At 36.8% G+C, this 72089-nt stretch overlaps 1 protein-coding gene, 1 long non-coding RNA gene and 2 pseudogenes across 3 annotated transcripts; 3 read left to right on the top strand and 1 right to left on the bottom strand.

The window, feature by feature from the left end:
• Nucleotides 1–20732: 20732 nt before the first annotated feature.
• Nucleotides 20733–21639, top strand: LOC123630192 (annotated as a pseudogene).
• Nucleotides 21640–33578: 11939 nt separating this feature from the next.
• RAP2B (RAP2B, member of RAS oncogene family) lies at nt 33579–35799 on the bottom strand. The gene has a single exon (XM_045539508.1). The coding sequence runs from the start codon at nt 35656–35658 to the stop codon at nt 35107–35109; it is 552 nt and encodes a 183-aa protein (XP_045395464.1). The 5' UTR covers nt 35659–35799; the 3' UTR covers nt 33579–35106.
• A 449-nt stretch (nt 35800–36248) lies between these two features.
• Nucleotides 36249–47753, top strand: LOC123630190. Of its 2 annotated transcripts, none has more exons than XR_006732611.1 (2): nt 36249–36308; nt 47295–47753. It is a non-coding gene; the product is annotated as an uncharacterized LOC123630190 (long non-coding RNA). The 2 variants fall into 2 exon arrangements; XR_006732610.1 differs by having other exon boundaries at nt 36276–36315.
• An 18543-nt stretch (nt 47754–66296) lies between these two features.
• On the top strand, nt 66297–66946 carry LOC123641438 (annotated as a pseudogene).
• The last annotated feature ends 5143 nt before the right edge of the window (nt 66947–72089 follow it).

Below are 72089 nucleotides of genomic sequence, written 5' to 3'. Positions count from 1 at the left end.
AGGGTCAATATTCTTTATAATTACAAACTTCAGTTCTTTCTGGCATTACTTACTTTTGTACACATTCTCATGAGATATGGGCAGGCTGGGCAGTGAATCTGAACATCTGAAAACAGATGAGGATTCACAAAATACTCCTTGAAGGGAAGGGAAGAGAAGGGTAAATTTGCTGATTGTCTGGTTTGGATGATAAATGAAAACTAGATTAAATTATAAAGATAATAACAATCATTGACATCAGAAAGCAGTGAAAATTTAATGTTAAGCCTAGTGCACAAAGTTATAGACCTGTTGTTTCTTTAAATAGGCTGGCCTACCAATCATATTAAAACTTTTTAACATTTTACTTTTATCTTTTTTTTCTTTTTTTAGCTGGGACCTTTGGTAGAACCAATCGTGTTAAAACTTTTAAAAAACCTCCAAAAAAATTTATAATCACAAAATTAGTGCAATAATGGCTACTTCACCTTTTCCCTCTTCTCTGAATCTCATGTACCTACAGGCACTTTCATAGCAAAAAGCACTTGAACTGTTCTGAAAATCAGCATGTGAGGAAGTGCAAGTTTTCAGCTAATTCAACCAAGTAGACCTTACCATGGAGGAAGCAAATTTAGAATTTTAGAGGCAAATATTTAATTGTTGTTTAAAAGTCAAAGATAAGATTTTCTTTGCTATAATTTACTATTGTCAGAAAAACTATAAAGTGATTTTTAAAATTTTGACACTAGAATTTGAAAGAATGATTACATGTTAGTTGAGAGGGCTAGATTCACAATTCATACTCTCATTGCCCTGGGAAATTTTCATAAACATTCAAAGCAGTGTTCTCATTCAACCTATTATGAGTCCCACAATTCCTCAGAACAAAGTTTTCACGTATCATGGGGACAGCTGGTGAAATCTCCATCACCTTTGAAGTGAGATGCCTGAAGTCAATAACCAGACTGACTGATCAGGGCCCTGCCTGTCCTCACATTTGCAAGCAGGTGTAATGAGGGCTGACACCACTTGCACAGACAGCAAGTTGGTGCTAAAAGCCTACAGCCAAACAAGTGAAGGCTTGTTGTCTCTCTCCATTACCTTCTGTTTCCTTTCTATGCAAGAGGAAATCAAGACTTCAATATAAGCTTAGAAATGATTGAAAACTGAATTCAGTCCTCAAGATGAATAGGCTCAAACTATTAGACAAGTTAATAATTCACAAAAATAGTAGATCAGTAAATACTATTATCATAAATTTGAAGAAATCATAAATAAATATTGTTAAATGTTACTATTTATAAATAAATGAATATTCAATCTTTCTATCTTTTAAAAACTGGGGATTCTTAGCAAGTACATATGCCTTAAAACTGCTCCAAATTTCATTCTGAACTTTTTATTAAACTTCATTTTGCCTCACTAAAACTAAAATCTGACTTTCCAAGTATGGATGTAATGTAGCCAGCTTTCCATTATTCGTCCCGAAAGCAGTCAAGTAGAAATATGACACTAAATGTCAGGTCTTGTTTTTGTTTAAAAGATATGTCTGTGTTAAAGTGGTTACGATACTGAGAATTATGACTGTGGATGGATTATTTTTAAATTCTTGCTTCTTCTCACTCATGTTTTCTAGTGGTTCTATGTTTATAATTTTGTAACAAGATAAAAATAAGTTAATAAAGAAAATATCCAATGCTGAACCAAGCCCCAATGAGAGGTTTCCAGCTTCCCATTAGCACATTCATAGATGCCCATGCTATGAAAGGCAGAAATGGAGATGCTCTTTATTCAGCTGGTATTTACTAACAGCCCCACTATATGTCAGATGCTGTGCTAAGTATCCTGGATAGTCATTGAGCCACCTTAACCTCTTGAACCCATCTACTCTTTCAAAAGTACTTTTTATCCAGAGATTTTCCTCATCAGAAGAACAGCATGGATAATTACTACCTAGACTCAAACTTCAAATCCACTTAAGCCAATACCAAAGTTTAAAATAAGACCTCAAAAGAAACTGAACCTTAAATCAAAATGAGGGCAAAGCTAAGTTAAATGTAATTTAAACTAAGTACATACCAAAAACTATTTGATTTGTTTATTAACTCCATCTTTTCTAAAGAAGAACTAAGAAAGGGGAATCACTTTTAAGTATCAACTCTCTGCCAGGCATTAAGAATTATAATTTAAAAGCTCAATATAGGCTGGATGTGGTGGCATATGCCTATAATCATCCCATTTTGAGAGGCCAAGGCAGAAGGAGTGCTTGAATTCAGGAGTTCAAGAAGAGCCTGAGTAAGAGCAAGACCCCATCTCTACAAAATTAGAAAAAATTAGCAAAGTGTGGTGGTATGCTCCTGTAGTCCCAGCTACTTGGGAGGGGGAGGCAGGAGGATCGCTGGAGCCGAGGAGTTTGAGGCTGCCATGAGCTGTGATTGTGCCACTGCACTCCAGCCTGAGTGACAGAGTGAGACCCTGTCTCAAAAAAATTTTTTTAAATCAATGAATAAATAAAAGCTCCATATAAATTAACCTCACAAGTGTTATCATATATATCATTCCTTATTTTTGAAATGAAGAAAGTGAGGCCTAGAAAGCCTAAGAAACTTGCCCAAGTCACCTAGCTGATGGAAGTAGAGGTAGCATTTGAATCCACTTGTTCTGATTTCAAAGACAAACTGAATTTATAGATTTCTTAGAACTACTAAAACAAGAGCAGAAGGGACATGATCTGAAGTACCAAATACTAGATAAGCACACTGATGATTCATTAAGTAAAAGTTTCTTGCTTAAAACTCTTTTTTCCTCAATCACTTATTTTGCCAAGACAAACAAATATATAGAAAATAAACGAGTAATTAGTATTGCCTTTCTCTGCCCATCGGTAGATAATGGCTTAGGAGTCTTGAAACAGACAAAATATGGATGCAGAAAAGATGTAGTAGTCAAAGCTCTCAGCTAACTCATGAATAAAAAATAAGTTCATGAGAAATTGAGAGTATTCTATGGCAAACTTTCATAAGGAATTATGAAGACTGTTTTAATTAATAATTCTTTCTGATATTCACTGCAACTTAAAAGTTGAGCTTTATAAGACACGGAGACTTAAAAAAACAAAAAACAAAAACAAACGTGAGCTTCACCCACACAAGATTGCAATAATTAAAAAGCATCATGCAATTAGAATATTTAAATGCAGATAAATTCCAAATACCTGGTCCAACCATGACCTTTTCACTCTGGTTATCTCCATTTACTGGGAGTCACTCTCACTTGGCTAGTAAGTGATTTTTTTTAAGAGACAAGGTCTTGCTATATTACCCTAGCTGGCCTTAAATTTCTGGCCTCAAACGTGCCTCCCATCTCAGCCTCCTGAGTAGCTAGGACTACAAGTGTGTCAAGAAGCCCAGCCTAAGTGACTTTTTACTAAATCTATTCCCACTTTTAAGTCTAAGTTCCCTATTTTAACACAACAGGGACTAAGTAGCTAAAAATTCTGAATGCAGTGATTATATGTTTTATTCTCTTTCATTCTATAGATTATATGAAAAACAGGAATGTTATTTTTGTCTCAGAGATTTGTTCACACTGCCTCCTATTGCACAATAAAGAAGTATAGGTGAAATGTCTTTTGAAATATGTAATAAACGTATACATATATCACATTATAAGTAACAATTTAAAAATTGACTTTTTTGTAATGATACCCTTACCAGAGCTGGGGTGTGAGGTAGTGGTCAGCAGTCAGGAAGACCCGATGCTCTCACACATGTTGTCAGTCTCTCTCCCCTCCACCCTTAACAATTCTACCAATAAGGCCAGACAGCTCAGTTCCATTCCCTTTCACACATATACCTTCCAGCAGTATGTTTTCATTTCTTCTTCTCTTTTGACTCAGCTCTTACTGTTCCTTGATATATATTCCTCCTGGAGGAAAAAGACATTTGACATGTGACTACAGAAAGCGAGAGAACATGCAATGTTTCTCCAAGGTGATGTTATTGTTATTGGGGTAGGACTTCTTAGTTAGGAAGCCGTGTGGCATCCCGATTCTGGTGTACTGAATGCCAGTGACCCTCCCTCCGCCACAGCTCCCCAATTGCAAAAACAAATTCAAATAAAACAAAAGACCACCCTATATATTACCATGACTCTTAGGGAGACAGCGTTTCTCTGATTGTCAATCACTAATTTAAGACTAGTTCCTCATTTACTGTCTAGGAAACTAAGCCCCAGAGTGATGAACAACTTGCTCCAGATCATGCAATTAGTGAGGATTTTATTTCAATTGACCCTTCTTCATATTGAGAGAGAACTTCTGATTCATTGCACACTCATACACACTCAGTTATTTCAAATACACTTTCCAGAAGTAAATACAATTTTGAAGAGAGATATTGACCTCCATGACAATAGAGTGAAAAGGCAAAAAAAAAAAAACAAAAAATAAAAACAAGCACTGTTGTAATGTTTACTTAGAGCAATTAATATCAAATATTTGTGAGGTGCACTGTATAAACAATATTCTGTTAAATCGTTGGGTCTCTAAGTAAGATGTGCAAATCCTTGGAGGTCTTGGGCAAAGCTGAGCAATTCGTCATTCTACTGTCACTTCAAGAAAAATAATTGGCAGTATATGTCACCAGTGATAAAATTCAAGCTTTCAAGCAAAAGCTAGAATTTTGGAAAACTTCTAGCCTCCACTGTGAACTTTTCAGTTTCCCAATACTTAAAGACTTTTCTGATGAGATTAGTGGTGATACTAACAAATGTGATATGTATTGTAGACATACATTTCTTATATCAAATAAAGAAATATGTCAACCTTTGGAAGATCTGCAAAATCAATGAACCAGTATTTTCTAAATGACCAATGTGTGATGTTACGGAATCGTGCATGGGTAACGATCCATTAGTGCAAGATATCCAGTGAATCTTAATATAACAGAGACGAGAAGTTCATTGATATGGTTTCAGATCCCCATTGCAAACAATCTTTAAAAATTACCACTTGACAAGTTTGGATATAATATAAAAAAATGATATTCATAATTATCTTTTTTAGAAGGCTATTTCCAACTACATATCGGGGTGAGGGCAGATTTTCTTCTTATAACTCGTTCAAAGCAACATTATCACAACAGATTGAATCCAGAAACAGATATGAGAATACAAATACCTTTTATTAATGCAGACATTAAAGAGATTTACAAAAATGTAAAACAATGGCATTCTTATCACTAATTACATTGTTTTAGAAAATATATTAATTCTTTTGTAAAACGTTACAGATGTTAATATTAAATGACTTGTTATTTTAAAATTAATTAAATATATTTTTTTAAATTTCCTGTTTTCTAGTATGGTAAATACTAATAGATAACATCTACAAAGACAAAAAGCTTTTGTGATTCTCAATTTTTAAGAGCACAAAAGTGTTCTGAGAACAAAATGAGAACTGTCATGTAAAATGGTTAAGGCTATAATTTTTATCTAATCCCATTCTTTCCAAATTATTACTGTTTTAGAATACTAAAAATCCAGCTACATGTGTTTTTTACTCTTAATTCTGAAAGTAAACTCTGTTATAACAAAGAAAATTCCAAGGAAATTTTGGCCATTGCATTTCTTAGAACTTTTTAAGAGTGAGAAAGGAAAGAGCTTCAATCTTAAATATGATAACTTCTGTGTGATTCTTCAACACAGTAAGAAGAATGCTCAGAGAAATTTTAAAGCCTTTTGTGAGATTCTACTACTACATTCCATAGGGTAGTCTTTGAGGAATTTCTAGTTTCATGTTTTAATGGAAAATTTAATCAAAACTTAAAAACTGGTTCCTAGTATTTCCACCAGAGTTCATGGATTGGTATTTTAGAAAGAAAGTTGGACTATCTCTTTAGATCTTTCACTTCTCTGTGCTATCACTGTGGGTGAACACTGAGCTCTTTCAAAGGAGAGAAGTCCCACCCTCCAGGTGGTAAGGGTTCATGAGAGGTCATAGAGTGTTGGATACCCAAGCTAGAATGCCTTCATTTACTAGCTATGTGTTCATAGGCAAGATACTTAATGTCCCTGGACTCAGTTTCCGCATTTGTAAAATGGTGGCAACATCCAGGTAAAGTGTTTAGGAGAATAAATGGCATATAGAAACACTCAGTAAGTGTGAGCTCTTATTTTAAGAATAAATTAAGGAAAACTCACTTGCAAGAATGTACCCATATTAGAGTCATAGAAAGGTGGAGATCATCTATAAATATTATATCTATTATTGGAACATTTGTAAGGAGAGACTGTGTGGTAGTGCCTACTGATTTGACAGACCTGAAGATCCTGAAATTCACATGTAATGAAAAGTTTGTGTCTAATCAATAGTTGAAAAACACATTTTTTTTTAAAATTATAAGTGTGAAGAATGTCTTCATTCTTAAGTAGGTTAATATCAATATTATTTCTATACATTTTAGTCTCTGGACTACTTTTATATCTATATAATAAATTATAAGTAAATGTCATACGTTAAAGAACAGTTAAAAGCCAAAGTACTATGAGCCTCAATATTTAAGAATATAAATCCTTACAAATTTTGTTTTGTTGCATATCTGAGGCAGACTCATTTTATCAGTTATTTTAGTCTACAATAAAAAAAAATAATAGAGATTCATGGTCTCAAAATATTGTACATTGCCATAATTATAGATGTTCTCTACCTTGCTATGTTTCCACTGTTTTTCTTGCCAAATGACCTCAATTTGTCAACACTAAAGAAAAACATTAAAAAAATCCTTTTCTTAGGCAGTATTCTTGCTAATATAGCACATTAAAATGTACCTTATATATCACAGGAATGTGATATACTGCTGCTAGAGATCCCATTAATTTTAATAGATGAAAACAAAAAGAAAGAAGCAAATAAGAAACAGCATACACTATTTTTCTCATGAAACCAAATATTTCAGTATTATGGTAGTGAAAAATCTTGTCCTTATCACATTTCGATTCTAACGTGTCAGTGGTGCTTTCAGAAATGAACACAAGCGCTCTCTTTTTACTCTGTACTTTGTACCACATAAATGATAAGCTGGTTCTTGGAAGAGATTGTTATATTGAGACTGTTCTAGTGCTATCCCATGTTCCCTTCAAAATGGGAATATTTTAGGCATTAGTGTTATGCTTCATCACCTTGAAAAAATGATTAATTGCTCTTCTTCACTACCAATACAACTTCAGTTATGTATGCCTACTGGTATGTTTTGCAAACTTTAAAATTAGGGTGATGAACCGGTTAAAGTGGTTCCTCTTTTTAATAAACCACAGATAAATTTAAAAATAATATTCCTGGGAGCTTCTAAATATTCCCTCACTCCCAAAATTCAGGAGATGACTGTGAGAACACAATATGTTCAGAATGACTATCACATAGAACACCATATGTGCAAGAGGACATCTACATTTCTAATTTCATAAGTAAGCACTTGAGCCAAATCCTGACCTACAGATGTCAAGAAAAGGAATATATATGTCAAATACTTAACAAGCAAAGTTTTTATCTTAAGATCACTTAGTTATCTTTTTCTTAGTTTTCTACAGGACTCTTTATTTAAATAAATATAATTTTTAAATAACATGACATGTATTGCTGTATCGACATCCTAAACATTGCATTAAAATGTTAGAATATTAACATAAATTCATGTTAAAAGTTATATATCACATCAAATCTATATCATAGACATATTTTTTGCTTGCCCAGCATCTCTCTCGAGCATCACTCTTGCCCAGTTCTGAATCCATGTTCTTCTGATGTGTGGACCTAAAACCTGAGTCCAAGACAGGAACACAGCCACAGTAATTAGTTCAGGTTGAATCAATTACAATGAATCCCTGTCTTAGGATACAAGCCCCTGTCCCAGAATGAAGTCAATCAAGAATAGAAAAAGAGAAACTGAATCCTGCACCATTATTTGACTCCCTGGATCAATCACTGTCAAAATTCAGATAATCTCTGAACTTTTTAGTCACACAAAAAAGTAATTCTCTTTTTTGTTTTAAGGGGCTTCAACTTGGTTTCTACTGTTTGCAAGGAAAATGCTTTCATTAATATAATCCATTACTCCAGCAATGTAAAGAAAAAAAATCCTTAACACTCTACTTGGGTGAGATTGTGATGAATCTGTTTCCCCAAATACTCCAGGGGATTGTACATCATTTTAAAGCTTTAGAAAGCAATATGAATATAATGAACTGCATACCATGTCCTAATATTTTGCTTAAGGATACAATATGACAAGTGAAAAAATTGTTAATTATAGTGTTATATATGTCCTCAAAAATTAAATGCAATCTAAGTCTTAACTATAGGACAATGGTTGTGCAAGTCTCAAATTATAAAGATCATGCAAAAAAATATTTATGACATAATATCATATGAAAAGGATCAAGACAATATTGCATTTATCATAATAATTACAGCTATATAAAATGATATATACATGAAGACAGGTGGTTCTCAACCCTGGTTACATATTATAATCCCCTGGAGAGTGTTGTAAAAAATGTTGATGTTTCAGAAATTCTGATTTAATTGGTCTGGGGTAGAGTCCAGGCATTGGGCTCTCCTGGCGATACTGATGTACAATCGTTAACAAAAGCTTTAGAATTATAAAAAAAATGAAGCCACTCACAATAAATCCACAAATATTTGATTTTTACATATTTGCTTATTCACAACTTGGCATTTTAGCACATTCAAATATTCACTTATTTAGCATATTCACATATTCACAAGTTCTTTGTATGTAGACATTTCTCTTATCCATGGTTAAACCTCAAAATTGTTCAGGTTTTGATAGTTTCTCTGGTGGCTGAGAAAATGGTAGCTTAATTATACCCTGGAATAGAACAGAGAAAAGAATGAGGATTTAGGGGCCTCTTTTCAGGTATAAATTAATTCATGGGTATCCCAAAACCTGGAATGTCCTACTCTCTTGCTTTAATAATTTTAATGATTCTGAGATTAATTTTGCAACTTGTATTATTTCTAGTAGGTTAGTCATACCAATGCCTCCCTTTCAGTCTCCTTCATGGGACCCTCCTCCTCGATATGTTGAAGAAAGCCTTAGCTCTCCACACACACTACTTGGGTGATCTGTGCAAACGTGGCTCTCAACGATCCATCTCCATGTCTGACCTCTTTCCTGAACTCCAAATATCCAACTTCCTCCTCAACATCTCCATTTGACCTTAATCAAAACCAGACTCTTCATTTTTGCACCCAGACTTGAGCCTCCCCAGGTGTTTCTATCTCAGCAAATGAGACCACCATTCACCTACCCAGTCCAACCCTCAGTAACTTCCCTGAGTCTCAATCTCAACCCATGTGCAATTATCAGCAAATCTCTTTGGCTATACCTTAAAAATATAGCTTGGGCTCAACTCACTTCCCATCAATTTCAACGTTCTAATTTATTCCAAGACATCAGGATCTCAAGTAGATTCCTATACACAGCTTTCTAATAGGCACTCTGCTTTCACGCTTGTCCCCCATTGTCTAAATTAGATCAGATCATTTATTTCCCCAGCTCTTAACCCTCCAATGGCTTTCTGCCACAATCAAAATAAAACCTGCATTATGGCCTCAGCTAGCTAACCAGGCTCTGTGTGACCTGGTGTCTGACTGATTCTCCAACTTCCTTCAATATTCTCCATACCTTACTGAGCCCCACACTCACAAGCCTCCCTGTTATTTCTCAAAGATACCACGTGTCCTAGCCTCAGAGCCTTTTCCCTTGCTGATCCTTCTGCGTTAATTTCTCTAACCCCAGATCTCTGCCTAGCTCAGACCTTCGTACTTCTCTCCACTGTCTATGAAAGGTCACCTCATCCGAGAGGCCTTTCCTAAAAACCTCCTCTAAAAAGCACCTCCCCTCACCACCCACAACACTCTGTCCTTTAAGATGTTTGATTTTCCTTCATAGTACTTATTGCACTACCTGATGCTGTGCATGTATCTGCTTATTATCTGTCTTCCCCATAATCTCCATGAATGCAGGGGTTTGACCTGTTTTCTTCACTGCTGTATCCCCAAGTTTTAAAACAATGCCTGGTACACAGTAGGCAGTCAATAAATGTCTGTAGAATTATAGAATGAATGAATCAATGAGAAAACAATGAATCAAGTGTTTTGTTTTCTATACATAGACTTTATTTTTTGAGCAGTTTTAAGTTCACAGCAAAATGAGCAGGAAGTATAGAGATTTTCTGTATACCCCCAGCCCCCACACCTGCATGGCCTCCCCCATTATCAACATCCCACACCAGAGTGGTACATTTGTTACAACTGATGAACCTACACCGATTCATCATTATCAGCCAAAAGCACATGGTTTACATTAGGGTTCACTCTTAGTATACATTCTCTGGGTTTGGGCAAATGTATAATGACATGTATCTATCATAAAAAATAGTTTCACTGCCCTAAAAATATTCTGTTCTTCACCTATTCATCCCTCCCTCCCCCTTAACTCCTGGAAACCAGAGATACTTTTACTGTCTCCATAGTTTTTCCTTTTCTGGAATGTCATATAGATGGAATAATCAAGCAGGGTATTTTTTTTTTTTTTTTTTCTGCAGATGGCCAACTTAGGTCACGGTGCTCTTCTAGCACTGGCTCGGGAATTTAAAGGAGTTACTCACCCAGGAAGCATAAATTTTAAAATTTATAACTTATAAGATAGTGATAAAAAATAACTTACAGCATAATTAATCTCAGAAAAAAATACATTCCCTGAAAGACTTAAAGAGTTGCTCTTTTTCTCTCCCCTCAGCTCAGATTATTGCCTTGATTTCAGAGAAGCTTTCAATACTCAGGCTCACTTTAAAGTAAGCAGTTAATGGAGATAGTTCGATCAACTATGGTAAGACTAGGAAGGATTAACCCTGTGGTCTTCTCTGGCCAGGTTGGAAGCCATCTTCAGCAACCTCACTACAATTGCTTCTAATTTTAGTGACTCAATTGCTAGCCCAGGCCACTTTAACAACTTTCAAACTCATCTCCCTGCCTCTAGTGTGACCTCCTCAAATCTACCCTCCACGCTGAAGAGTAAATATGACTGTGTTATTCCTAACTGAAAGTTTCCCCAAGTCCCCAGTACCAGAAGACACGATTACTTGTCCCACTCCTCATTCCACACCATTCCTTGGAGACATAGACTCGTTGGAGTTGTCCCTGACAGAAGCATACACACACAGGTCAGTTGCCCTCCTTGGTGGTTCTATTGTCTTCCCTAATAGCACTTAGTGTAGCTCCCAGAGTGCAAGAAAAGGCCAGTAGAAACGTCATCATTGTTACAATAGTTCATACTGTTTAAGAGCATAGATCCTAGAAGTAGATTATTTGGGAATGTTCTACTTCTTACTATTTGTATAGCCTCGGGTAAGTTGTTTAACCTCTTTGGCTTCATTTGCTTCATCTGTCAAATAAAGATAATTATAGTACTTAGAAGGCAGAGAGTTGTAATGGTTAAATGACCTGATAAAAATAAAATATTCAGAACAGTGCCTGGAACATAACAAACACTATGTAAGTGTTAGTGATTATTTTATCATTATTACATCTGCCTCAGCTTCCAATTTATGTCTGTGTTTTGACTGGGCTACATGACAAATTTTCAGTAAGTTCAAATTCCTCCGCAGTGCTTCATATATTAATCTGAGTTAGGAATTTTCTTACTCTCACATTAAATCCTTACCTAGTAAAAGCAACAAAAAGGAACTTATGTTACTTCAACTTTGAAATTCCAATTCTAATTGTGACTCATTTTTTTTTCTGGTCCTAAACATGCCTATATTAGTTTGCTAGGGTTGCCATAACAAAGTATTACAAACTGGGTGTTTCAAACAACAGAACTTATTTTCTTACAATTCTAGAAGCTAGAAGTCCAAGATTGAGGTGTCTGCAGGGTTATTTTCTTCTAAAGCCTCTCTCCTTGGCTTGTAGATGGTGATCTTTTTGTATCTTCACATGGTCTTACCTCTGTAGGTGTCTGTGTCCCAATTTCTCCTTATAAGAATATCAGTCAAATTGGATTAGGGTGTACTCTAATGGCCTTATTTTAACTTAATTACTTCTATAAAGACTCTATCTCCAAATATAGTCATGTTCTGAAGTACTAAGAGTTAGGATTTCAACATATGAATACTGGGGGAAATTAATTCAGCCCATAAATGTGTCAAATCCCTATTGCTAACTTCTTTTCTATAAAGCTCAGATAAATTATTGATACCTAAATACAGTATATGAACTCTACCATTATTATAAGTGATAGTGCAATGAATTAAATATTTTGGGAAAACACAATTATTAATACCTAAATCCATGTGAAAAATGTTTTCCTCAAATTTAATATAGCAGAATCTCAAGTCACAGCTTAACTATAATGATAAAAAATAGTATCATAGATAAATGAGTCCTCTATAACTATTTCTTTATTTCACAAAGAGAAAATAATATATTTTTAAAAGAGAATTTATTTGCAAACTGTTAGTGAAGATATGGACAGGTGCCAAAAAAACTAAAGAAAAAATGAATTTTTTTAGTTAAAAAGAAATGTTGAACTTAAATAACTTTTAAAAGCTAACTTTAAAAAATAGTGACTTAAAATTAATAAAAATTAAAAGTGCAATACATAAACTTGATGGTACTAAGGACATTAATTCAATTTAAAAATTTAGCTTGGTTTCAGAAAAACTTTAGTATTTTTTTAATTAACATTATTACTTTACAAGTCCTCAATGAAATCTTATAAGTCCTCGGTGAAACTTCTTCATCTTGCTATTATTATCCATCAATTTGTAGATGGGTTGGTCCCTGAATCTGTCTATATCAATGCAGACCTGGGAAGTAACCACACAAGATATCAATAGAATGTTATGGGTTACAGATTTCAGTCCTAGGTTCCAACCAGACTTACTCCTTTAATATGTAAAACAACAAAAGAGAAGGAAAAAATAAATTGAAGTAGGTACTTAATATTATAAACTTCAGAATAGGATTTATCCAGGATTAAATAAATTTGTTTAGGAGCTAGGCTCATATAAGCTATTGGATAAAAAATCATTTTAAAACAAAAACAGATTGTAGTACCACCTGCTCTTCTAATACATCATTTGTCCCATAGCATGAAAGGACAAAGATCATCTGTTATGCATTTTCTTGCTTTTAGTGATTAATATGAGATACAGATAATAAATCAGATTTTCCTAAACCCTTTACCCTCTGCCACTACAAAAAAAATGTATGGATAAGACTCCCTAATTTTTAACGCATGAGGGACTTTGATGTGAAGCAAGGCCTTAAGAATTTTTGAATGAAAATTTTAAGTGTTGTAGGAGTTACTGATGTATAGTTTAATCTATTTGCAACTAATAGCCAAAGAGATGAATTCTGAAGTGCCAGGCCTGAGTTATTCACCATAAAATGCCTTGTTTAATGCTTCTTTAATGAAATCAAATCGTTAAGATAATGAAAATAAAGAGAAAGGTCAAGTCACCGAGGATAAGCCACTTAACCTTATATCTTATTGCATATAACAGCACAGAGTAGGAAACCAATCTTCATAAATTGAATTTATTTCATATTCCTAATGCTTATGAATAAATCATCTTCTGTAATTAAATAATGTGCACTGCTTTTCTGAAAAACCTACCATCACTTGTTAGGATTGGTTCGGGTTTTCCAGATTTGATATATATCTTCTGGGGAATTCCCTATGGAGTCAAAGTGGTATGCTGTACCCTTGGGCACTTACTGCATCTCTCTGAGTATTTGAGAAACAATAGAAGAAAGAGAAGCTAATAAAGACTTTAGTAAAACAGCTCAAGATAATTCTCTCAACTCCCTAAATTAGCCTGGAATTACATTTCTTTTCTCACAAAAGAAAGCAACAGGTAACATCACTATTCTGTTATAACCTCTTCCCACAACATTTCACTTTTCAGAAATGTAATTCAGAAGCTGTACATTGCAAAAGTACTTGTGGGTGTATGGACACATACTTTCATAAGCACACAATTAAAAGGCCAGTTTGTTTTTTGTTCCAAATAATTGTTTTCTATTTCTGTAAATATAATTCTCCCCAAGTTATAAAATATTAATATATTTGAAAGGAAGGAATTCAAAACTAAGGATAACATTGTCTTTTATCTTTTAGCAGCATGCTTACTTTTTAAAATAAGCTTCATCCTCCTGGAATTTTGCTGATTTTCACCTAAGAAATATATATAAATTTAAGGTTTTTATTTTATTCAAGTTTCATTCTTTATTCATCTGAAGCTTAAATGGGGATGATTCAAGTCTATTTCTGATAACTAAAATAAATCAAATGGAAAAGGTAAGCACTTATTTTCTTTATATAAAATTTATCCCACTTCCCATTGTTTTCTGCACAATAGGACATTTTGAGTTAAAAAGCAACTTTCTCTGTGTCCATATGTCCTATAAGAGAAGCAATCAACTTTTTTTTTTTTTTTGCAGAACCCCTCAGGAGTGATGACACACTCCTAGCACACTCCCTAGAATGTTCACTCTAACTCCCTTCCATTTCTTTGCCTTTGCATTGGAATGCAAGTAAATGAGAATAAGAATTCTCATCATAAAATGGCTAACCTTGAATGTACTCTGCTTTGTAAAGGAAATAAAGCAACGATTCGTCAAACTTCCATAATGTAATTACTATTGGTAAATAATTACTGATGACATATTATAACCCTTCAGTAGAAAATCATATCTTCAATTTTTTAAAAATAAGATTTGCTTGTGTATATTCAATTTCAAAAACTAAATCACACTATTCCTATTAAATGTACCTATTTTTTCAGACATGTAATTTGGAGCTGTTAAAAACAATTTTCCCAGGGGGAGGCGGGGAAGAGCAAAAATCTATCTAATGGGTACAATGAACACTATTTGGGTGATGGGCACACTTATAGCCATGACTCAAGCATTACAAAAGCGATCCAAGTAGCCAAAAACATGTGTACTGCCTTAATATATTGAAATTTTTAAAAATTGAAAAAAAAGTTTTCCCATCCAAAAACTAAGAAAATACATTTAGCTGTACTTCCCAGAATTGAAGGCTGCAACATTTATCTCATCTTTTTTCAGGTTATGTCTACCATTTGCACAGAAGTCTTTCAGTATCTGACTTTGACACCAATTATTTAAAATTCTGAAATGCTTGAATGGCTTGAGTTAAGATTAATATTTTATAAGCTACTTCCTGTTACTCTTTCAAACCTAAAGCATAACTGACTGATCCTATGCTCTAAATAAAACACTACACATTATAGTTTGATTCAACCGAAGAATAAATGAAAAGTTCCCTTCAATAAAAGTCTCAGTCACATTTAGAAACATCTACCCAAAATATTTAATAAAAAATAAGACTTTTATCTTTTGACTCTAGCTAAGGAAGCACATTTACTAATGATGGTTAAGCACCCAAAATTTCATTTTTAGAAAAAGTTTGCAGCATTGACAAAAGGACACCTTGATTATACTGAAATGATCCTTGTAAACTAACAGTGACTTCATTAATTAAATGGTGGGAAAAGTTACTAAAAGAATAAAAATCCAGCTGGGTGCAGTGGTGCACACCTGTAGTCCCAGATATCTGGGAGGCTGAGACAGCAGGATCTTTCAAGACCCTGGGGCTCAAGGTCAGCCTGGGCAACATAGTGAGACCCTGTCTGAAAAAAAAAAAAAAAACTTTAAAAAATAAGTAAAAATTCCTGCTAATAAATGCAAAAGATGTCCTCACAGTGAAGCAACTTAAACATATGGGGCCAGAATATGGGGCATCTTGCCTAAACGAACATGTGACAAACGTTAGTATTGTTCACTGAGGATGGTGACATCGATTGATAGTCTAACAAACAAATGGGGGAATAAAACTATACCAGATTAATGTGTCTGATGGTGAGTAAACAAATGTAACTTGCTGAACAATGCTTACAGCATTCCATTCCACTTGCCCTCATGCACAACTACATGAAGGTAAGTGATCATTTCATATTTGCAAAGCAGACATAACTTTTGGAGAAATATTCTAGGCACACCTTGAACCACAGTTATTTGGACAAGAGTTTTATGAGTGTGTGGAAAATTTCCTGGAAAAAATTAGAGAAATACCTTTCTAAAAAAGTGGTTTGTCTGCTTCACAATCTGTGAGAGTTAAAATTATATAATTTACTTATAAAGTAAGTTATAAGACAATTAACCAATTCATCATTTTTCAGCTATTACAAAAATGGTAGCAGGGTTTTTACAAAAAGTTTTGCTCATTAAGATGATGTGTGACATGTTAGGGCTAGATTTTAAATGGATATGAACAGAATATAGGAATTAACAGGAAAATATAAATAGGTTCGCCAAACATTATCTGTATTTCCTTTTTCCCCATGTCACTTGTGCTCACATCTGGTTTTATAAATGAACAAGACAAAGCACTTTATCTTTAGGAAGTACTGAAGAGGCAACTGCAGAAACAAATCATTATGAAAAGGTTAGTTTTAACATAATAGTTTAATTTGAAAAATCAGACTTTAAACCTGTTTACTTATATATTAATGTGTGAATTAATTTTACACTAAACATTTATTACTCCTATAATAAAAAACTAGGCAATAAAGTGATGAAGAAATGCCAGTAACTATAGCTAGGTCAAAGACTCAGAGACAGCTGTCATGGTTGCCTTTAATGAACTACAAACTTGGATTAGCATTTTTAAAACAATTATTATGATGGCTAATTAATTTTTTAAAAAAGAAGTTTAATTAACAAAGTAAAACAATCAGGATGTAACATAACCTATTTTTTTCTGCAATTGTAACAACATGAATCACAGTTATAACAATTGTAGACAAATATTTAGTATTACTTGACATTTCAGGATAAGCAGTATAGAAGGCACATGAGAGTAAGAACATGATGTTTGAAGACAGAGAGTGGACACATTAGAAAACCAGCTCAGTGTCCTTTTATCTAGACAATCTCAAAAATTACTTAAATTCTTTGGGCTTGAAAAAGAAAAAATGTTATCTACATCTGGGCTTATGTCAAGGATTATATGAGATTATATACATAAAGTGCCTGGCACATAGGTACTAAATAAACCATTGCAACTGATCATTACAGTTGATAGATAAAGGTTTCTGTGAATCAGCCCAGAAACACAACAGAAGACTGCCTGGATATTAGGAAGGGCAGCAAAGAGGGCCACCCAGGATTCAAATGACATACAAAAGAACTTTTCCATCAATAAAAACTGAGAATTGTACATGACAGGAGGGAACACAGAATTTACATATCTCATTTTTTTAAAATTTATATACACTGTTAAGAGTGATTTGATTCAATTATAAACATTCAAGTAACTAGACTCTAAATATTATAACAATCAAAATCTTTATAAATTTACCTTCAAATTGAATGCAAAACTTCAATTATACACTAATGAGGTTTTTTGTAGTACTCTATCAAAAGCAAATATTTTTATGTGGAAATGTAATGAACAGTGTATTGCTCAGGCCACACAAGCCTAAGCTCTTATGGAAAATAGTTAAACTTTCCTAATTACGAAAATATTTAAAATTTATAGGCTAAATTGTAGGGTCTGTAAGTTATTATTGAAAACCACCATAGCTCTATTGGCTTAATTTTTTTTATGTTAGTGATCATCAAAATACTATCTTCAGCTTTAAAAGAACTATAAAATTTTATTGATACTGATTACCCTATATAAATCACCATATGGATATGTATGGTATAATTTAAATGACTTAATCCTATCTGTAAGGCTTTTTGGTCTACAATTTAATTATAAATTGGATGCAGATTCAAAAAAGATGGCATATCCATCCTTTCACTGGCACTCCAAATTTCCTGAGCTGCAAATAATATTTCCCCAGATGTATACTTCATTAAGAGAGAGAGAGAGAGGAAAAAATATATTGAACAATTCAACTGGCATTGAACCATAGCATATTTAGTTGATATCCAGACTCTTAACATATAATAGTCTAAAATTAAATTTAGTCTGAAAATCTCTCACTGATATTCATAAAATCGAACCTGATTTTGCCTGACACTAAATTTCTAAGCACTGACATTTCATTTTGAAATGAAAACTGAAAAATTCAAGATAGTCAAAATGAATCTTTAGGAATTAGGCACATTTTCGAACTTTATTTAAAGGAAATGGTGAATTTTCAACTTTATTTTCTTTCAATTATTGAAAAAAATCTCCTTTTAAACCCAAATTCTCCACAATTTTTTAAAGCTTTTTTTATAATCACTTTTTTCTACAATAAAATTCTTTAATTCCAGGAAAATTATTTAATCTTAACAAGTTGTCTGCATGTGGATCAAAAAAGACTGCGACGAGAACAAGATACCTAGTTATAAACTGACTTATGGATTATACTGTACACTGTACACACCGCAGGGATTCAAAGGGAGGACCACGACCAGTGAAGCCCAGCAGCAGTGGCAGTATAAGCACGTTAGAATTGCAGAATCTCAAACCCATTCAAGCAGAACCTGCATTTGACTGAGATTCCTAGGTGATTTACATGCAGATTAAAGTTTGAGCTGCAATGATAAAACAATCTGATACACTAATAGTAGAAACATCTGATTCTTGTATCTTAATAATGACATTAAGTTGATTCAGTGATAGTTACTGTATATTTAAAAGCTAGGAAATTTGGGCTGAAAGGCTCTTCAAAACTATAATTTCCCCTAAATTTTCACCCACAGGAGTAGATAGAAGGGAAAAATCTATTAGAGATCCATTTCATCCTTAATTTAAACTCTCTCTTCCCTCTCACTCAACTATCACTTTTCTTTTTCTTTTGAGAGTCCATGAAGCCAATTTCAGGAAACTGATTTCAATTGCATTAGACAACAGCTTTCTACTGAAGTGGGATTATTGAAGGTATAAAAACTCTGCTTTTAAAAAGAGATCACACAATTATCTGGCTTCATTTCACAGGGGGCAAAATCTTTGTGCTATTTCTAGCAACACAATATAGGTACATGAAATAAACTTTCTCATGTAATTCTAAGAATGTTATATTTGGGGACAAAATAAACCAGTTGTTCTCAGAATGAAAGCAATAAATGGTCATCCAAATTACTCAAGAAAGTAATATTGAGTCTTTGTCTTCTTTTAAAAAGTAGATGATTGCTTGAAGTTCTAGAGAATCAGAAATAGTTCAAACTGAGCTGCACAGGAAGTAGGAAATAAGGCTCATCATGTCCTACCCAAGAGAATCTGAACAGCTGCTCTTTAATTTGGGAGACTGGATGATGACTGTGACAAGTGAAAGTGCCTAAGATTTTACTGCGTTGGAGTCTGAATATTTTTTATACCCTATTTAACAAAATGGGAAAAAGGAGATATTAACTGCAAGGAAGAAGAGAGACCTGGAGACAGAGATATTTCCCCTATCCTTTACGTAATAACATGGATTTAGTGGTAGGAAATTAGCATATATACATATATAAGAAATAAGTGTCCAAAACATGCTCTCAGTTCTTGATAGGCCATTAATCACTATAGGATTAAGCAAATCAACCTTCCAATATCCACCAGAATTCACCCACGGAGGCTAAGATACCATCTGGCTGCTACTCGTCTTGCTAATTTCTAGTCCTTCCTCAGTGCTAACCTTCAAGTAATAAAAGTAGTCTCCTTGAAAGACTTGATTTAAAATAAAGGCATTTAAAAATATATTTTGAAATTGTCAAAGGAGGTCATCATACAATTCAGAATATACTATTTTCATCTGGGCCCAATTTTTCCACATTACCATTTAAAATGCAATTACATGATTTATACTAAGGAATCTGAGTTTTTCATGTAATCATTCAAGAATGCAAAGTAGATTAATTAAATTTGGGGGAAGTCTATCTTTATGACCATTCAAGAAAGATTAATATATTTTCTCTATAGAATTAGAGAACTTAATCATGGATTTATGGATAAAGCACACATACTTTTGAAATAGAAGTTAATTATCAGCAAAGAACTCACAGCATATTATCTACATTGATATATCCCAAGTATATATTTTAATTTTTTGCTTCCAACAAATACAGTAAGTTTTTTGTTAGCTTCACAGTCATCTAACAGAATGGTACTACAGAGAAGTGTTTTGTAATAAAGGATCTTCATCTGCAGACCCCCCTATTATCAAGAAGAAAATATTAGGAAGCTTAGAATTGCCTTTTAAAAGTGATACTGTGACTTAAATGTTACTTTTTTATATAGATCACATCTCCATACACAGAATGGAATGGCTGATGGTTCACAGTTGGATTGTAGATGTCAGGAACATGGCTGATTTTGGAATAAGGAATTAAAATACAATATAAACAAGAGACAGAAGAAGTATTATCAAGTCATCAATTTTTACTCCTGCAGGTGTTGGGATCACTGTGGGATCAAGCAAGCATCCTCTTTTCAGGGTGTCACAAAGGCAGGCTACAGTGGCGGTTATGTTGAACTGGGAAACCTGTTCCATTTCCAGCTTAGCCATTACCCAATGTTGTTGGGCAAGTCATATTTCTGGGCATTAGTACTACCATCTTTAACTTGAAGTTATTCACTGTATCAGTGATTTTTACACTGCGAATTCTGGATAAGTAGCATCTAAGAATTTATTAGAAATGCTACTTTCAAGTTAGTTCTCTTTCCCATCTTGCAAGATGGCGGGTGAAAAAGTTGAGAAGCCGGATACTAAAGAGAAGAAACCTGAAGCCAAGAAGGCTGATGCCAGTGGCAAAGGGAAAAAGGCTAACCTCAAGACTAAAAAGGTTAAGAAGGGGAAGCCCCACTGCAGCCGAAATCCTGTTCTTGTCAGAGGAATCGGCAGATACTCCTGATCTGCCATGTACTCTAGGAAGGCCATGTACAAGAGGAAACACTCAGTGGCTAAATCCAAGGTTGAAAAGAAAAAGAAGGAGAAGGTCCTCGCCGTTGTTACAAAACCAGTTGGTGGTGACAAGAATGGTGGCACTCGGGTGGTTAAACTTCGTAAAATGCCTAGATATTATCCAACCGAAGATGTGCCTCGAAAGCTGTTAAGCCATGGCAAAAAACCCTTTAGCCAACGTGTGCGGAGACTGCGAGCTAGCATCACTCCTGGGACCATCCTCATCATCCTCACTGGACGCCACAGAGGCAAGAGGGTGGTTTTCCTGAAGCAACTGGGCAGTGGCTTGTTACTTGTGACTCTGTCCCTCAATCGAGTTCCTCTGCGAAGGACACACCAGAAATTTGTCATCGCCACCTCCACAAAATTGATATCAGCAATGTGAAAATCCCTAAGCATCTCACTGATGCTTACTTCCAGAAGAAGCAGCTGCGGAAGCCCCGACACCAGAAGGGTGAGATCTTCGACACAGAAAAAGAAATACGAGATTACAGAACAGCGCAAAGTGGATCAGAAAGCTGTGGACTCCCAAATTTTACCAAAAATCAAGGCTATTCCTCAGCTCCAGGGCTATCTGCGATCTCTGTTTACTCTGACAAATGGAATTTATCCTCACAGATTGGTATTCTAAATTTTTACAAAGAACCTAATTAAATAACTGAAAGATAAAAAAAAAAAATGAAATGCTTGGGTGGGGTTCAGCAATTTGTGTTTTAATAAGCCAGCCAAGTGATTCTGATGCACTCTCCAGTTTGGAGACCATCGGATTGTGTGATCATCTAACTATGAGGGAAGCAGTAGAACCACCTATTTATGAGCTTGTTAAGTCAGGGGCTGTGTCTTAGCATTAGCACCTAGAATGCCTCTGTGAATGAATAAATGATTGGGGATATCATCTTCATAGTGAAGTCACCTCTGCTCCCTCCCGAATTCCAATTACACTTAATCTATGACTATTTTATGGCAAATGTCACTCTTTTATTATTATCTCCTGTTTTATTGTCATTTGTACGTATGTTTTTATCTCTTCTTCAAAACAGGCACCATTTATAACAAGTTTTCTTTTCCATATCCCATAAAGGAGTGGTTCTCAAACTTTACCATGAAAAAAAAAGAGGGCAAAGATTATTCAGCCCCACCCTCAGTGTTTCTGATTGAGTAGGTCTGAGGTAGGACCTGAGAAAACACATATTTAACCAGGTGCTGCTGATACTGCTGGTCCCAGAATCTCACTTTGAGAACCACTGCCACAGAGCATACCCCACTGGACACATAGAAAATTCCAGTGTGTTAAAACACAAATATGAATGGTTAGCTTGTAATCATTGCATTATAAAATAACATATATGCTTTCAAATGATTTAAAGTTGGGTCCTTTAGTAAGTTTCTTAATTTTATCTTTAATATCATTCATTTTTAATATACAGCCTTTTCAGAATCATTCACTATATAAACCAAGGTATACCTTCATTTGGAAAACCACTGCGGAGGAGGGCACAGGTTAATAAGACAATGTAGTATACTCATGTCTCCAAAATTCTAAAACCATTTCAATTTTGCTATTGACTTTGCAGAAATTTAAAGTCCCATCAACACTATAATAGCATTGCCATTCCAAGCTGTAAGTTTTCAGAATTGATGAATAAGAGAACAGCCTAGAACTTTTCATTCTATAATAATATTTGCCTAAAGATGATGCAGAACTTGGAAATACAGGTATTCCAATTTTTCTGGTAATTGTGATCTATTTTTAGTGTTGCAGTCAAAATTAACTCCTTTCCCCTTATGACTAATTGTCCATTCATTGATTCATTTAACTAATACTGAATGCTGACTCACACCAAGCTCTAGGCATTGGAGATAAAGGGTGAGTTAAACTCCTCGCCCTCATAGGCATACCTTCCAGTAGGAGAAATCAATAATAAAAATCATTGAACGTCTATAATGTCTAATGAGCTAAGGAACCTCATTCACACATACTATATATCATGAATTTAAATGTGCATTTTAACATAATTTTTCCTGAGTCAAAACAAAGTAAAATATTATGGTTGAAATCCCAAGTAAATACTTCTTCAATTACTTAGCAATCCTTCTGTTTTCAATGTGCAGATTCTACAAACAACCCAATGCTCCCCACCTTCCTCCACCTTCTATTCCTGGAAACTACACATTTAATCTAAGGAAAGATATGTTAATTAGAGTTATATTGCATATATTCACCATGGCATGAAGCAGGGAGTTACATAAGAGAATGAATTATAGTTGCTATGAGAACCATAATTTAGTATTTTGGACAAAAGTTTTAACTCTATTCAGGTGGACTATATTTAAAGAAAAATGCCTAGAGAAAAATATGCTGAAAAATCAATTTTCTTATAATGAATTTCATACAGATTTCATATTTGCTCCAAAATGCACATAAAGAGTAGCAATAAAATACCTATTTCGCAAACTTAAATACGGGAATGAAATTTCAATGGCACTGATATGGGGAGTGATCATAAAATTCACTCATTTTGTTTACCATATCTATTATTTGATTATTCTTTTTTTTTTTTTTTTTTTGAGACAGAGTCTCGCTTTGTTGCCTGGGCTAGAGTGAGTGCCGTGGCGTCAGCCTAGCTCACAGCAACCTCAGACTCCTGGGCTTAAGCGATCCTCCTGCCTCAGCCTCCCAAGTAGCTGGGACTACAGGCATGCGCCACCATGCCTGGCTAATTTTTTCTATATAGATTTTTAGCAGTCCAAATCATTTCTTTCTATTTTTGGTAGAGACGGGGTCTCACTCTTGCTCAGGCTGGTCTCGAACTCCTGACCTCGAGCGATCCACTCGCCTCGGCCTCCCAGAGTGCTAGGATTACAGGTGTGAGCCACCGCGCCCAGCCTATTTCATTATTCTTGATAAAATGTTCTGCTTAATGCCAGATTCTATAAAAAGTTTGTATTCTGATATTAAAATGTAAAAATCAGGTTCCTGTAATCTATGTAAGCTCTGATATATAATACTTTAAATTTCATTTGGAATTCATTGCAGACAACAAAATCTGTTCATATTCTCTGGCAGAAAAAAATACCATGTTTTTAATAGTTAAAGTGGGGCAGCCTTGGTAAATAAGAAAAAGGATAATTTAAGTGGTCTTTTTTTTTTTGAGTATGTAAATACTGGGAATTCTCATCTTATGGTACTATTTTACCATAACTGATAATTTTTACCTCATAATTTTTTAAACTTCATGTTAAAATGACTAAGCAAAAATACTTTCTAGAGGCCAATTTTTTGTTTATTTACTTCTGCTGTATTATCAACTATATTCATTACCCAAAATTGTTAACACCAAAATGGCACTACAGTCCCACACTGCATGCATTTTTGATGCTTCCCTGTAGGCTAGTACAAATCAATCCTATTACCTGTAATTAAGAGGGTAAATATTTTGCCAAAATCACCACCACCTTGATAAATCCAAACTACTCTATGACTCAGGTAATTCACATACATGCTTTTTTCCTATTCATAAAATACTACTCTTCTGAGTTGAAAAGTTTAAAAAGAAAAATTGTTAGTAAATTTGCTACAAAATGTAAACTAGACAGTTCATAATAGTACTTTAAAAATATATTTTAAAAATAATAACCAAATGGGAATTAATCAAAGGGTAAATTTCATTTGCACTGAAAATGTTGCATTGAAAATCATTTCCAAGCTATAAAAGGTAAATGCAAATAATGACATTGTAAAACATCCAATACAATTAATTTATTTGCTTCAATTTGTGAATACATATATTTTCGTGGCTACTGGCTACAGTGATTCATAACTGAATATTTTCCCTCGTTATACTTTTTAATTAGAAAGATTAGAAAGAAAATACAACACTCCACAAAGCCAATAAAACCTAGAGATAGCTAAAAAAAATGCTACAAAACAACAGATGATTATAAAAGAGGAAAACTGAGTATAAGAAAAACAGGAGATTTATATATAACAAATCTGTTTTCTCTGTCTTAATTGTGATCACATTACCAAGTAAATCTTGGTTCTATTTTCAATTTATACAAAGATACTACAAATAAAATATTTCTACCAACACCATCCATTTCAATACAAGATTATTCCTAGATTTGAGAAGCAAGTTTCAGCTACCCAAATCACTCACTTACACAAGGTTTTTGTTTATTGTAAAGGATTATTTCATTTACTGCCTACTTTGCTTATAGACTCTTCTAGCTGGTTGGAGCCTTTTAGTGGGCTTGGAGATTGTTCTTGCTCATTTACAAAATTGTGACATCCCCTACATAATAGGAACGTTTGGTTTCCAAATGTGTCCCCTGTGGAAACATAGACTCATAATTGTTCCAACAGGTAGGGTGCCTAAAGCTTTTAGGGGTATACTGGATAGATTTTTAAATAGCTATTTCAATTAAAAATTAGGGACAAAAACAACCATGTCTGATTCAGAGTAAATTAAAGATCCGTGGTCATTGCGTTAATTCCGCATTAATGAACTTGCTGACAGTATACTTAACGCTATATGTCAGGGGCTGGCAGCCACAGCATAAGTGCTAAGTAGAGGCTGCCAGATTCCGAAGGCTCTTCATTACAGTGCAGTTCCCACCGCCTGTGCTCCTGCTTGACAGCCTGGCTGAGGGGCTTGGGCACAGGTAGGTGTGTGCAGTTAAGCAGCAGTTAAATGACTGGACACAGTCATTTGTTCTGAAGGTAGCTAAGAAAAAAGGAAACAAGGAATGAAAGGAAGTGGGGGAGAAAGGGAGGAAGGAACTAATTGTAAAACTGAAAATGAAGAGGGACAGGATGCATAAAGCAGATCCTTTCTGTCCCAAAATGAGGAAGTCGGGTATTGATTGAATAGGGACCTGGATTGGGCTGGAAGGAGACTGTGAGGTGCACCGGAGGAAGATGACTAAAGGATGAAAACTTTCCAGCTGTCTCCCAATGAGGACCTAAAGGGGTCGGAAACAAAACCGCAACACAGTAACCCTCAACTTCCCTTTCAGGATTCTTTCCACACTTACAGGTCTTTCTACTTAATCATGAGGCTTCTCAGAGATAATCTCTGGCCATTCAAGTTCATGGCTGCAACCAGAACACACTCTTATTTTGAACATTCTTTCTCTCTCCAGGGAACCAAAATCCCCAACAATTATCAATCCCTAAATGCTATGTATTTCTCTTAGGTGTGCAGGTAATGAACTGACCAAAATGATATTGTCAGAAGCACAATAAAAAGTATTGGTATTTTAAAAGAGAAGCATCAATTGCAATGCTTTGGAGTAAGGAAGGTCTTAACTGCTACTAGTTTACTCTAGATTCAACCCTCCTCTCCTCTCTGGTTTATGCCTCCTCCACCCCCACAAAGTCTAATTTAGAGCAGTGGTTCTAGACCAAGGGCTATTCTGCCCCCAAAGGACAATGTCTGCAGACATTTTTGATTGTTACAACTAGGGTGGGGAGGTTGCTACTGGCATCCAGCAGGTAGAGGCCAGGGCTGCGGCTGAACATTCTAAAATGCACAGAACAGTTCCCCACGGCAAAGAATTATTCAGCTCAAATGTTAATAGGACTGAGGCCCAATTTATTACAGCAGCATTATCACTCCGTCCCACAGGCTTCTTCACCTTTGGCCAGGAGAAGCCCTAAGCTTCAGTCAATCCTGAGTCACAATGAATCATAACTTTGAACACAAGGAAATCATCTGGTATTAGAGGAACATAGGAGTGGAGTTGTGGGCTGAAGAACATTCCACTGCAGCCTGCAGTTCATTCCCCTTCTCAGCTCCATCACATTCTTAAGCCTTAGCAACAAGAAAAGAGTACCAAGACCTCCTGCTGAGTGCTACCAAAATGATTAAGAAAAATATTTCATTACCCTGACCACTATTTATGCTTCCTCAATAACAAAATAAAAGCTGGCTTGTACAAAAAAACACAGAAAAACAGATTTGCTTTTTACATTAGGTTTTTCAATTGTTACTGGCTCTGCCTTTCTGATGCAATATTCTCTTAAAGAAAGAAAACAAATTTAGGTTATTTTTCATTTCTTGTGCTCAGCACAAGATTAGTGAGGAAAAAGACATGGTCTAGAAATATTTTTTGGCAGCTCTAAGTATATTAAAATCAGTATTCCTATAATCTAATTCATGTTTTTAAAATTTCATTTATCAGTTTTAAAAATAAAACAAAGAGGTTATACCCAAACTGAAGGTAATGTCTGTTTAGTGGACAATCTTTTCTAGTTGGATCTTTTTACTCTACACCTCAAATATAGTGGGAAAATACTTCTCTTTACTCTATAACACGAAAACCACATTTATATAGCCATTAGTTAAACAGTTCTTAGATTTTTTTGTCAATAAATGTGGTTTATATTAGTGACAGAAAAAACCATGTACCTGAATCTGATATGGATGAATGAAATGATATAAGAAGGAAAAATTACAGGCAATATGACTAAGATAACTAAACTCAGGAATCAAACTTAGAAATACACTTGTAATTTTATTACCTGCTTAAAACGTAAAATTCAAAAATTTTTAAAATATATTTTAAAATATATTTTATTAAAATATATTCTTATAGAATTATACTAGTACAGATCTCTATAGAGACTCTTTTCTTGAATGAGATATAATTCAATGTTAGTCTCTAGAGAGAGTATTTAAAATGTTATATTAATATGTATATTAAGTAACATTAAAATATTTTGAGTTTATGACTAAAGTCAGTTTTCGAAAACTTTATAAATGGCCAGATAACACATAAAATATTAAGACCTTTACTCAAGCTATAAAACTGTAAGTAATAAAGTTGCATTTCATAAATGGTTCTATAACAATCAATTTAGAAAAAAATGAAATACCTTCACGTCAACTATTCTGTTACCTCTATAATTATGTAACTTTACACACTTGAAAGTACGTTGTTAAATTCATGAGACAGTCTACACAAAATGGTCACTAGAATTACAAACTGCAGGTTAATAATAACTCCACCCTTCAATTCACATGTTTTTACAATAATTGCTATTATTGTTACCTCAAACAGCTTTTTACCCAACATTTCTTTCTCTGAGTTGCTTCCCTTCTTCCAGTAAGCACTAAAGGCAAGAGAACAAGAACTTTTGTATAAAATAACTATTAGCTTAGCAAACTTAAAACGTCAGCTTGATTCTTTGGCACACTCATTTTTACAAGATTATCTTTTTCAAAAGAAATATCCTGCCCTGAATCTTCTTTACATGAAGAACCCCAAAAGACTGTATACCAACAATTCTTTCTTTGACAATATAACCTAAATTGTCTTTTCCTTTTTGGTTTCTTCATTAAAAAAAAAAAAAATGACAGTGAATAAATTTCATAAATCTTTTTTCTCCATTTTCCTTCTTCACTTGGACATGAAAATATAAAAGCAAAATTATTTTCTATTTCTAAGTGTTCAATTTTAGCCAATCTCAAAAAGGAAGTTGGAAATGATGTGCCAACTGAAATAAAAGAAATGACAATAGTCATTGCACAGTTCCACAAGCAACAAAACAATTATTAATTACTTAAACTTTATGGAATCCATTTTTATTTACAATATCCACATACCTTTCAAAGGGCAAACCTACAGTATTATAACTGATGACAAATGTAGATGTACTTTTCCATATACCATTATGACTTAATATATGCTATTCTCACAGATTATGGTGAAAAAAAGCATAAAGTTGTTGCTCTTTCACTTGACTTCCTCCCATGTGTTAGTCCTTACACCACAGCTAATAGTAGTAGGTGCTCAATAAATATTTGTTGAATAAGCAATGAATCAACTTTAGCTATGTTTACCAACGTCTACTACAATGAACTGAGGTCAATCTCAGACCTTTTTGGGGCACTCGCATCAATAATCTTTCTCTTTTCTATGTTCAAAATAATTTTTTCTGCCTTTGCAATTTTTCACAATTACCACAAATAAACCAACCACACATTTTCAAACCTCTAACAAACTTAGCCTCAGGTAGTTTTGCAAGATAATTCACTTTTTAAAAAGTAAGTATAGTCAATTGGACAACGAAGAATACAAATAGCTGTCCCCTCCAATTCATAAAACAGATCAACACTCACAGTTCCAAAAACCGTTAGGCCAATTTGTTTTTCCTGTCTGTCTATAGCACTTAGCCATTTCTGCTTCTCAAGACTAATCATTCCACTAAGGCTATAAAAATTGTCATCCTGTTATTCTCTCATTCTTTTAATGTAAACTAGTTCTGTTCTAATGATTATTAACCAGTAATCAGAATGAAATATCACATAATTCTGATTGTCTTAGACACAGTAAATAACTTCACAATATAGGACATTTTAAAAATATATTATTCCAAAATAAATAGAAGCCTAAAGTTCAACAGCTTAACAGAACCAAGTAGTAGTAATTTAAATTAACAGTAGTAGAAATAACCATAAAATGAAAGCCAAGGTAAAAATATTATACCAAAGTCACAGTTTCATTATACTATCACAAGTCCTCTAAAACTGTCATAGATCTCAAACTCTTAGCCATAAATGTTTGTAACTTTTGCAAGTGAACCTTAGTCTCAGAACAGCATATAGGAATGTTCCTTTACCAGAAGGGCAAACTAAACTTTAAAAAAAAAATCTTTTGTTTCCTTTTATGTGTAGCTGGAATGGAAGACATAGTTCCAAAGACTATCTTAATAAACCTATCATGGGTAGGAGAGGAAAAAAAACCTACAACATTATTCAGCCTCTGTTAGAATCATTTTAGCCTTATTTAGTACTGCATATTCCATTCATTCAGCAAATAGTTATTAAACCACTACAGTGAGCCAGACTGTTGTGCTATGAAAATGACAATCACAGCAACAATAGGGTTGAGCAAAACAATATTTTCACCAAAATATTTATTATTATTGGGGTAAAAGCAAGCAAATATTTAAGTCCAGAAATAGTAAGAATGAAAAAGGAAATTTGAGTAAGGTCCCTTCTCCCCTACCTAAACATGATCATGTTATTCTTAACATCTTAATAGTAGCTATTACTCCCTCAGCCTACAAACTGGTACTAAACTCTGAATTGTAAAAGAGAAATTTGAAATGAGCAACTCTACTATTTGTAATTAGATCTCTACTACTGTTCTTCAGAAGCCCCCCAAACTACCTTTAAAAACCCAGATCTTTAACATAGAATTCTGGGAACTTCCATGGGAACTAAGATGTATAACAAAACAAAACACATGGCACAGGTGTGTGATACATACTTTCCCAGAATGGATAACAGTATAACTGTATACATGAGACTGAATTAACTAACACTTGGAAGTCTGGCTAAGAAACTGAGTGTTATGTCTATAGATATACATGTGTGCTGACCATGACCTGAAGATTTAAATTCTCTGACACAATTTTTTCTAGAATCCTTTCTAGAAAGCATGAAAGTTAAAATCCTTGCCTTTCTTAATCTTGAAGAGAAGACAAATTCTTTAAAGCATCCCTTTTGAAGGTATTTCTTTCAAAGTTTTTTCTTTTTGCAGGGGAAGGGAATGTTGATTCTGATTACTTATTAAGCTATGCCCCTATTCTAATCATTTTCTCATTTAAAGTCAATTTCTAGGTTAACAAACTCTTCATGTAAAAATGATTTAAAAAAGCTCTACCTGTATTGAATGAGTCTACTCTCCCACTCCACATGCAAAACACTATAAATGGTGTATGTTCTCTTCAACTGTAGACGTCAATAAAGATTATTCTGTGACAGCACTCTAAAATGTGTGACATGGGTCTTAAGTCTGTGTCTCTGAGTACCTAGGTGACTCTCGGTATAGTACTCATTTGGAGTTTGGACTAGATCCTTAGTTCTCAAAGTGTGGTCCCTAGAACAGCAACATCGTAATCACCTGGAAATACGTTAGAAATGAAAATTGAGACCCTACCCAGACCCACTGAATAAATAAGAAAGTGGAGGAGCCCACCAACGTGTTTTAATACCCAGGTGATTTTGATACGTAGTCAAGTTTGAGAACCTCTGGACCAAATTCTCAAAACTTTAAAATTCTACTGTTATTAGATCAGCTATCTTATTTAGAACTAGCACCACGATTAATTAATTGCATTCAATCATTCCTAGTGGTCTGAATGAAATACTATAATTGAGATACCACATTAGTAGTATTTTAAAATTTACATTTTACACAGACAAAAATGTACATTAGCCAGCTTTTCCCTATTAAGCAGACACTGTGACAAATGTTTGATATTATTTTCACAGTGGTGATCTCCAAATTAAATCTTGATTCTCTTCATATTTATAATGTAGGAACGTATTCTGGCTGTTGTGAAAAATTCATGTTTTTATGACAGTTAAGGTGCAGGCATTTTGCCATCTATTTCTCAAGACTGGCCGCTACATACAGCTTTCTCTCCCATTCCCCCTGAGAGAAAGGGGGGTGCCCATTCAAAAGGGGGTGCAATAACAGAACTACCTGACTAATTCAATTAGATGAGGCATTTTTAGGATTCCCAAGTCTCATACATTTAAATAATTCTTACCCCAAACAGATCTGGTCCCAAAATGTGATTCAATGAAGTGTATTTCAACAGTTAACAACATGCAAATTGTTTTACCTTATAACTGTAACTCCCAAAGACAAGTGTTAGACTTAAGATGATACCTTTAACTTTCCTAAGGCTACTACAAAAGGAGAACAAAAATAATCCTTTGACACTACATAAAACCCACATCGGGATGCCTGTCAAGAGACCAAAAGGCAAAGCCATTAGAAAACAGCAGGGGTCATGTTTAAAAGTCTGTTTTTGCTCCCCTAAAGAAAGACTCCTTTCCCACCCAACTACTGTTTTGCCAGGTGATTGACTCACAACAAACTCCTCCCTCCCTGACTCACTTCCTTTAACGCTTAAGTCAGCCCAACATTTTCATTGAAACAAATGCTCTTATCTCTTTTCACACCATAATATTAGAAAGCGTTCTTACTAGCCAAATAAACTGACATACTCCTAGAAACACTTTTTTCTTAAGAAAAAAAGAGGAATGTACCTAATTTCTATTAATTTTGTCAAAAAAATAGTAGATAAAGCCAAAAACCTCAGAACTATTTTCTTGCTCCAGGCACACACAAGATTGCTTTCACTGAGAATCCAAAAAGCATTTATTTTACAGTACTCACTAAAAGCATATTAAAATCTTCTGCTCTGCCATCCTAGACCCATAAAGAATTTAATCCTGTGCAAAGGTGATTAATGCACCCAGCAACCTATTTCATATCCAATTTTCCACTTCCAAATATTTCCTGTCATTATATATATACATTTCTTAAATTAGATACTTGGCAGCATTTTGTCAAAAGGCTTCCAAAATTTTTTTTAAAAGACAGTCAAATGCCAAATGCCTTTTTAAAAAATCCTCGATAGTACTTGACACGTCTTCAGAATTTTCAACACTTTAGATCTACTAAGCAACTAAATATACTCAAATGTAAGAAATAATTTTTATAAAGGCATAAATTTGAGCAGTTTCTCTTAATTTCTACATATAGAATATTTATACTATTGCCTCCCAATTGTGTTTGATAACATAAGTGAGAGCAGAGTGAAAAAAGTGGCAATAAGACTATCTCAGGCAAAATTCTGTACTCCTCCCCCATACTGGAATACTGAGATGCCTCCTGGGTAAAAAAAAACCAAACACATTTTAAGGCAAGATATGTTAATACAGCTTTAAAGAAACCTGCATCTGTAAATTTTTTTGGTTTTGTCAAGGGAATAAATCATTTTGTCAAGACTCTTCAGATTTCAGCTATACTTCAGAGACCTAAGGTATATCAAGCACTCTTCATATATATGACATATACTTTGTTTTATTCTGTAGAGGTTGTATTATTGACTAAAGACCTCCTTAAGAAAAAAAGCTTACACTGCCTCCTACTGTTAGAAAAAAACTTATAAGGTCAAATATGGTCCACAAAATAATGCCGTATGCCATGAGAGCAAGGAAATTGTCTTAGCCTATTGTCTTTTTAAATCTAATTATTTCCAAATCAAAACTTCAAAAGGGTTGAGATATTATCTACCACCGTACAAATGTACTGCAAAAATTATCACTAGGTGACTTCAGAATTGGAAACGATCTTCCCCAAACATGTTTTTATTTTGTTGTGCGACATAAACAGGAAAAAAAAAAAAAAAGAAAAAAAGTGCTACCCTACCTTGCCAGATGGATGGTTACTTGGTTACTTTTCCAGATCTAACATAAGTGGTTGGTTTCTCCCCTTCCCTACCTACAGTGAGGTAAATCTTTCCATGTCAGCAGAACAGATTCAGTATCCCTGCTCACCTTCTAATCAGAGGGTATGGCCATACCCCGGGCTTCCTAGACCTAGATGATTTTCTACATATTTAAGAAGTTGGTTGTAATGTCACTCAACTTGTGAATGATATACCTTCTGTCTTCAAAAATTTGACAAAAAACTCTTGAGGGTATCATGTACCTGCCCCTGTCCACCTCAGCCATCATACTATCATGATACTGTATTAAATTACTAAATATGAAACACAGAAACACAAACAATAGTTTTGGGTTTGTTTCTTTAAAAATGACATTTGTATTAAAAGTCTTAAAATGAAGAGACAATGATTAAACGCATGGAATTAAAAATTACAATTAGTTAAATTTTCTTGGTACATATCACAACAGCAAAATTTTGCTCTTTGCTTCTGGAGGAACACCCTATAACAAATAATCAAGAAACATTTAAAAATAATATAAAAGGGGAGCTAAATACCTGAAAATTTGAACAAAATGAAGCAAAAAAAAAAAAAATGAAACATTCATTGCAAGACATGGAAATTACATTTTAAAGGCTGAAAATGATAAAGAAATTCACCAAACAACAGGCCCTATTGTCCTGGCTCCTTCAGGAAGATTACTGAAAGGAAACTGGGAAGTGGTTTGGGGAATAGCAGATTCTGGGATATGGTGGGAAGTTCACAGGTTGGCACCGGCTGGAACAGCTGAGTTTTGAAGGCACTCTGCAGACACAGGGGTGCTGGGAGCCCTGAATCACATTTACAAAGTCTTTGTACTGTATTTTAAAAAGCTAGTCATTAAAATCTGTTACTGCCCAAAAAAACAAAAACAAAAAAACCCAAAAAGCTAAACTTAAAAAAAATAACCACACACACACTCACACACACAATAGTACACAAAAAATGTGCAGATCTGTAACATTTTTTTCACAGCTGATAAAAAAAAATACTACCGTTCTCCCCCAGACTCCCCTTTGATACAGTAGGTAAACAAAATAGATTTTTTTTTTTCCACAAATATCAGCAGACACTTTCTGGCACCCCACACTGTATTGGCATCAGTGTTAACAGTCCCAGTTCAGATGTGCAATACTTCAGATTGGATACACTGTAACAAGAATCCAACTTTGCATAGACATCCTCAGAATCGCAATCAGTCACGGGGTTGCCCTTCCAAGCTGGCAGCAAAGGAACCCGATCTTAATTTCCAGCTACTCCTGGAAAACAAGTAAAAAACAAAAGTTTCTTCTTCTCCTCCTGTTCCTTCATATGGTTCTCCTGGACTTCCTTCCATGTATTTAAAACTTGGAAGTAGAAAACGGCTGTTGACCAAAAACAAAAAACAAAAAACCCCCAAAAACCAAAAAAAAAAAACAAAACAAACAAACAAAAAAAAACCTTTCCACCTTCTTCCTCTCCTTTTCTTTCACCCCTCCCCCCCCCCCATTTTTTTTTCCAGGCTGAAACTTTTGCTTGCCGGGTGTCAAGGTGCCATTACTGCGACCTAATGGCTACTTAAACGGGAAATATGCGTCAACCAAAATCAATGAGAAACGTACATGCTGCAAAGAGCCACATTTCCACCAGGGTCTCGGATGGTGAGGACGGGAGACCCCCTCGGACATGGGGTGGAGGCAGGGGACGCAGGCCGCAGAGGCCAGCCGGGCTCCGGGACATCCTGGCCAATACAAAGTCGTCTCCAATCTCAAAGTAAGAGAAATCACATTTAGAGAGTCGGGTGCGTTTGGCTTTTGTGCGCAAAACGCGGCCGGCGCGCGGCGACCGCGGGCGCCTCAGAGGATCACGCAGGCGGAGCAGCAGCCCTCGTCGCCGTTGGGCTGCGCCGCATAGTTCATCTGCCGCACGATCTCGGCGAACAGCTCGTCCACCGAGGCTTTGTTTTTGGCCGACGTCTCCATGAAGGGGCAGCTCCACTCCTCGGCCAGGGCCTTGCCCTCGCCGTACGAGACCTCGCGCTCGCCCTCCAGGTCCACCTTGTTGCCTACCAGGATCATGGGCACGCGCTCGTACCGCTTCACCCGGATGATCTGGTCCCGCATGGGCTTGATGTCCTGGAAGCTCTGCTGGTTGACGAGGCTGTAGACGAGGATGAAGCCCTGGCCATTCTTGATGTACAGGTCCCGCATGGACGCGAACTGCTCGGTGCCCGCTGTGTCCAGTATCTCCAGCACCGACGGCGACGAGTCCACCTCAATCTCCTTGCGGTAGAAGTCCTCGATGGTTGGGTCGTACTTCTCGATGAAAGAGCCGGTCACGAACTGCACGGTGAGCGCGGACTTGCCCACGCCGCCCGAGCCCAGCACCACCACTTTGTACTCTCTCATGGCTCCGTCAGCGCTCTCGCCGCGCCAGCCGCGGCCCCGTCGGGGCTGCGCGCCGGGGAAGGCTGTGTTTGGCGGCTGGACCTCTCCCCTTCCTCAGCTCCGCAGGAAAAACCCAGGAGAGGGTGACAAATCACCAAGCAGGGGCCGGGCGCCGGGCCAGCCGGCGGCGGCGGCTCGTCCCTGGGGCGCGGGGTCCCGGGCCCGCAGCAGTCCGCGGCGGCAGCGGCAGCCCTGGCGGCGCACCGGGAGGACAATGCCGGCCGCTTGTGCGAGGCGACGGCTGGAGCTTCTCACCGCGGCAGCCCGAGACGGTGGGGAGGCGGTGGTGGAGGGCTGTGGAGGAGGCTGCTAATTGCGCGTCGGGTCGGGACGCGCGTGGCATGAGTCCCCGCGGAACGTGCGCCCACCGCCGCGGCCCATCGCGCTCTCTCCCGCAGCCTCTGCTGGGCGAGGGCTTCCTACTCGCCGCGCGCAGCCCGGCCCTCCCCGCCCCGGCGAGCATGCCCAGTGCGCGGCCGGCGGCGCCCCGCCCGAGCAGCCGCTCCTGGTTTTCTGAGGGGCCGGGCGGAGGCGGGCCCGGGGGCGGGGCTCCCGATTCGAGTCCGGGTTCGGGAGTGGCGCGAGTCCGGGAACTGGATGGGGGAGAGGAGGTGAGAGGTGTGTGTCGTGTGTACGGGGCTGGGAAAGCTCAGACCGGTGGACGGAGGCCGCTTTCTTTCTCGGCTCTGGAGTCCGTGCGCAAGGGCGATGGCCCTGCAAGGATCGCGTGGGCGCGGCGAGCCGGCTCAGGGGCGGAGTCGGCTGTGCGCCTGCCAGCTCCGGTTACCAGAGGCTCGGGGATGCCGTTCAACACGCCCCGGGCGGGTGTGCCTCGGGCCGGAAACCCACAGGGCATTTTGGTGCCGCCAAGTGCGTGAGCGATGGGCGGAGCATCCACGCCCCACAGCTCTTTCTAAACCGTTCGCAGCAGAAATGCTACTCCGCCGTCGCTGGCCGGCTCTTCGCACTGCTTCCCGCGGACAAAGAAACGGGAGGGACGGTGGGCCTGAGACACTGCCCAGATTAAGGAAGGGGTAGCCTCGTGTGCCAGACCTCAGTCCGGGCAGAGTCCCTGCGGGTCCTACCTACCCGCCCCCCATTCGGCTGTGGTCAAAACCCGGAGACCGGGCCACTTCCCAATCCAGAAGGCTCAGCGGCGCCCACAGTCAGTCAGGGCATGCTCAGTCGCAGAGCAGGTTTTCGGGCTTGGAAGTAGGAAGCTTTTGCACCACACACCCACACTCCTGCTCAAATTACCTCTCCCAGACTCCGCACTCATTGGTCCCGGGGTGCGAGTCTCACACCCCCAAGTGCCCTCCCATTGGCTGCCGCCAAGGTTTTATCAGTTTGGGCTGCTTCATTGGCTAAAAAGTAGTCTTCGCTCGCGATTGGTTATTTATAGAGATTGAGCTGAGAGGCGGAGGCACAGCTGTTCTTTCTCCGCTGCTCCCCCACCCTCTTCCTCCCACTTTCCCAACCCAGTCGTTTTGAAGCTAAAGTGAAAAAACAAGAGGAATTTAGGCGGAGAGCTCAGACCTAAATATAGTTCTTTGTTAGTGTTTTCGAGAGAGTCTGACTTCTCGTGCCCAGTCACGACTGTCCCTTAAAGGGAGCAGAAAGGGCTAATCACAGTTTTTGGTCCGCAAGAAACCACAAAGTTGCGAAGTTTTTTGCACGGAGGGGGCTGGGGCTGGGGCTGGGATGAGAAATGGGCCGCTTGGAATTCGTTTCACCCAGAGGGGTGGGGGGAATGTCCAGGCTTGCTTCGTAGGAAACGACTTCGCTGTCGGGCGAGCAATCGCTAGACTTGGCTCGTCTCCTACTCACGGGAGGTGAGAGGGAGATGCCTCGACTTGTTCTGAGTCTCTCTCGTTCCTCGCCCAGGAGAGATGTCAAGACCTGTCTGCAGACTTAGCGCTGGCAGCGGGAGCTCCAGGGCGAAGGGGGCGGGGGGCCACCGAGCTGCGTCAACCCTGGCTCGGTGTCCTGCCTTTCTTAGCCAGTGCCACTGCCCACTGGTTTAACCGATGGCATCAGAGGGATGAGCCAGGCAGTGTGCTAACACTTGGTTTCAGTTCCTAGTCCTGCCGTGACTCACTGCCTTCTCCAAACTCCTGGTGAAGGCTCCTAAAGTGCCAGTCCGAAGCTTGACGTCCTTGGGCACCTGGCCAGGCGAGACGTGGGCAGCAGCAGGTTCCTTGGGTGAGGTGGGTGGTGCTTGCCCCTGCACCCAGTCCCTCTGGTTAGTGGAGAGAGGGCTTGGATATAATTATGCTTATACAATTCTCCAGAAAAAACGTCTCTGAGGCAGATTCACCTAATACAGCTGTAGAGAACCTTGTCAACATTCCTCCAATGTTTAATGTCTGCCAAATGTTTTACATGTACTATCTGTTACTCTGTGTAATAATTACACCCATTTTAAAGATGAGGCAACTGAGGCCCTGAGAGGATCAGTAACTTGCCTGAGATGTCACAGCTAGGAAGTGGACAAGGTAAGACTCCAACCCAGATATTTGTCTACAGAGCCTGGTCTCATAACCACTAGGCTATACTTCCTTGTCACAAGACAGTTCTCGTATTTTATTCTTTCTTAGCTTAAACCTGGAGGCAATGTGGTCAGACCACCTCTTAAACTCAAGCAAGAGGGACCTCTACCCACAGCTACCCTTTGGCTCTCCTCTGGCAGTGCCCCTCTCAGGGTCAACATGATGGCCCATCTGGAGCCTGAACCGTCTTCTAGACTACACTCCAGATAGAACTCTGAATGCCCTGCTCGAATGGTAGCAAACCTGCTTCCGGGATCTGCTTGGGCCTCTGAACTCACCCCTGTGTCCAAGGGTATGGACTGTATTTGGACGTGTGGACTGAGGTGTGCATTCCCAGGTGCTTTGGGCCTCTCCTAGTGCAGGAAGAGGAGTCAGTGAGGGTCAGCTTTATCTTCCCTGACACCTTCCATCCTGGCCCTTGCAGGAGTTCAAGAATTTATAATTCACACTTGGCTATCCATTTCCTTGTGAGGAGGTATTTGTCAAGGTGGGAGGACAGATCATATTTTGTTTAACAGTTTGTTATCTTGATTTATAACTTGAATACTTAGATTAATGCTATGTGGGCTTCTATTTGTACTGTTGTCCACGAATGTTAGGTGTGGTTCTGAGGATGATATAGAAGAAAATGCTTTGTCCTTATAGGCCTGGTATCTAATCTCAAGTATTGGATATCAGTTATTATCTGGGGCCTTGGGCAGGTCCCTTAAGCTCTCCTAACCTTAGTTTCCCTATCTATAAAATGATGATAATAAAAATTGCCCTACCCAGCTAGCTACGCAAGGAACCTTGGGGAGAATCTAGTCACCAAATGCCTCATTTTACAGCAGAGAGAGCTGAGCAGAATTAGAACCCTGTGTCCCAACTACACTTACCATGGTGCCAGGCTGTCTGTGGGGATAATAATTAACAGATAATAGATGGCAACATGCTTTTAAAGCTGTAGCATCCCATACATGTGTCAAATTACTACCCAGACCCAGGCACTTAGACCGCCCCATCTGGAAGTGTACATCCTCAGGACTCCAGGTAACCTAACCATGTGGACAGGTATTATTGAACCTCGATGGCCTCTTCAGTACCAGAAAGATGCCACAGTATGAATACTTTTTATTAGGGCTTCTTCAATAGCAATTTTTGTTGCACTCAGATAGTCTTCCACAGAAAGATTTAGATGGGGGTTTTGGGATTCAAAATGAGGCAATGAAAATTGTTGATGTACAAATTTTTAAGGTTGGCTACTTCCTCCTGTGAAATCTATTGGGAGTCTTTTTCTACTCCCACTTACAGCCTGAATCATTATCTGTCCTGTACCATCATGCTTTACATGTCTAGGTCTGGTCATCCTAAGCACCATGTGAATTACTCCAGGGCAGGGTCCAGGGTTTATCTTTGGAGCAATCTCTGTTCCTCATAGCACCTAGTAAAGTAGAAGGTTCTCAATAAGTATATACTGATGAATATGTAAATAGTATTTTATTTCTTTTCCAAACTCTGTGGTAAAAGATTACATCAATCTTGGTGAGACATGATTTCCTAGATCCATAGAAAAATGTATACCCATGTTTTAATCTCTTTTGTTAAGTTATAAATACGCTAGAATGGTCAAAATCTACTCTTACTTTGGGTGGAAACACTAAATCAATGCTATCTTGAGGAAAGATACCAGAGCAGCCAGTGGATAAACCCTTTCTCTGAAGAAGACTTAACATTTCCAGATAATGTGGAAAAGGATTTCTGGAAAACAATCTAAAGTAAAAGCTACCTGGTAAAGACAGTTTAACCTTTGATACCGAATGTTAAATAAACAGGGTATGATCTTTGCTCACACAGTGGTACTGCTCAGCCCCTTCTAAGACACTGGGGTTGGGCCTTCAAAGAATTAGAAGATTTGTTAGAAAATGAATCTTTTAAGTCCTCAAGAAAATAAGTACCTACTTGTCCTCTTCATTCGTACAACGTTGAGTAGAGGTTTATTTCATAACGTTCATAGTTTTAGCTGGTGCCACCTATATGTAAACAATTCTAAACAAATATTTCTCATTTTGAAAACACCAAAGGTAAGTTGATGGTGACCATGGATTATTATTTTAAAGTAGAAGTGTGATATTAACTGTGCCTTACAGAATTCTCAATAAATATTCATTAAATGACTAAAAATGTTATAGTATAACCATGTATCCCCTAGTAGACTTAGGATATTTTATTTTATCAGTGGTCCTTTTTAAATAATCTCCAGTAATGTCCCTAAAAATATTTTTTAAGTCAGCCAAATCATCATTATTGTTTCATGCTATTCATACTATTCAGATTACACTTGGGTAACCAACATATTACATACTAATGTTATTAAATAATATTACATTTCACACTACTACATACTATTCATATTATACTTTGGGCAACCATCTTGTAAGAAAAATTATTTGTGATGAGATTTTGTATCTTTATGTCTTAACAATATCTTAAAATCCTAGCATGATAACTAAACAAAGATTTACCTAGTTTTATAATTTCAGTGTCTTGTCTATATAACTTGTACTCTAGTTCCTTATTCCTATTTTAATTACTCTTCAATGAAGATATGTAGGAGAGTCTTAAATTTTAAATTAAAGAATCTCTTAAAATCATTCAAGCTTTCTGTGAACTTTTTGATAGACTAGAAGAAAGAAATAGAATCAAAATAGTTATTGTCTCAAGAGCGTTTGTTGGTTTAATATTTAATAATGACCTCAACATATAAATTAATATAGGATGTTAATTTTTATAATGGATACCACTCATGTCTCTGTGGAGAAATCACGCTGGGCTAAAGTGTCACCCAGGCTTACCACAAACAGTAGGTTTGAGTTCTGTCATAAACTCTTCCTAATGGTTTGGCTTATTTTCAGTCTTATACCTGATTTTAGAAAAAAAAAAAAAGAAAAAGTTCCTCCTGTCTAAGATAAATGATCTGACCTTTTCTTTCAGGTCTTAGATTTGCCTGACACCCTGATCTGTAGAGAAAAGAGCACAACTCGCTCATACACAACTTTTATATGATGAATGTGCTCTCGCTCAAGGGAAATTTTAGAGAGATTTCATTGATCCTGTTTTTCTTAGTTGAAAGCTCAATTTCAAGTCCCAGTCTGCCTAAGATTTGTCTCCTCAGAACCTTCTGTTCCAGAGAACCAAATATAGCAAGTATGAGAGAAATTGCTTGGCTCCATTAAAAAGAATTTTCCTCTCACTTTCTTTTTTCTCACCAAGCGCTAGATTAAAGCAGCTCCCTCTTCTCCTGGAGAAACAACGGTCCACCACTTCCCCTGATGCACAATCGAAGCCTATCGCCCCTTCTGCAGCGGTGGCTCCAGTGAGTCTTTCAGACTTTGTGGTTTTGATGGAGACAATGAGACTCTCTCTTGGGGGAAAGGAAGTTTCTTTTGCAAGTTTTTCTTTGTAAACCAGCAATAGGGTCTGGTTTAAGGAATCTGCCTAATGGGGGTTCCGTTTTATTGGCCTCTGTTAGATAATGTAGCAATGAGAATATAGAGGAAAGGATCTATGTGTGGTGGCTTAGGAAGATAGCACACAAAACTGTAATATTCAGTCTATTTAGTAATTCAGTGATTGTTATATTCAGTTCTGTCATGGATGTTTGTAACTCTTTTGAAGTTTTTTAAAAATCTGTTTTAAAACTTATGTATAAAAGGGAGATAACTGTTCTATTATTCAACTATTATAGTATGGACATATTATCACAAAATCCTTTTCATTAAGGAATTTATGTCCTTAAAAGAAAACCTTATTGCCTTTCTTGTAGACTATAATTTTTTTTTCTTTTTTCAGTTTTTCAACATGGTTTGATAGACTATAATTTTATGGAATTAAAAAGATGTGATCTTGGAAAACTGAGCAAACGTTTCTGTGTTCCACATAAGCTAGATTTTCTAAATATGTGGTCCAAACTTTTCTGTAAGAGCCAAGTAGTAAATACTGAAGGTTTTGTAGGCCATACCATCTCTGTTGCAACTATTCTGCCTTTGTACCATGAGAGCAGCCATAGACATTATGTAAACAAATGGGCATGGCTGGATTCCAATAATACTTTTTTATGGAAACAGCTGGTAGGCTGCATTTGGCCCACAGGCCCATAGTTTGCCAATATTTAAACCATATATTGAGAAAAAAAAATTTGTTGCTGGAGGTTCTCTTAATCAAAATGAACTACTAACCTGTCATTAGATGTAGTCATAACTCTTAGTCATAAGCTATAGTAAAATGCCCTCAAATAGGGACTATATACCAACCAATATGAATATAATTCTGTATAATTTGTGAAATGTTCATATTGCTATTTTTATACAAAAAATGCAAAATTTCTTCCTAATAGTTAAGGTATAAGCCATTTTGTATTGGCCTTCTCATCTCTTTGTTATTGATTTGTAATTGTTGATTATGGATTACAGTTATGTAATATGTAAGGAGATACTAGTCCTAAATCAGTCATATGCCTTGCAAATAATTTTATCAGTTTGTTATTAGTGTTTGATTTCTTTATGCTTTTTTATTTTTTTTTTAATTCCTATTTTTAAAATATCTCTTCCTTCGTGGGTTTTCTTCATGGATTTCATGGTAAAAATAGGAAGATATTTTATACAGTGTTTCTTCCAGCATTTTTATGGTTTCATTTTTTTATGGTTACATTTTGCTTTGCTTTTCAACTGAAAGGAGAACATCAGTAAAGATGGTGAGACTGAAATTCAAGCAGTAGGATGTCCTCCGAATAGAGGTTTTTGAGGAAAGGGCAGAGGAGTTTGATAATACTGGTGGCAAGTCTGAGGGAAGCATCCTCCCTCTCAAACAGGAAAGAAGAGCCAAGAGACCTGAAAACTGGAGCCAAGAGGGTGAAAAGTTGAAAGAGCTCACACTGCGAATAACCTCCTCTCTAAATAAAAATGGCAAGGCACCTGCTGAAAGAGGGGAGGCCAGATGTGAGTTTGGGAACCTGAGTAGAAATCAAATTGTTTCTAACAGTGACTGTGCAGCACACCTCGTGAAGTTGTTAGGCTGCTAAATTTGGGTTACATGAATTTGTGAAGATGTCAATTCAGGGGGTTTTATTATTATTAAGAAGGATGTTGAGCTGAGCATGGTGGCTCATGCGTATAATCCTAGTACTTTGGGAGGCAGAGGCAGGAGGATCACTTGAGGCCAGGAGTATGAGACCAGCCTGGGCAACAGCAAGACCCCATCTCTACCAAAAATAGAAAAGTTAGCCAAGCTTGGTGGCAAGCACCTGTCTGTAGTCCCAGTTACTCCTATAGGCTGAAGCAAGAAGAAGATTGCTTGAGCCCAGAGTTTGAGATTGTAGTGAGCTATGATTATGCCATTGCACCCTAGCCTGGGCAACAGGGCAGGACCCTGTCTCAAAAAAAAAAAAAAAAAAAAAAAGAGATGAAAGGATGTTGATAATTCCTATTAAGTTTCTCAGATCAGATTCTGTTAAAATTTCTGAAGGCTTTTTCTCAGCACATGGAAATAAATAATTGTAAAATGAACTGTGTATCTTTCATATGCCCACACCCTTAGTAAAAGTATGCACATCAACCTGTGATTTATGTAATTAAAAATTCCATTACTAATGGTAAATTAAATAAACTCAATAAAACTACCTTACCTGTGTAGTCTCTTGAGTTTCTCTTTCTACTGCATGCTAAATTACAATAAAACCTTGACTATCAAAACTCTTAAGAGTCATTTTGAGTAGCTAAGTATTTGTCTAGAAAATGTTGCTATTGTCTGAGATATTCTGTCACAAGAAAAATATTGATTATCTTTTAATTAGATAAGTAGTATATGTTTACTATAATAAATTTGGAATGTATAGAAAAGCTGAAAGAATAAAATAAAAATAACAAATTACTCCCAAACAAAAACTTGACATTCTGGTTAACAGTCTTCTTGTCTTTTTATCGTAGAATTAATTTACATATTCCACTAGATCTAGTTTTCTTGTGCCTATTTTAACTTATAATTCAATTTAAGCCTCAGATATTCTATAAACTACTGCTCAGGAAATAAAAGTCAAATAAGAGAGATATCTTAAGTACCTATATAGCAAAGAATTTTTCCCTCTTAGTTAATGGTTTTTGATGGGAATATTTATATCTCTTATGCTTATGCTGTTGCAGTGCTATTGAGGTCAAAAGTTGCCCAAGAAGTTACTTTATTGGCAAAGCCCCTGATGGCTGCCTAGTTTGGGGTGGTTTGTCTGTTTGTCCTGTAGGAGGGATAAAGCATGTTCAGGTTCATGACCTCTGGGGCTGCAGAACATGGCTTCTCGTCTGCACAATTAACTATTGAATCAAGGGCTTCAGCTGCATTCTCCCAAATGGTTTTGTCACTCTTCAGAAATTATCTTCCTCTTTGTTGCAAACAGTGCCCTTATGTGTCAGCACCATTCAAAGCACCAGCAGTGACTTCTGCATCACTAACATTGCTGCTTTCTTTGTCAGTTTATACCCAGGCTTCTATCTCTTTTGCTTGAAGCTTTTCCTGAGGCTTAAAAGAGACTCTTTCCAAAGTGTGTCCTAACATGTTTGGGAAATGACTTAGTCTCTCAAAGCTACAAAGTCTTTATCAGAAAAAAAAAAAAGAAAATGACTTTTGCTGACATGGTTTCAGTCCAAACCTTTCTCTAAACTCTTTTTAGTGTTTGATTTGAATAGAATACCAAGCATAAGCACTATTTAAAATTGTATATTCATTGTAATAATGGAATGGGAATCCTGAATATTACATGCCTGATAAAATCTACTTTTTCATTAAACTTCATATGTAGAAAAATTTTCTATCTTGAATAATACTTTCTATAGGCTGACCCAGGGAGGTAACTATTCGGTGGCTGGGAGATAACCATAGTGTCACAGATACCACTATATTTCCTCTGAAGGGAGCTGAATAATTGTGTAAAAACAGGATAGTTTTGTTATCCTCACATAAGCCTGTAGTTCTGAGAAGATCCTTCATTAAATGTAAATAAAAATAGGAGGAAGAGTTTGGGTATGACAAGAGAGACTCTCTTTGACTTTCCAAGCATTATTTGTACTCTGCAAGCAATAGGTAACACTCTAGGACCATGCATTTTCCCAAATATTAAACTGTCAGCTTATTCTTTTTATGTTTAATTCAGATAAACTTGCATTGATATATAAAGCTACCAGTTAAATTAGGCCAACCTTATGACTTTTATGTATCCAACTTGAGCCTAAACTTGTTTTATTCTACAATGCAGGCAAGCCAGGGAATGAAGGTCTAGGACCAGTACGTCAAGCCAGAAAATGCACTATTCTGTAAGGGTCCAAGTTACTATTGGGAAGGTAAAGAGAAGAGATAGTTGAGGCTCATAAGTGTGATTCAAGGACAACAGAAGTTAGCAAAGAGAAAAGGAGATGTCTGTCTAAAGTAGAGTTTACATCTTAGATTATCCCGTGGAATTGCCCCAATGAGTCTACCTGAGGGAAAGAACCTGTAATAGATATCTTGGCCACTGAGATCACAAGGAACGGGCAGCATTGGGACCCACAGCTCATGCAATGTTCAGTGGCAGAGTCTGCAGCTTTGGTGGCTGCAGCAGCCACAGAGGGTCTGAGATAGACCTCCATAGCAGCAAGCAGTCACTTATCCTATCAGTGTAATAGTCACTTTGGGCACTGGCAGCTGCAGCAAAGAATTCAATATAATGAGCAAAGGCAATGGTATAATCCACAGAGCAGCCAAGGAGGCTGGTCTGAAAGGGCAAGCGAGGCAACCCTAAGGGCTCCAGGTGCTATTTGTGAGGAATCAGGGTGGTCTGGACTTCCAATACTATTGTTAGAGACTAAGGCAAAATAATAAGATACATGATTGTGGTTGTCTTACCTCTCAGCTGGCATAATGTAGGAAATTAGCTTACATGGGAAATTGTTTAGACGTAAGTTTTCTCAACAAGCCATAAAAGTTTTCTAACACTCCCTTCATCTTCACAGAACTTGCTGGGTTTTTTTTCCCTTATCTTCTAAAGTTATCTCACACTGAAAGAATTAGAAACACTCATGGCTTTACTTAGGAAACCCAACTAAGAGATGATGGAACTAAACAAATAAATGTTTATTTATCACATAACAAGAAGTCTGAAATTGGAGTGTTTCTGGGCTTCATCCAATAGCTCAGTTAAGAGAAATGCTTCCCAGAAATTAAGTCTGCTTTTGTGGCAGAAAGAAGGTGTCCTAGGAAGGTAGAACAAAGGATGCACAAGGAGAGCCTTCTGTTTTATCAAGAAAATAAAAACTCCAGAAGACTTCCAGTTGTATTTATCTGGCTAGCACTGCACTGAATGCCCTTTAGCCATAAGGGAGGCTGGGAAAGTTGGTATTTAACTAACTTTTCCACCTTTTATAGTAGAGGGAGACAAAGGAGAAATAAATGGAGAATAGTGTTGGGTAAGGCAGCCCATAGCATCTACCCCCAGCACCAAACCATTCTTTAGAAACTCAGTATTGTTCTGTCAATTAAATTTGTACATAATATTTTCATGCCTGTTCAATAAATATTGGATGAGAGATAGATGCGATCTTATATCTTTTCACTAAAAATTACGTTTAGTATGCTTTATTTGTTTTCAAGTTTGATTGTGTACATGATAGAAAGTTTCAGTCAACCCAACTTTGGTTTACACAAAAACCTGAAAAAATTTAACTTTTTTACATTTTTGACTCCTCGTGTACAAATCATATGAAGTAGAGAGAGTACTAGATTTTTACTCTGACAGATTTACTTTTAAAATTTGACTTTCTAGGTGTAAAACTGTGGACAACTTAGTTTCTGTGGTAGCCAGCCTCCAAGATGGCTCTCGCCAATTCCTGCTGGCATTCACATCCTTGGAGAGCCTTTGCCCACAGTGCATCAGGGTTGGTCTGCATGACCAATAGAACATGACACAAGGGATGATGTGTCACTTCCAAGATTACATTATAAAAGACTGCAGCTTCTGTCTTGAACTCTGTCTCTCTTAAATTTCTCTCCCAGGAGGAAGCCAGCTGCCATTTCTTTCGGACATCACGCAACCCTGTGGAGAGGACCAAGTGACGGGGCAATGAGGTCCCTGTTCCAACTAGTGAGAGAAACTGAGGCCTGCCAACAATTAAGAAAATTAACTTGGAAGCTAATCCTGCAGCATTCAAATGACTACTGGCCCAGCTGACAGCTTGACTGCAATTTCATGAGAGACCGTGAGCCAGAACCACCCAGCTAAGCTGTCCCCAGAGTCCTGGCCCTCAGAAACTGTGCGAGATAAATGTTTTTTTGTTTTAAGCTGCTAAGTTTTCGAGTAACCTGTTATACAGCAATAGATAACTAATACAGCTTTAAACTTCACTGTCCTGTATCTCTAAATTGGGTATATAAATGACTGTTGTGAGGTTGATAAAACAGCGTATGTGAAATTGCCTAATGCTCCTGAAATAATAAAGGCACAAAATATGTCAATTTGACAGATATTATTTGTTCATGATCATTTTCACATTTACCTTTTTCAGAACTCCTTTATTTGTTTAAGATTGGCACAATTTTAAAAAATATCTTCGCCCTTCATTTTTCACTGGAACTAGTGTAGAATACATGCCATTGTACACAGCTGGCTCTGTGACATGGCCTTGGCACTCTACTGCAGTGAAGATGGTTTTGTTATTTAAGGTCACTTGTGTTTAATAATGAATGTCTTGCCCAGAATGCTGAATGATAATGTCTGATGTGTCTTTAGTGAGCCAACAACTAAATAAAATATTTCTCTATTGATGCAGATAGGTCCTGTCTTCCACTAGAAGGTCTCGGGTCATTTTAATATGCCCCACTGGGGGAATGCACATCCATTACTGAATCACTGATATAGAGAGTACGTGTCGGAGATTACTGTCTGCCGCACACTCTGCAGAGTTGTCCGGTCTTATTTTGCTTTGTCTCTAGCCCTTTTCTCCTTTTCATTGCCCCATAAATTTCTAATCACAACTGCTGCCAGATTTTCTACACAGCCTCAGATCATCTCTGTTGTTCTTTTTGCTTTTTAAAAATTGCTTCCTTATTTCTTATCTTATGCTACTTCTACACCTCAATGCTTTCATGCCAAAAAAAGAGTGTGTATATATAAATGTATATATACACTCATGTATATAAATGTATATATACACACATATACACACATAATATACATATATAAACATACACACATACACACATATTCTATCCAATTGGAACAGTTCCTTTTTTCCTGGTCAACATAGCATGCTGGGAATACTTTTGGTTCATTGAACTGTCTTCACTATCATTTGTTGCTGGGATACTCAGGACTTGCTTCTTTACCCCAGGGCAGGGCTTTTTTGTTGTTGTTGCTATTGATTTAGATTTTTAAGCTTGTCCTACATCTGCAGTAGTTCCAAAAGTCTAGGGTTCTGAAATACTGGTTTCTAGAGAGCAGAGATTTTCCTACAGTATTATGTATAGGTCCCAGGCTCTCACATGGTGATTGTCAGTTAGCCCAGCCTCCTCACTGGTCCCTTTGCCTCCAGTCTTGCTCTCTTCCATGTACCAGTCAGTCCTCTGTAAGGCTAGTGGATAGAGCTCATTAAAAACATAACTGAGAAAATGAATGAATCATAATATGGATGACTCTTAAAGACATAATGTTGAGTGAAAAAAGCCAGACAACAAAATATGTACTGTATGATTCTATTTCTGTAACATTGTAAAAGGCAAAATTAAATTATTTTGTTCAGATATGTGTAATTAGAGAGTAAACTATAAAGAAAATCAAAGAATTATGATTAGCTCTAGGAGGGAGAACTACACATTTGGGTATGTTGTAGAATGAGAGGGGCAGGAAAATCTATATAATTTGTGGAGCCCAGTGCCAAATGAAAATGCAGGATTCCTCATTCAAAAAGTATTATGAATTTCAAGATGGCAACAGCAAAGCATTATGCCAAACAGAGGACCCTTCTCAGTGCCAGGCTCTGTGCAAATGCTCAAGTTGTACTCATCCATGAAGCCAGCCTGATTTAAGGACTTCCACAGTTCTGCTAATGCTTTAATTTTTTACTTGGGAGAAGGAGAATCATACTGATGTTTTTTTCAGGAACATACTGAAATCAAATATTTATGATGTATGTAACTTTCTGTAAGTTTGTTGTAATTTACAATTTTTTGGTAAATGTGAAAAACAAAAGCAAATCAGAACTGCTCAGAACACTTCCTGCTCAAAAACCTATAAAATTGTTTTCCATGGATTAAAATGCTTCCCCTTGCATCTTCATTTGTTGCAGTCGCAGCTCAAATGCCAGCTCATCTGCGAAACAATCTAGATTTCTTCCATTAGTATTAACCATTTCTGGGGCTCGCATCTATAATCTGAGCACTTTGGAAGGCCAAGAGTCAAGACTAGCCTCAGCAACATAGGGAAATCTCAATTCTACAAAAAATAGAAAAATTAGCTGGGCATGGTGGCGAGCACCTATAATCCCAGCTACTCTGGAGGCTGAGGGAGGAGGATCACTTCAGCCCAGGAGTTTGAGGTTGCAATGAGCTATAATGACACCACTGCACTGTAGCCCAGGCAACAGAGTGAGACTGTATCTCAAAAACAAAACCAAAATAAAATTAAATCAACCATTTCCTTTCCTCTCCTCCCTTAGCACTTTCTCTCTCTATTATAGCTTTTAACTTGCCTACTTACTTAAAATCAGAGTTTTTGAGATTGCTTTTTCTGATGGACATGAAATGTAGGGGAAATTTTTCAGTCTTACTCATGTCATATTTAGGATCCTGTATGGCATTAGATATGTGATTTTTTAATTTAATTGAAGTTATATCCAAAGATTATCATAATCCATCATAAAAGCTAAAACACCCAAAATTCCTCCACATTGCAAGTCCTTAAACTATGCAATGAGGTAAGGCAACAAACGTAAAAGTTCCTGTGCAAACTAAGATATGTGTGTTCACCTGGTGCAAATTTGAAATAGGCACCAAATATTCTATGACATCATTCAACATTTTTCTGTTTCACATCTGAAATGAATCTCATAGCTCTGTTTTTATGACTGTTTCAACATCATAAATGTAATATGCCGGGAGGCACTTTTCATGTAACAGACACCCTAGATACCATTTTCAACAGCAACACATTTTAAAACACTATTACCCACTATTTTCTTTGATTTTTTTCTTGGCATATTTTAGCTCTCACTAACACTTTCGGTTCTTTTGATAAACATGTGACTTGGACATTTTCTTACAACAGACAGATGGGTGTGTTCTGTGGGTATTATTTCTAAAATGAAGAAAATGTTCCCCTTAACCAGCATCTGGGTAAGATTTGGAGTTCTGTCACAGATTTAAAATATAGACAGAAATAATCATCTCTCTCCCACATAAGGTGACTGTACTCTGCAAGTAATATTTTCGTATTTTTTTTCTTATGCCAAGCCTTGAAATCACAAATGAAGTATGGGTTCAGAAAAACCACTGTATGAAATAGTATTTGGGCATTTCTTGTCATTCATTTTGGTGGATGCTCTCCAACCATAATGCCCAGATAATCCCTTTACAATTCTGTGGAAGCATAAAAGCGTTTTATACCTAAGTAAAACACTGATGAATAGACTTCTAAATGTACATACAAATGAGAATATTTTATTCATCTTTACACATGATTTCACTGTATAAATCCTACCCAAGTGATTTATGACATTTGGCTGGCAAACATATGGTTACATACTCAGTGGCATAGACATACAGTAAAATTATTCAATGAACATCTACATTTCTACAGGATAATTTATTTTAATTGACACAAAGATTTTAAATGATGCTTCTTTTACTCTGCCAAGTAATCATATACAACAGGGTAAAAATCAACCTCTTTTTCTTTGCCAGAGACAATTATGTTAAGAGAATATAAAACTTCATTGAAGGATTATTTATGCTCTATTTATGCCATCTCTTTCTACAACACTTATCACCTGAAGACCAGAGATCAATACCCACAAAGACAATAGGACATATTTTTTAAAGGTTTTCACCTTAACTATTTCATTCCTTAATAAATCTTTATGTACAACATGAGGTTCCTGGGAGTTCCAGCTGCTTCAGGGTCTTTTCATTTGTTGTTTCTTCAGCCTGGGGTATTCTTCTTTCAGCTCTTCCCGTAGCTGGTTTCCTCTCTTTCACTAAGGTGTCACCTCTTGAGAGAGGCCATGTCAACCTCTATCTAAGTGAACATCACTCCCTTCTCCCTGAATCATGTATCGAGGAGTTAATTACTATAAAGGGCATGTCTGCAGGCCAAATCTGATCCTCTCTTTTTGTATAGCTCATGAGTTAAGAATAGTTTTAACCTTTTTTTAATGGTTAAAATAAATAATATTTAATGATGTGAAAATTATAAGAAATTCAAATTTTAGTGTCTATAAAGAAACTTTTATTAGAACACAACCATGACTATTCATATATACAGGCTCTGTGGCTGCTTTTGGACTACAACGGTAAAATAGAGTAGTTTCAACAAAGATGGAATAGTCCACAGACAGTCTATGTGGCCTTTCACAGGAAAGTTTGTCCCTCTCTGATGTAGGCCATTTTGCAAAATGTACGTTGTTTCACTCTGCTTATCAAATCTGTAATCATGTTTTTATTTATTAATTTGCCTGCTCACTTATATGACTAACGAGGACAGGGACATTGTCTATCTCCCCAGTGCCCAAATCAGTAAATATCTGGATATACTAAGAAGAGCTTAATAAATATTTGTTGAATGACTATAAAATAAATAATTGGACTATAGCCTCTGGGATGAAGCCCTTTACCTTATTTCCATATCTTTCTTTATAAGTGAGGCAGAATAGGGTAAACCTATTTCTTATAATTGAGAGCAGCAATTTATAAGATTGTAAACAACACACAGCGAGGCATTTTCATAGTACAGTAACAGCACTATTTAAGGACACCAATTTTTAACTTGAGCTGTCCCATGTCTGCATGGCTCTATCTAGCTTCCAGATTAGGCCCATAGAGAAGTTGTGTGATTCCACTGTGGTTTCACTTCTGAATCAGATGCAAACTCCCAGGGAAGAGTAGATCTCTTCAAGTTCCATGCCCAAAGTATAATCCTTTTCCCTCTAGTAATGCCTTTCATTGATTGTACACTTATGCTCACTTCACGGCCTGACTCCCACACTTCCTCTATTATTTGGAGTCAATCTGTCTCCTAGTAATGTCAGAGGTCTTGAGTTCTTACTCATTAGCAATTGAGCCCTAAAAATTAGTTATGGTCAATAATACATATAGGCATCTTTGTTTGTTTGTTTGTTTGTTTTAGACAGGGCAACAGAGCAACTCTGTTGCTCAGGCTAGAGTGCAGTGATGTCATCAGAGCTCACTGCAACCTGAAACACCTGGGCACAAGCAATCCTCCTGCCTCAGCCTCCTGAGTAGCTAGAACTACAGGAATGCACCACACTATGTCAGGCTAATTTTTCTATTTTTTGTAGAGGGGATGTCTCACTGTGTTGCTCAGGCTGGTCCTGAACTGGCCTCAAGCAATCCTCCCACCTTGGGCTCCCAAAGTGCTAGGATTATAGGCTTGAGCCACTGCTCCTGGCTCATATATGTGTCTTTTAACCCTGATGAAGATTTAGGAGATTTCCTACATAGATCCAAGTCTCCCAGTTTCAGATGGAGATGGGCTGTTATACATGCTAATGAGAATGTGTTCAGGTGCCCTTCAATGCCACAAACTCTGAGTGCATGCTGACTTGTCCTGTATTAAGCCACACAATTCCAGAGACAAGAATGACCTTGATGTCAAGGGAAATTGCTATGGGTGACTCAGCATGGTATCTAAGCATCAGAGCTGAGAGTCACTATTTTTGTGAGGCAATTCCATGAAGAAAAAAACTATATTCTCACTCAAATAATGAGATGAATATGGAGTTTTACCCTGCTATAGTGAAATCAGGCTAATAAGTTATACTCTTTAATCTGGAGCTGTGGAGGAGAACAGGTCATGCTCAAACACTGGCTAGTGCCTAATAAACCTAAGTGATTTATATAAATTCATTAAAACATTGGAATATTAGTTGGTTCTACTTGGTGCCTTTAGATGACTCATTGGCCCTGGTTTAATAAATGAATCCCTGGGGCTTCTATTGATCTTTGCTGCATGCTCATAAAACCATGTTTGTTTTCTCTGTGCATAGCAGCATCTTAATACAAAGGGCATGTCTGTCTCCAATGTTCAGTGGGGAAGGGAAGGATTGCCAATGGCCTTTCCAAGAAGGTGACTGGCTATAAATTTGAATAATCCTTATGACCCCTAGGATGAATTTCCGGTATGCATATAATAGAAACCAGACCATCCTAAGTATATTCTTCAAGTTTCATAAAAGAAATCTGGGCAGTCATCTTTGAATAATGAGTAACTGAGAGACTCATTGATTTGTTTACATGTATTACATGGCCTTAGAGTTTTATAACCTAAAGCCCATAAAAAAGACATGTATGTGCACTCAGGGGTAGTGTGATATCTATAACTTCACTTCCCATGTTCACACTTTAGCTGAGTATACACCTTGTGAGATGCATAGTACTGAGAACTCTGGGTTTAATTTTAGGGAAGAGAGAAGGCTGGGAACATTGCATACCGTAACCTCCCCTTGAAGCACTGGTATGCTTTCTCCTTGTGGACAGCATGAATCATGTTTCCTCTTTTTCTTTAACCTCTAGGAGGTAAATTCAGAACACTGCTTTAGTTCCAAATATTTAAGTTGTTTAAAGCATGAAGGGCTGCCTATCTGGGTTTTAACATTTTGTGTTGAGTATCCTGGACAGTGGGCAGATTATTTGACCTCACTAGGCCTCAGAGTTCTCATCAATACAATGAAAACATCAGGAAACATCAGTGATTTTCAAATTGTTTTGGACCAGGACTCCAACAGTCTCCTCTGGAGGGAGAAACTTCAGACTGAGGGTGGGCTTCAGAGTGGACTAAGAACTGAGGGTAGACTGCAAGCTCTTTCCCTCCAACTCAAAAGCAATGACAACACCATTTTAGCTACTTTGTACACTAAGAAAAGACTTCCTTGGAGCAAACAAGAGTATGAAAACTCTTGTGCTCCATAATTCTGAGGCCTTTTTCAGCTTTATAAACTTTTAGACACTACGATTAAAATAGAAAGACTGGAATTATACTCTAGGTTCTTCCATTAACTTGCAACGTAATTTAGTCAAGTCACCCTTCCTCTTCAGGCCTTCATTTTTTCCATCTATAAATTTAGGGAATTGAATGTATTGATGTTGAAGGTTGCTTCTGCTTTAAATTGCTTTATCTGTTTCTTTCATCCTACCATCCCAAGTACCTGCTCCCGTAGAAAGTGGTCTCAGGTATAGGGGTAAATGAGACTTAAAGAGAGGAAGCCTACACAGTTTCTTCCTTTGTTTTCCTTTCTGTCACTTGATGTTATGACTAGATCCATTTCAAGAAAAGTAAATGAAAGAAAGGATAAGTAAAGGATTGGATAAGCAGAGACATAACATTTAAATATGGCATCATTGTGAAACTGTTTTATTTACTCAAGGAAAGATTCATAAAAATGACCTGTGAGGTTCTGATAAAGGACTGAGTCAGACTAGGATTACCTCACAGCATTGCAATCTTACTTGTTTATAGCCAAACGGACTGCTGACCTGACAGAACACGTCGGGGATTTTCCTTCCTGCCAGGCTCTGCCTTGGTAATGCCGAGTCATGCTTTCCCTAACCATTGGTTTCTGGAATACACTGAGCTTTGTGTCATAGAGAATGGGCAGGGCAGTTTCACCAGAGTTCTTTACAATAGTTTCCTTTAATGAGTCTCATACACTGTATCCTTGGGAAACGTCCTCATAGATTATAACATGGTATCAAAATGTTATCCCACATTGTCTCCATGTATTCTAGTCCCATCACCAGGAGGAAGGGAATATTTTCAACCCAGGTAAAGTGTCGGGTTTACAAAAGGAAAGCTATTGACTCAAGGTTCTCATGAGAGCCCTAGAGGCACTCAATAAATATATACTGGCCCAGGAAAGGGGTCATGCTTTAGAAGGGGGGGCCTGTAATGATTGCTCTCATTGGTTATTACCTAGTCCACTCACATTCCACACTTACTGGCATTTGGACTTAGATTTCAGGGCGCTGAAGTTCTTTCCAAAGGTATTTAGTCCCCACCTTCTCCAATCAGTTTCTGTTTGCACTGGGATCTGTCCCTAGAAGATTTTTCTTTTAAGAAGAATTCCTTATCTACATTTCCTCTCTCCTGAAACTTCTGCACATTCTCTTCTGCATAAGACTTTTACCTCCACTTCCTTGTCACCTGGAATAGAAAGTGAGCATCTGTTTCATCATATCAAATCTCACTACTCTTCTGTTAGTTCCTCAATCATACAACAGAATCTTTTGACAATATTGGCAAAAGATAGACTATTATAGTCAAATTGACCCCATCACAATGGGAAGGGGATCTTTTTCATAGAAATTAGGTATTAGGGAAGTAATTACAGAAGTGGCCACTGGGAGAGAAGTAGTTTAATGGAGCTTGTAAATATTAATCAACAAAGAAATAGGATAATTTCTTCCTCCTCTATACACACACAGATTTCGGATAGTAAACTTTTGTGACATTTTCTCCCCTTCAAGATTGTTCTTAAAGATTTTCATTTAGCCTAGTTGTTCAACCAAGTTCAGCTTAGTTTTTTAGCCCAGGGGTTCATTGAATCTAGTTTTAATTTTAAAAGAAGATATTATCAGGTTGATTTACCTGCAAACTCTCACTTTCTTAAAATTGGTGTGGGACACTTGTGACTTACTAAAAAATACAGTTGTAGATATTATACCTACTCTACAGCATCAACTTGACCTGTAGTATTTCTAGAACATTACAAGAATAAACTCTGAAGTTAGGGAGTTCTGTGTAAAACAGAAGAAAAAATAAAGGTGGCTTTAATTTTGTTTTAATTTAGGGATAAGTTTTCCATGAAAAAATACAACTCAGGAGAAATATTAATACTATAAAGAAGAAACAACAAAAGGGGAAAATGGAACAAAAATATATTTTGTGCATTTGTTTATAAAATATTTTCCCCTTAACTACTTACACCAAGATATTAATAGTCTGCTGGAGTACTGTACCTTATAGGTATTCAATATGAAAATCATTTAAATCACTAATTTAAGTGTTCGCTATCATATTTATTTATTTGTTTGTTTGTTTAGAAGAAAAAGGCTCAATTTTTTTCTTGTTAGGTGACATTTGTCCATGGGACTTCTCAATGGTTTCTGGCATCAACTGATCCTGGCAACCGATTTTCCGGGTAACAAATTGGCCAGAAAGCAGTTTCTAGTAGTACTTCCAAATAGTATGTTCTAAATTGAAAGGCAAATCTTGATTAGACAAAAGATATAAAAAGACAGTTTGGAGAACACAAGATGCTAAATAGTTCCTCACATCAATGCATTCTATAGCATTTAGCAGCGGTGCTGGTCCTGAAAGGTACTTAACAACAATTGCTCATTAAATAGATGTTGACCAATGAATGAATTGGCTTATGGGACCGGTGAGCTCTACAGACTCTTGAATTATTAAATTTTGCCCACAATGCTTCTTCTTTATACTAATTTATCCCTCTAATGTAGCTTCAATTCCTCTGCCTCCTTAACCCATGTTATCCACTATTACTTTCCTAAGCATGCTTCTCCCCTTGCATTTCTTTCAACTATTCTCAATTTTCATCCCTGTCTAGATTTGTCATCTGCTGCAAAGCCCAGTTATTCTCCCGTGAGATTTTATTATAGCACCAGCGGAGATAGATAATAGCTATAAGATAAGGGAGGAGGCAGGAACATGGGCATTAAAATCAAGGAGAAAGATAGCAAGAAAAAGTTAGAAATGCAATTTTAATGCATAACATTTTCCTATTAATAGTTTAGGTAGAATCGACATACTATGGTCAAGGTTATTTTTTACAGAAAAATTTCCCAGAACTAATGTCTTCTACAATGGGATTGGGACCCAGTATGATTAAGACACTTTCTTAGTTGAGATTAGAATGATCCAGTTAAAATATGACTACCTTATTCAGGAAATAGAGTTCAGAATATTGAGGTTCATTTGGGGCAATGGGATTGCTTGGGACAAGCGTGAGGAAAACTTCTGTGTGTTGGGCATGTTCTATATCTTGATTCAAAATTTGTGAATATTACAGTGAAGGGTTATAAGCAATATCATTTCTTTCCATCTTGCAAGGGGGAAAGAAGACAAAACTAAATTGGTGTTAAAAATGCAACTCTCTAAATTCACATTTTTGCCTTCGTGAAGTAATGTTGTTACAGATGCTAAATATGTTTCAAAACACTTACTGTACAACATTTGGTAGGTTGGTGTTGCCCAGTGAAAGGAATATAAAGTAAAGCATCAGGAAATGTGTGAAGATGGACTTCATTTTAGTATGTTTAAAATGTAATGGTTACCAGATGTCAGCTTTAAGGGATTTTTGAAAACAGTATCTTTTAAAGGACTGTGAGTTTACTCAATATTTCTTTTTCTAGAATCTGCTCTAATTTTCTGTAACTATTTTGTCTATGGATGAATGAAGAAATACATTTTAAGCATATATCTAATACCAAAAATAAGACAAGATCTCCTGGGAAATAAAAACAAAAACAAAACAAAATGAGAAGCCACTAATAGGAGATCTCAGAAAATAAAGTTTAGCTTTAAATTTACTTCAAGTTCCAACAGAATCAGAACCAAGCAGAAAGGAAAGTGAAAATACCCAAGATACTTTTGTTAAAACATCTCTATATGATAGTCTACTGAATGTAGTAAGATCAATGCAAAATTGCATTCTCTTCTGCTAACATGTTTTGTTTATAACCAGACCTGCAGATACATGTCTTTTATTAGCAGGGACAATATTTTAGATCTCTTTTTTCTGTGCCTCATGAAATTGAGCCAATTTAATTCATTTTGTTGTTCAGTACAAACATCTAACATTTTTTTTAGAAAATGTCAAGAGAAAAGTGTTCTAGACATTTACTTAGTAGGAAATGGTGTGTGTGTGTGCATATTATATATATATATATATATACATATATATATATATAAAATACACACATGTATAGGCACCCAATACATAGTTGCTTTCGGAAATTCATTTCCAAATGACATTTCGACATGCCCAATAGATGGAAAACACTCAGCCATATGTAGTATGTAGCTTAGGCAGTCATTTATGTGTAAGGAGGTGATAGAGATTTGAGAGAATAATTGTTCCAAATTTTACAGCCTCCACAGAAGCCTGTATGCCAAAATTTTGAAAATCAGATACTTGTCATTTATAATCCTCCTTGCTATTTTGGGAAAATCTTCCAGAAAAATATATAAGAAGCTAATGAAAAGAAAAAAATTATTTTTATAACTTGCATCTCAAATGTAAAATAGAAATGAAAGTCATCAGGAAATTTTTTTTCTAGCAGATTTCAATAACTTTGCTAAGCTGTAATAATGCAGACATCTTTGTATCATATAATAGCAGAAAACAGGCCGGGTGCGGTGGCTCACACCTGTAATCCTAGCACTCTGGGAGGCCGAGGTGGGTGGATAGCTTGAGGGCAGGAGTTCGAGATCAGCCTGAGCAAGAGCGAGACCCTGTCTCTACTAATAAAAATAGAATGAAATTATCTGGCCAACTAAAAACATATGTATAAAAAATTAGCCGGGCATGGTGGCATGTGCCTGTAGTCCCAGCTACTTGGGAGGCTGAGGCAGGAGGAACACTTAAGCCCAGGAGTTTGAGGTTGCCGTGAGCTAGGCTGACACCACGGCACTCACTCTAGCCCAGGCAACAGAGCAAGACTCTGTCTCAAAAAAATAAAAAAATAAAAAAAATATATAGCAGAGAATATAGGAAACAGAAAAATACTGAGAACTCTTCAGTGCTGCCCTCAATCACAAGAAAGCTGGAGCTGAAGTAAAACTAAAATAAAAGGGTTGTATCATTTTAAGTATGTTGAGCTTTATCTTTCCTAAAATCCATCAATGATGTCACAGGTAAGTAGAGGCTAGTCCTGAGCTGAGTTTCCTCTATTTCTGAAGTGTGATTTGAGCATAGCCTTCTCTCTCATCTTCTTCTCTCTTCAGTCTAGTGAACTGATCTAATTTTACAAGCATGATTGCAATTTTGTGACTCCCCCCTAAGACCATACAATAGGACTACTTAAAAAGAAGCAAAACCAATATGAGCCATAGCCTCAGTAAGCTTACAAATGAGTTAGAAAACCCAAGTGGGAAATTGAAAACTTGCTTGTTGTAATGCCTTAGTTGTTAAGATTTAGTGAAAGCCTTCAAAATGTTTGAGGGGTATTCATTTTGAAGTGCCTGGGTATTCCTTATTGAAATGGCAGAATATAATGTAGCTTTTATTTATGGAGTACTACCACTGAAGTCCCTAATAGAGACATATGTGTAAGAAGGCTGTAAATCATGGACTAATATTCAACATGAGAGCAAATCTTGCCATTCACAGTGCTTTTTCAACAACATTTTTACATATATCTAATCAGTACAGATTTTTCTTCAAAAAATTTCTAGGCATCTTAAAAATGAATTTACTATGCTTCAGTTGGGCCTAAGAAAGTGTTGATTTTTTTTTTAAGACTTCAAGAATGTGTTAAAGTTGTTTTCTCCCACACCTCCTAGTGGGATAATAAAATACAGCTTTGTACAAATACTTAGAATTTTAACTCTATATAAGTTGTATAAAAAAGACATTTACAGGCTGGGTGCAGTGGCTCACGCCTGTAATCCTAGCACTCTGGGAGGCTGAGGTGGGAGGATCGCTCGAGGTCAGGAGTTGGAGACCAGCCTGAGCAAGAGCAAGACCCCGTCTCTAGTAAAAAATAGAAAGAAATTATCTGGACAACTAAAAATACATAGAAAAAATTAGCCGGGCATGGTGGTGCATGCCTGTAGTCCCAGCTACTTACTTGGGAGGCTGAGGCAGAAGGATTGCTTGAGCCCAGGAGTTTGAGGTTGCTGTGAGCTAGGCTGATGCCACGGCACTCTAGCCAGGGCAAATGAGCGAGACTCTGTCTCAAAAAAAAAAAAAAAAAAAATCTACTACCTAAAATAAATTTTTAAACAAGACATTTTAATAACAATTTTTTAAAAAATTTCCCATTCCTCAAGATTTCTTTTCTCGACACAGAATCCTTGAAAAAAATACTGTTGCTGATATTATTTTCATATGAAATATATGTGTGTGTATATATATAAAACATCTATAACATATTTATAATTTTTAAAAACTTAATAGCTCTCGAATTCCACAAAGAAGTAAAACTTCCTTTAAAAGATTTCTTGAAGCAAAAGAAAATGAAAATACAACACATCAAAATCCATGGGATATAGTAAAAACATTACTAAGAGGGAAGTTTATGCAATAAACATCTACATCAAAAAAAGTAGAAAGTTGTTCAAATAAACAACCTAATGATGCACCTCCAGGAACTAAAAAAGCAAGAACCAACTAAATTCAAAATTAGTAGAAGGAAAAACATAATGAAGATTAGAGCAGAAATAAATAAAATTGAGACTAAAAAAATTAATACAGAAGATTAAGGAAATGAAAAGTTGTTTTTTAAAAGATAAACAAAATCGACAAACATTTAGCTAGACTGACTAAGAAAAAAAGAGAGAAGACCCAAATAAATAAAATCAGAAACAAAATAGGAGACATAACTACTGATACCACAAAAATACAAAGAATCATTAGAGACTATAATGTACAACTAAATGTCAACAAATTGGAAAACCTAAAATAAATGGATAAATTCCTGGACACATACTACCTACCAAGATTAAATGATGAAAACCTCAACAAACCAGTAACAAGTAAAGAGACTGAAGCTCTAATCAAAAAGTCTCCCATCAAAGAAAAAGACATAATGGCTTCTCTGCTGAATTCTATCAAATATTTAAAGAAGAACAAATATCAATTCTATTCAAATCCTCAAAACAAATTGAAGAGTAAGGAATACTTCCAAACTCCTTCTATGAGGCCAGCATTACTCCGATACCAAAACCAGACAAGGACACAATTAAAAAAAAGAAAACTGCAGGCCAATATTACTGATGAACATACATGCAAAAATCCTCAACAAAATACTGGCAAACCAAATTCAGTAATATATTAAAAAACATCATTTACCTAAACAAACAAACACAAATGATCATTTCAATACATCCTGGAAAAGTATTCAATAACCTTTAACATTCTTTTATGATAAAAACACTCTGCAAAAAGGATATAGAAGGAACATATCTCAAAATAATAAAGGCCATACATGACAAATCTACAGCCAACATCATATTGATCAGGGAAAAATTGAAAGCCTTTCTTCTAAAATCTCAAACAAGACAAGGATGCCCACTTTCACCACATTTAGTCAACAAAATACTGCAAGTCTTAGCCAGAGCAATTAAGCAAGAGAAAGAAATAAATGGCATCCAAATTAGCAAGGAAGAAGTCAAATTACCCTAGTACAACATGATCTAAAACCTAAAGACACCATGAAAAAACTGTTAGAACTGATAAATAAATTCAGTAAAGTTGCAAGATATAAAATCAACATACAAAAATCAGTAGCATTCATGCCAACAGTGAACAATCTGAAAAAGAAATCAAGGAAGCAATCTCATTTACAATAGCTACAAAGAACATAAAATACCTAGGAATCAATTTAACCAAAGATGTGAAAGATCTATACAAGGAAAACTATAAAACATTGATGAAAGAAATTGAAAAGGACACACAAAAAATGGAAAGATACTCCATGCTCATGGATTGGGAGAATCAATATTGTTAAAAATTTCTTTTTTTTTTTTTCAGACAAAGTCTTACTCTGTTGCCCGGGCTAGAGTGTCCTGGCGTCAGCTTAGCTCACAGCAACCTCAAACTCCTGGGCTAAAGCAATCCTTCTGCCTCAGCCTCCCAAGTAGCTGGGACTACAGGCATGCGCCACCATGCCCAGCTAATTTTTTCTATATATTTTTAATTGTCCAGATAATTTCTTTCTATTTTTTTAGTAGAGACAGAGTCTTGCTCTTGCTCAGGCTGGTCTTGAACTCCTGAGCTCAAATGATCCACTCACCTCGGTCTCCCAGAGTGCTAGGATTACAGGCGCGAGCCACCGTGCCTGGCCAAAAATTTCTATACTACCCAAAGTAATCTATAGATTCAATGCAATCCCCACCAAAATACCAATGGCATTCTGCACAGAATTTGAAAAAACAATCTTAACACTTTATACAGAATCACAAAAAACCTCGAATAGCCAGGCAATCCTCAGCAAAAAGAACAAAGCTGGAGGAATCATACTACCTGACTTCAAAATATGTTATAAAGCTATAGTATCCGAATGAGCATGGTACTGCAATAAAAACAGACACATAAATCAATGGGACAGAATAGAGAACCCAAATATAAATCTATGCATTTACAGCCAACTCATTTTTGACAAAGGTGGCAAGTACATAAAATGAGGAAAAGATAGTCTCTTCAATAAATGGTTCTGGGAAAATTGGATAACTGTATGCAGAAAAATGAAACTAGACCTCTGTTTCTCACCATATACAAAAGTCAAATCCAATTGCATTAAAGAGGTAAATATAAAACCTGAAACCATGAAACTACTAGAAGAAAACACTGGGAAAATGCTCCAGGACATTGGTCTGGTTGTGTAAGTCCTCAAAAGCACAGGCAACAAAAGCAAAAATAGACAACATACAAACAAACAAAAAATAAAAACAGAAAAAAAGCTTCTGGACAGCAAAAGAAACACTCAACACAGTAGAGAGACAGCCCACAGAATGGGAGAAAATATTTACAAACTATCCTTCTGACAAGAGAAACAAGGAATTAATAACCAGAATATATAAAGAGCTCAAACAACTCAATAGCAAAAAATTCCAAATAATTTAATTAAAAATGAGCAGAAGATCTGAATAGACATTTCACAAAAGAAGACATACGAATGTCCAAGTATATGAAAAAACGCTCAAGATCACTAATCATCAGAGGAATGCAAATCAAAACCAGAAGGAGATGTCATCTCACCCCAGTTAGAACGGCTTTTATCAAAAAGATAGGAAATAACAGATGCTGGTGAGGATCTGGAGAATGGGAGAACCCTCATACACTGTTGGTGGGGATGTAAATTAGTACAGCCACTATGGAGAACAGTAGGGAAGTTTCTCAAACAACTAAAAATAGAACTATCATATGATCCAGCAATTCCACTACTGTGTACATATTCAAAAGAAAGGAAATTAATATATTCCTTATTGTAGCACTATTCACAATAGCCAAAACATAGAATCAGCCTAAGTGCCCATCAGCAGATGAATGGATAAAGAGAATGTGGCATACATGCACAATGGAATATTATTCAACCATAAAACAAATGAAATCCTGTCAATTGTAGCAACATGGATGGAACTGGAGGGTATTATGTTAAATGAAATAAGCCAAGCACAGAAAGACAAATCTTGAATGTTCTTACTCATATGAGGGAGCTAAAAAAGTGGATTTCATGAAGATACAGTATGGTGGTTGTCAGAAAATGGGAAGGGTAGGAGGGAGGAGATGAGGATAGGTTGATTAATGGACACAGATATACAGTTAGATAGAAGAAGTAAGACCCAGTGTTCAATAGATCATCAGTGTGACTATAATTAATCTATTGTACATTTCAAAATAGCAAGGAAAGAACTATTTGAATGTTGCTAGCATAAAGAAAAGTATTTAAGGTGATGGATATCCCAATTATCCTGATATTATATAAATGTATCAAATTATCACATGTACCCTGAAAATTTGTACATCTATTGTGTATCAATTTAACAAAATAGAAGAAAAAAGATAAAAATGAGCCAGGCATGGTGGCTAGTGACTACAGTGCCAGCTACTTGGGAGTCTGGGGTGGGAGGCTGCAGGAGTTGGAGGCTGCAGTGAGCTATGATGATGTCACTGCACTCCAGCCTGGGTGACAGAGACCCCATCTCTCAAAAGAAAAAAAGAAAAAAATATTTTTTTAAAGTATAATTTTTTAAGACTAAGCTGAAAATGCAGAAGGCTAAAGTGACTTGGTAAATCATAAAGCATTTTTAGATTGTCATTCAGAATTGAGTATACTTTTACCTAGCAGGATATTTCAGCTGAAATGTTCTTTACCATATTTCTAAGATCAGAAGGAAAACTGTCTCATCATCTATTGGAATTCAACAATCAAAAGCCATGCCAAATAAATACTCTGAAAACAGGCATGGCAATCTTGTTTGGGAACTAAAAAGATAATAAATGCCTTGACTAAACAAAGAGTAACTGGGGCTTGTGCCAGTTGCTTCAGCATATCTTTGTTACTCTGAACCAGGGTGTGGCCAGATATTCTTGGCAATGAAAAGTCAATATTTGACCAATGATTTGGCTCAGTGCCCCTAATGGAGAGTGAGTCCCACTTCAGGGGAGCAGCGCGGCAGGTTTCCTGAAAACATTTCCTCCAGCTCCTTTATCTACTGCAGGCTCCACCCTACTACACGCCTCAATTATCAATCTGGGCTCACCAACTATTTGCCCTTTATTTCCCCTGGACATATTTTGTAGTCATTGATTTCTGAACAGGTCTGCTGATTAAAATAGTAAAAAAGTTAATCACTCTAATATAAAAACCTTGACTGAAACTGGAAACAATCAACAGCAAAGGAAGAAAACTGAGGAAGTGAGTAATCACTCACATCCTGTTGTTAAAGTCACACATAGCTCATGGAAATGACAGCACTGTATCAATACATATTTACACCATCACAGTGTGTCATGAGGGAGTCAAGGTGCATCGTAAAACTGACCTTTTCAGATAGGTGTAGACAAATGAGATAAAATACACATCCTGTCTCTTGGTGGTTTTTATCAAAATTTCCCGTGTTGTTTATAATCAATTTCATTATTCTTCCTGGGCACTTTTTTCTACCTTTTATGTTTTCTGGGTTGAAGCAAAGCAGGTTAAACACTATGCTAGGTCATGTTGCCTAGGGGAAGGAAGCTGGGGTGAAACTCCTAAGAGCCAGGTTCCTCTAGTTTTGATGTTGCAACCAACTGACTTGGGCAAGTTACAACCGCTCAGTATCTCATTTTCCTCATCACTCAAATGAGGATAATATTGCCTACCTTGCACACTTGCCTCACAGAGTGATGATGAGAATCAAGAGAGATAATAGATGTGAAAGGATTTTGAAATTAAAAGTGCTGTGCAAATGCAAGTGGTTATTACAAAAAGAGAGGCTGCTTTTCCTCAGCTGAAAACCTACAGGTTGATAGAGCTGCAGGGAACCTGAGAAATCAAGTCCAACCCCTAATTTTGTATATGGGATAACTTTGCCCCAAAGTGTAGTGAAATGCACAGATAATTCCCATAATTTTAGATTTAACAATAATTAGAGTACTTACTCTGAGCAAGACAGTGTGCTAAGTGTGTTACATATATTATCTTATTTAATCTTTTCAATGTCTTCATTAGGCACGTACGAGGCTCAGGAAACTGACCTGCCCAGAGTCACATAACTAGTATCTGGTAAGGCCATGATTCTCAGTGAAGAGTTTTTGGTGCCAAAGCCCATGCTCTTAACCACCTTGCTATACTGTCTAATAGTTGTGAACCATTTTTTCAGGGTGGCTAATAAGCATTAGAAATAAACTTCTTTCTTCTCTCTTTGACTATGATGTGCAAGAAAGTACTCCACCGACAGATAGAGAAGCCAACGAGAACTCCATTTACAATAAACTACACCTATGGGACAAGGAAGATATCCTATTTCTTAAGAACCAACTGCACAGGGGCATCACCTGGAGCAACTGTAACGACCTTCTGAGTTTGGCCACGGAAAAAGCCATGAGTAAAGTCCGGGCAGTAGCTGCAGTGGGAGCCACCGAGATCCTCCTGATGTACCTGCAGGAGCAGAACTGGCCCTACAGCACCCAGGACGTGTTCAGGAACCTGCAGCAGGAACACGGACTGGGCAAGGCAGTGGTGGTGAAGGCGCTGGAACAGCTGTCCCAACAAGACAAAATCAAAGAGAAGACATACGGCAAGCAGCAGATCTACTTTTCCGATCAGAACCAGTTTGATATGGTGAGTGATGCTGACCTCCAAGGCCTGAATGCCAAAATTGTGTCCCTCGTTGTTAAGGTGCAGAGCTTGCAGCAGACCTGCCGCCACATGAGGCTGAGCTGAAGGAGTTAACTAGTGCCCTGACCACACCGGAGATGCAGAAAGACGTGGAAGAGTTAAAGAAGTGTGCTATATTCAGAGAGAGATCGAAGAACATTTAAAGCAGCTACCAACCATGTGATCCCAGACGAGAAAGAGCAGGTATACACAGAGAGGCAGAAGTACTGTAAGGAATTGAGGAAGAGGAAGAGATGGCAACAGAGCTGTCTGATGCAATCCTTGAAGGATACCCCAAGAGCAAAAGGCAGTTCTTTGAGGAAATTGGGATAGAGACAGATGAAGATTACATCATCAAGCTCCCAGACCCCTGAGGCCCTCTGTTGGGACTGGGGATGGAAACAAAGATGTTGTAGACTGGCTACCTTGCTTAGGTTGGCTTTTGGTATGGTTATTGTTGTGCCTGCTGCTTTCCACCTTTGAACAGAGCAGTTGGGTAAACTGGAGTATTGGGTGGAGGGAGTGAGGGCTGGTGGCCAAGAGTGGGTGATCATGCCTATTTCATTGTCCACATTGCAATGGCTTGCACTTAACACTTAGACTTGGAATAATGCCAAAGGAAAGCATTTGGCAATGTTTATTGTAATATAACTGATATAAAAATATTTAATTTCCTCTAGGTAGTCAAACCTCTCAGATATCAAACCTCAGGCAGGCAGAAGGGAGCCTCAGGGACAGGGTAGAGAGAAACTACTATACACCAGCATTTTGAGGAGCCCAGGGCTCACCCAGGACTCTCTTGGGTTGTGTATGCCAGGAGACCTTTTGAGTATTTTCCATACCCCAAGTCCTGGGAGAAATGCAGGCAACACTGAAAGATGATAGAGGCCAGGATACACTTGACAGAAAGGCTGTGGGTGGTTTTGAGGCCCAGTTAATTTTCCAAAATGGTAGATTTAACAAAGTTGTGAAATAAAAAATTTCAAATATGTAAAAAGAAAAAAAGAATCAACTGCACATCTTGGATGTCCTTCTCTTTAGTATTCTAAAACCATTATCTACATATTTTTTAACAGATGCTGTGATACATAAGCAACAGGTTTACTTATTTGCAATCTATAAGTCTTTTAACATAAAATATATGCAATTGAAAATGGGAAGCTTTTATAACATAAGAGATTCCCATGTTTTGCCATTTTCAGATGTAGCAGCCAACATCACACACAGACTAGCTCTAACCTCTATAACCAGTTGCATATTGTGGAAATAATGGAGTGTGACTTCATTTCAAATTCAGTGTATATGGGAATTTCCAGTTCTAATATTTGTTTGGATGATTGATTTTCAGAGCCACTATGGACCAGTGACTCCTTTTGTATCTCCAGTTTCCCCCCTTGTAAAGGGGAGTATCTACCGCAGTTATCCTGTGCCTGCTCTGCCTTTGTATGATAGGTGTGGTGGTGGGAGGGGGGATGTAGATAGCCTGTCTCTAGGCCTTCAGATCACAGGCAGGAACTGTACTCAAGGGAGCTGTACCTAAGGAACTATACCTATGGGGCTTCATCAGCATCTGCACCTGACTTCGATAACAAGATTTTGGATGTTGAACTAGTAACCAGTCCCATACTAGGATGAGACTTTTGGGGGCCTTGGGAAGGAGAAAATGTATTTTTGCTTGTAGGAGGGATATGAGTCATTGGGGATCAGGGAATACTGTGGTAGCCAGCCTCCAAGTTGATTCCCCCAACAATTCTCACTTCCTATTACCCATGCCCTCGTGTAGTCCACTTCTACGTTGAACGACACTGACCACTGATCTCTAAAATCAACAGGACATTGTGCAAATGGCAGACTGTAACGTTCAAGACTAGATCATAAAAGTCATTGCAGTTTCCACCTGGCTTTCTATTGAATCACTTGCTCTGGGGGAAACCAGCAGCCATGCCATGAGAACACTCAAGGAATCATGTGGCGAGGAACTAAGGCTTCCCAACAACAACCAGCATTAATTTGCCAGCCATGTAAGTGATTCATCTTTGAAAGAGATGCTCCAGCTCCAGTCAAGTGTTCAGATGACTACAGCCAGATCCAACATCTTATTGCAACCTTAAGAGACATTCAGGGAGAACCATCCAGCTAAGCCATTTCTGAATTCCTTGCTCTGTTCAGGTATTCATTTTTATTATTGTTTTAAGCTGCTAAATTTTGTGAGTAACTTGTTACAGAGAAATAGATGTAGAAGAACACTGAAAAATGCTTATCTCAACCTTTTAAATTACTTTAGAGATTATTTTTCAACCATAATTTTAGAATTAAGAAAGCTAAAATGGTAGGAGTATTCATTTTAAATGCAGTATCTGTGTGTGTGTGTGTGTGTGTGTGTGTGTACCTGAACTATTAAAAATCATTATGTATCTAGAGGTCCTTAGGCTCACCTTCATTTTTTCCCCACCAATTGCTCCCTGAGGTGGCCATGAGGATGATCCGTTACTCAACTGCTAAAAACTCTCCAAGCAATGGGATTCTAAGAAATAGAAACATACCTCTGAAGAGAAGATCAAAGGTAACTGCTCTGCCCGAATTCCTGGGGTTTCTGAGCAAAAATTATCGTTTTTAACTTTATTGTTCTTTAGGGAGGTGATAATTGAAGAAATCCCATCCTTCCTCTCAGAGTTTTTAAAGGCAAAATTAAATGTAGCCAGTAACTACAAACTAGCCTGGGCTTTTTCCCAGGGCTTGCTTCTCTCCATTTCTCCAGTTTGTGAAAGTTTGGAGCATTATCTACTCCCTAGCATGATAAATTTTAAGAACCCATGTTTTTGGTTTGTTTTCTTTTTCTTTTTAAAGGGCCTTATTTCCTCCCAGGTCAAGATTCTAAGTTCCTTTGGGGAAGATTACTGACATTAGTATGGCAGGATTCATATTGTTTTGGGGTAAGAAATCATTAAATTAATAAAATATGCTCAACACATTTCAGAAACTATGAGGTCCCCAAATACAGGCAGAAAAAAAGAAGATCAATGAAGCAAGACAGGAGGTTATGAGAATTTTTTAAACAACCAGAAATAATTAAAGGGGTTTTATGATGATTTCTTTTCCCAAACATTTTCAAAAATCGCTTATACGTGATCGTTTTTCTTTTTTCAAAGTTGATGCCTAGTTTATTTCCTGCACTGAAAACAAAACAAAACAAAAACCTCTATGGGGATTTTTCTGAGCCTTAAACCCTTTAATTTACAATACTGAAAAAATACACGTAACCTAGATTGTCCTAATACTCCTAACTCAAAAAAGAACACAAGTAGAGTCATAGAAGATTTGCACTATGGTTCAACTCCAGCTTTGTCCTTTTTAAAAAATGGACCACTTTGAAAACAGAGTAGCTTTTCTGTTGCCAAAGAGTGAGTGTGGAGAAAGAAAGGTTTGAAGGGAATAAGAAGTGTAGGGTATGAGATTGTACAGAGTAATTGTCTATTTTTTCCCAAAATGAGAACAGAATAATAAATAAAATAAATTTAGCTTTAACAGGTACTACTTTATTATTTGCTAATAAATTTCTATCCAAACGTAACATAGACTTTCTGTCAAATATTACTTATTGGTATTAAATGAAAATTGACTATTGAATCAGAATAATATGTCTCTATGATCCAACTGCCTCTGATTCTCATCAAAAAACCTAACATTTTTAGTTAAATTTGACCATCATGCATCATATGCATCATATGAATATATATATATACACACACATATGTATGCACAAACATATATACACACATATAAGCACACATACACATATACACACATCCATATCCCCATACATACAAACATATGCATACATATATAATTCTTGTGAATTATATAACATATATAAATTAAAGGGCACTAATCTTAGGTGTACAACTAGATGAATTGTATGTGTAGTTCCACCGATGAAACTACCACTCAAAACGTGATAATAAAAACCTCCCTCAGTTTCCTTCCCAGTCAGTAACTAGCCACCTTTACCCCATATAATAACTGTATTCTTACTTCTATCACCAAGGAGGAGTTTTTAATGGCCACTTTTAAAAACAAAATCTCAGAATCTCATAAATAATAACCTATATTTGCTGCTTCATGGTTTATATGAATTGGAAGTGATTACATCATAAAGCTTGTGGGATATCATTTACTAAAAATAATCCTCCCTTTGCAGAATGCTGCTTCTTTGTCAGGCTGAGGACATAAGGAGAGCAATGGAGACTATTAAAAGTTCATACCTGTCTATAAGGAAAAATGAAAATGCACATGTTCTTTAAATGCACATCTTGTATACTTTAAAAGAAATTTTAGTCTGTCCCATGGATGATATTTAAACCAAGTAGGTTTTATTCATCATGTTCAAAATCATGATGAATAAAAGTAAAAATAGAACTGCCCTGCACAATATCAACTGGCCATGCATTTCTTTTTAATAACAACAAATCCAAAACCCAGACATGAACACCTACCAGAGAGAGGAATTAATAATAATCATAAAACAATTTAAACACTGTTAAGAATTTTTTGTTGTTGTTTTGAAATGACTTCACTTTGCTTAACATTCATACATTAACGTTGATTAACCCTGTTCATTTTATGTCCAGAATGCATTTTATTGCCACTTGCTTGGTTAAGAGAGCACACCATTGTCATTGCTGATGCAGGACAGGAAATCTATTTTTGAATATTGCAGAAGAAAAATTCAACAGATATATCCTTATCACATTTTTGAAAGAGATCCATTTTATGTTATTCCTGGGGAAGAGAAAAGTTAAAAATAAAATACTCAGTAAAAGCTTAGTGTTTCACCTAAGCCTTTGTAAATAGCCTTGCAACTTAGAGACAGTGAACTAAGAATTCCATGTTGAATTAGAAATTAAAAATAGATGCAGTAGTGTGAAATGTATTTAAGGTCCTGCCTACGCTGCAGTAAAAATCATGTTCACAAAAATTAGAGATGATTCTTTCTAGCATGCTGTTAACACAATTTCTCTGGCCAGGAAAGATAAAAATATAGGAGATTTTATTTGGTTTATTATTTTGAAAAATTATTAATTTTCTTACTGTTATAGATGCTGATGTGATTTGGATATATGTACCATTTGTCCATCTTATAATGAATTAGGTTGGAAAACATGAAGTAGTAACATTTAAAATATGTTAAACTTTAATAGCCTATAACCTTATATCAATGTGTTTGGGATTAATTTTCATGATCAGGATCAGTTTTGCATAGAGTACTTAAATAAAATTTTAGTAAAATCATGAATAGGAGTTGGTTTGAATTTTAATACATTGTCCAGAAAAAATATGTCATATCCTCTTCTATGCTTATATACACAGGTACACACACATAAAAACAAGTATAAACTTTAGAATACATTAAATAGTAAAGAAAACTGTTTCTGTGAGAACACACAGCCAACAATTATATTTCCTCCAATATTCTATTTCATAAGATTAAAAATTGTTCACAAATTAAAGTATGATAAT

Source organism: Lemur catta, chromosome 1 (genome assembly GCF_020740605.2).
Source record: "Lemur catta isolate mLemCat1 chromosome 1, mLemCat1.pri, whole genome shotgun sequence".
NCBI lineage: Eukaryota > Metazoa > Chordata > Mammalia > Primates > Lemuridae > Lemur > Lemur catta.
This window is presented reverse-complemented; position numbering and strand designations above follow the sequence as displayed.

What these genes read in the sequence shown, in the direction of transcription:
- RAP2B (XM_045539508.1), bottom strand. Translation starts at nt 35,658, where the DNA reads ATGAGAGAGTACAAAGTGGTGGTGCTGGGCTCGGGCGGCGTGGGCAAG.